The sequence below is a fragment of the Bactrocera tryoni genome, chromosome 2 (genome assembly GCF_016617805.1).
Source record: "Bactrocera tryoni isolate S06 chromosome 2, CSIRO_BtryS06_freeze2, whole genome shotgun sequence".
Classification (NCBI taxonomy): domain Eukaryota; kingdom Metazoa; phylum Arthropoda; class Insecta; order Diptera; family Tephritidae; genus Bactrocera; species Bactrocera tryoni.
The window spans coordinates 38,487,768-38,559,856 of record NC_052500.1 but is presented as its reverse complement, the minus strand read 5'-3'; the positions used below and the strand labels follow the sequence as shown (position 1 = coordinate 38,559,856).

General features: G+C 37.3%; 2 protein-coding genes across 29 annotated transcripts; both read right to left on the bottom strand.

The window, feature by feature from the left end:
• Positions 1-14,541: 14,541 nt before the first annotated feature.
• Positions 14,542-15,201, bottom strand: LOC120767843. The gene has a single exon (XM_040094137.1). It carries the CDS (start codon positions 15,145-15,147, stop codon positions 14,542-14,544), a length of 606 nt encoding a protein of 201 aa, XP_039950071.1. The 5' UTR covers positions 15,148-15,201.
• A 19,641-nt stretch (positions 15,202-34,842) lies between these two features.
• Positions 34,843-64,164, bottom strand: LOC120768282 (myosin heavy chain, muscle). Of its 28 annotated transcripts, XR_005704745.1 has the most exons (19): positions 63,917-64,160; positions 62,180-62,545; positions 61,167-61,310; positions 59,041-59,421; positions 58,864-58,927; positions 58,693-58,791; positions 54,674-54,777; positions 52,527-52,934; positions 51,923-52,093; positions 49,154-49,743; positions 48,766-48,883; positions 43,993-44,256; positions 41,058-41,267; positions 39,630-40,516; positions 38,903-38,981; positions 37,262-38,437; positions 36,279-37,184; positions 35,795-36,154; positions 35,378-35,440 (listed from the first exon to the last, which is right to left on the bottom strand). XR_005704745.1 is itself a non-coding variant. In XM_040094912.1 (18 exons), exons 2-18 carry the CDS (start codon positions 62,381-62,383, stop codon positions 35,357-35,359), a joined length of 5,889 nt encoding a protein of 1,962 aa, XP_039950846.1. In that variant the 5' UTR covers positions 62,384-62,545; positions 63,917-64,164; the 3' UTR covers positions 34,843-35,356. The 28 variants fall into 28 exon arrangements, 27 of the variants coding, with proteins under 27 accessions (XP_039950846.1, XP_039950843.1, XP_039950845.1 ...); XM_040094912.1 differs by lacking the exons at positions 35,795-36,154; positions 38,903-38,981; positions 48,766-48,883; positions 54,674-54,777; positions 61,167-61,310 and adding exons at positions 39,355-39,433; positions 46,447-46,564; positions 58,052-58,155; positions 61,570-61,713 and having other exon boundaries at positions 34,843-35,440; positions 63,917-64,164; XM_040094909.1 differs by lacking the exons at positions 35,795-36,154; positions 48,766-48,883; positions 54,674-54,777; positions 61,167-61,310 and adding exons at positions 45,289-45,406; positions 58,052-58,155; positions 61,570-61,713 and having other exon boundaries at positions 34,843-35,440; positions 63,917-64,164.
• Between the last annotated feature and the right edge of the window lie 7,925 nt (positions 64,165-72,089).

The following is a 72,089-nucleotide window of genomic DNA, read 5'->3' as shown; positions in this document are numbered from 1 at the left end:
CTACAATATTCAACATTGACATGAGTTTTGAATGTGAATTAGACAAAAGTGGCGAATATGGTACGATTCATATGTTTTCAACTTCGATGTGTTGTTAACGTCGATATTCACGCCTCTAAATGCTAAATGTTCTGTCACTGTCGTCTGGTGAGCGACGCCGATACAGTGAATATCCATTATTTCCCATTTCCGTTTCCGAAAGAAAAGCACATGAGTAGTGTTTCGTGCATTTATTGTCAGTTATACAAACCAAAGTGGGATTGTAAGGTTCCCAAAGTCCATGAACCATATTGGTTTTCATCACTTCGTATAATTCTGGATCTATCTCTGAATCAGGAATTTCCGCTGAAATGATTTCATCAATTTGATCTGGTGTAATCACCATCCGCATCCAAAGAAGAATATGTGCGTGCGGCAAACCTCTTTTTTGCTACTCAAGAGAATACATTCAGCATCTAACAGCACCGGTATATATACGTTGCTTCAAGATAAAGACAATCAAACATCGCAGCTATTGTTTAAAAAGTCGTGCTGTGAAATCCTTACGATCGCTAGCTGATTGACCGCGATCCATAATTCCGCACGTATGGGAGTACTTCTTGGACACGTCCGTTTAGACCAGGCCCGTCCAACATAATTTTGTGAAGGGCCAGGTTTAGCATTTTCATAACCGTAGCGGGCCAAAAAAAATAAAATGACCTTCAGTTTTGGTATATTTATTTATTTATAAAAAGCAGCATCACATAAATCTTAATATATTATTATTAATGTAACTATGGCCTTAGCATATAAAGATATTCTTATTTTTAAAATCTAATTAATGAGATGTCTGACATTTTTTCTGTTTGCACAGCGCATCTATGTCAGCTGGAGTTTTAGAATTGGCTATGCGCAAAATGCCTTTAAGATGGCTATATAATAAAGATGATCTGGTTTTTGATTTGTTAAATTTCATGCGAGAAAACAGCTGCTCGCAAACATATGTACTACCAAATAAAGAAATTTGTTGAATAACCAGCTTAGTAAGGTTTGGGTATTGACTGGGTGTAATATACTTTTTGTAAAATTCAATTAAGTTTGGAAGACAATTATTATATGCTGTTTTTGGATGAGAGCTGCTTTGCAATTCTATTAACTCCAGCTGTGAATTCAGCGCAGCGTCTTCAATTTCAACATCAAAGGGATTTGAAATGGATTCTTTCATGCAGGGAGTTTGTGATTTGAAGTCAGCGAATCTGTCGTCAAACTCGTTCCTTAATCTTTGTATCATCAACAAGTACTTGTCAAAATCCAAGGTATCTTGCTTTCTTGTAGATAAGGTCTCCCAATGAATCAACTGCTTTTGTTCCAGCTGCTTTTCCAACAACAAAAGCTGTGTGCATAGTTGGTCTTTCCCTTGCAGTTTCAAGTTAAGCTCAGAAAGATATTTAGTTATATCAACCACGAAAGCCAGATCAGCCAACCACTGCTCATCAGTAAGGAAAGTAATTTTTTGGTCTTTGTTGTCAAGAAAAATCTTTAAGTCGTCCAGCAGGGAGTAGAATCGTTTTAGTGTAGCTGCTCTGCTGAGCCAGCGAACGCGACTGAAGTATACAATGTCTTCGTGATCTGAACATCAGCCAGAAAAGCCTGGAACTGTCTGTGGTTAAGCCCTCTTGCGCGTATAAAATTAACTGTCTGCACTACTTTATCCATCACGTGTTTCAGGCCTATACAACTGGGATGCCCAAAGGCTCTAAGAGATGGCGGGCCGGATGAAGGGCCTATGCGGGCCGTATGTTGGACAGGCCTGGTTTAGACTGAAAGCTCGCTAAGATAGCAAGAATGGAAATGGATATCATTTGGATCTTTTTTGTTACACATGGGAACACAGAGATTCCGTTTGACAAGGGGAATAATGGAGAGAAGACATTGTTAACCCAAGTTTCCTCTTTGTTAAAATTTTTTATATAGTTGTACATTTTTTTCCTGTTTTCCATTTCACTAGTTTTTTTTAGTACAACGTGAACCCCTATATTAGCGAATGCGCTTTGGAAATATATTGCTAATATAGACAAATGGTTTCTTATTGATAAATTTTTACTTATTAGGTGGTCAATATATAGCAGGGCATCTGTTGTGCTGGATCATTTTTTAATGCCAACTTGTCGGGAAATTTATTTAGAGCAATTGAAGTACCACGTTAGTCTATTTGCTTTAATTTTTCTAGTAATTTCCCTAAGCATGGTAGTAGAGATATACTTGTAGGTCTATAATTTTGGATGGAGATCTCATTTTTGCTTGGTTTAAGTATGGGTGTGACTGTGGCTATTTTAAAATTCTGTGTGATAATTTTATTTTCGTATGACCGATTACACAGTGTAAGTATTCGTTTTTTAATGTCCATAGGGGAGTTGGCAATCATTTTGTAAGTTATTTTATCGTGTCCTGGAATTGTGCCCCTGGAGTTCTTCAAACATTCTTCGAATTCGTCAATTATAAAATAAGTTTCCAAACAGTTAGTGTACTTATTCGGAGAATAATTAATTTCTGCGTTGAGAGTTGTATTTTTTTTCTATTTGGAATTCATTAAGTAAGTTTGATGAGTCAGAATTAGAAGAATATAATTGAGCGAATTCAAGGACAATGTCTCTTGGAACTGACCCATTGTTGTTGTTAACCGAGATGTATTTGATGCCAAAGGCCATATAAGTATCGAAGAAAAGGTGAATCTTTTTACAAATGTATTTTGTTGGACAGGATGGATTGATAGTTTTTGTGACATCTTCAAAGGCTTTGGGTTTGTCTATTTTCTTTTGTCGGATAAGTTGGGTTTTTTTCTTTTTGTAATTTATAAGACTTTCTATGCTTTTCACTTGCCTTTGTGTGGTGGCAAAATTTCTCTTCTAACAGAAATTGTTGTGGGCATAATGCTATTTGCATATATGTATCTCTGAAAGTAATATATTAAAATTACATTTTATAGTCAACAAAATTGAAATATATGTCCATAAATATTAATTGAAAATTTAACTGTTGAACGCCGCAATTCGCTATGCGATTAGAATCCGCTTTCGCTATAGCACTCAAATACAACGCAAAAGTTTTGGCATTTTCTCCTTCGCTTCTTTCCGATCCGATTCCCCACAGATTGATTCTTATTTATTATGATTCTGTGATGATGAAGCCACTTATGTAGATGACATATCATCTAAAAATGGTAATAAACAAAGACTTCCGATCGTTTCTATATTTGTAAATATAGTATAGTATATGCTCTATTACGAACTGTACTGTGTACAAATTATGGACCTATTTCGTGAACTTATCATTTTAATTCAAAAGTTTATTTTAACAAAGAAAGAACAAAATAGTTATTTATAATGTATTTGGAATTTTATGTAATCAAATAGTTGACAGACTGTATATCATATTATGCATCCATATCACATTATATACAAACATAACATTATCACTTATAATGATTTTTTAAAATTTATAATATTTATAATTCTATTTGTTTTATGGTCTGGAGTACGAAATCATGTAAACGCTTTTCCCGCAGATTTTGTTCTTTTATTTTACAAGTAGTAGTATGTGGATGTTGATGGCGCTGGATATGATCTCGGAAGAGGTACAACGCTGACAGAAGGTGTTCATAAAGGTTCTGGTGACGACTCTGGGATGATGAAGGATGTTATTGTAGAGGTAGAAGATGATAGGATAAGGATTGGGGTTCTGTAGACGACATGTGTGAACTGTGAGCATGTGGATGCTGCCAGTCAGTACACTGTTGCCAATTATTTCGTCCATTTCTTCTTTATATGGAGCAATACATGGAAATGGACCTGTTCCTCTGGCATTATCTTTTGCGGATTTGTACGCCGACGGCTGTGAATGAGTTCAAACGAAATCATTCAATAAATTTTCTAACAAAAGATAAATTAAAAGATTTAAAACTTTGCGCCAGCATATCAGTTACGGGACTTTTTGCTTTGAAAATTAGAGCTGCAGTGGGGGTTATTTTTAATGTTTCCAAATGATGTGTATTGTTTAGATGAAGTTCCTTCATCAATTCCAAACTTAAAATTTCTTCTTCTTGGAACGATAGTTTATTCGGTTGCAAAATTGCTGCTTGTGGTTTGCTGCTAAATTTTTCATTAAATGAGTATGTTCGGTTTTATATCCACACCGTGGAATTATGGTATTCTACTGCATATGATACGGAAAGATTTATGTTTTGACTGTCAATTTTTAGCGTACCGTTATATTGTTTTAGTAATATAATGCCAGGTGATATATTTTCTACCGACGGTATGTGTTGATTATTTATTAAGATTCATTTTGCCGGTTTGCTCTTGATTAGACGTGGGACACAGGAACAACTTCATTTGTTTGTACTTCTTTTAAAATTTTGTTTGATATTGTAGAAATATTATTAATGCTGTCGAAAATTACTTTATTCAAAATTATTTGTTCATTATTATTTTCAATTATGTTATTAATTTGATTCTCTAGTGTTATTAGGTCATCGTGGTCAGGATTTCCACAATCCATTTCCAGACTGTTCCTATTTCGTTATTGATTTCCCAAATCTGTTTGGTTTTACTCCATTTAAGTTCAGTTCTATACTAGTTCATTAAAGAGGATGAGAAGAAGTGGATTCTCTTCTCTAATTTTAGTTCTAATTGTATCACTAAAATCGTTTAGTGCTTTCTTTCAGTCGGAATGTTCCTGTTTGAATTTTAATTGGTAGTGTATTAAATGTTGCCAGTTGTGAATTTATATAGTCTATTATTCTAAAGTCAGCGTACACCAAATGTACGAAAAATATGTAAAATTAAAATAAAGAGAAATATGTAGCTAGGTGTAGAGGTTGCTTTTCTGTACTGTTTGTCCTTTTTCTGTGATTACGACACTAGATCTGTCTTCTTTTACAATTTCCTTTTCTATATCTTGCTGTCAGTTTCGAGCCTGTTCGTTTGTTTATTTTGAAATATATTATTTATCTTGGGACGTAGGTTTTTACTGGATTTCTAGTTTTATTGTGCATTCCTAAGTCTTTCATTTGTTGTTTTCTTAATGTCTCGATGTTTTTTAGCCTTGAGTTATCATATTTCTGTGGATCTATTTAAACGCGTCTTCCAAAAAAAGTTTATTTTGGTATTTTCCCGGTTGTAGAATGTATTGAGTAATTATATTCGTAGGTGCAACGATCTAAAAGTTCTTGAAAGGAGCGGTGGGTGCGTTCGGATTCATGGCAACTTATAATTTCAGAAATTGTGGAGTGAAATCTTTCGACTTGTCCATTGAATTTGCTAGCGTATGTAAGTAGCTAATTTGAAAATGTTAATACCAAGTTGGTCTTCGACCACAAATTATATTGAACCACCAAGTTGATCTTCGACCACAAATTATATTGAAAATGAATTTAGGCATATTTTTATTATCTATAAAAACAGTTTTCAGTACACCAAAGAAAAACGCTAACTTGTCTACTTCGGTAAACAAGATTTTTATCTGTGCTGTATATATCTTATGAACTATTTCACCAGGACATTGTGTATTGTCATCAACTTTCATTTGGGTATATCGAATTTTATAATTAGAAAAATGAATTGGATATATTTATTGAATTTTGTCCATTATTTCTTCGGAAGTAAATATGCCATTTATCACCGAAGGGTTTAAATAACGTTTAAAAAGTGAAATTAGGTTCAATTATTACATGTCTATGGTATGCAGGGAATGGTACTTTAAATTGGTAACTATATTCGTCGTATATTAGAAGGATGGGGTCATGTGTAGAAGTTCACGCAAGTGATGAAAGTTCTCTGATCGCCATTCACTTGGGAGTGGCCAGAAACGATTCTTTTACATATGACTCAAGCAGCTCACGATTTCCGGTCTTTGACCAAGTATCCTCTGTGTAGCCTAAGAACATCCGTTCGAATGTGAGCTAAAGTGAAAAGGCGAAACATCCCCTGCATAGGGTTGTGCGCTGGGTTTGGGACCCGCCACGTAAAAAGCCTATCCCAATGAAAAGCGACAAACAGCCTCGGATGAGAAACCCCTCTTTTGATGACAACCATGGCAAACGAAATAAGGACAACGATATCAGGGCATGCACCTGGAATGTCCGGTCCCTTAATTGGGAAGGTGCCGCTGCCCAGCTGGTTGATGTCCTCGTGAAAATAAAGGCTGACATCACCGCCGTCCAAGAAATGCGATGGACGGGACAAGGACAGAGACGAGTAGGTCCTTGTGACATTTACTACAGTGGCCATATAAAGGAGCGCAAGTTTGGTGTGGGATTCGTGGTGGGAGAGAGACTCCGTCGCCGAGTACTATCATTCACTCCGGTGAATGAACGTCTAGCCACAATCCGCATCAAAGCGAGGTTCTTCAACATATCGCTGATCTGCGCCCATGCTCCGACGGATGAGAAGGACGATGTGACCAAAGATGTCTTTTATGAGTGCTTGGAACGCTCTTATTAGAGATGCCCCCGCCACGATGTCAAAATCGTGCTTGGCGACTTTAACGCCAGGGTGGGCAAAGAAGGTATCTTTGGCATTACGGTCGGTAAATTCAGCCTCCACGAGGAAACATCCCCAAATGGGTTGAGGCTGATCGACTTCGCCGGGGCCCGAAATATGGTTATCTGTAGTACTAGATTCCAGCACAAAAAAATTCATCAAGCTACCTGGCTGTCTCCGGATCGAAAAACTACCAACCAGATCGATCATGTTGTGATAGACGGAAGACACGTCTCCAGTGTTTTAGATATGCGTGCGCTCCGGGCTGCCTACCTCGCAACGTTACGATCAACCACTACACGTGCGGGATGGGATAGATACCGAGAATTGAAGAGGGAAGCGAGACGCATCTGCAGACAGAAAAAGAAAGAGGCCGAAATACGTGAGTACGAAGAGCTTGATAAGCTGGCCGACAGGGGTAATGCTCGAAAATTCTACGAAAAAATGCGGCGGCTTACAGAAGGTTTCAAGACCGGAGCATACTCTTGTAGAACCCCCAAAGGTGATCTAGTGACCGATGCCCAGAGCATACTTAAATTATGGAGGGAACACTTCTCCAGCCTGCTGAATGGCAGAGAATGCACAACGCCAGGAGAAGGCGAACCCGATTCCCCAATCGATGACGATGGAGCAGACGTCTCATTGCCCGACCATGAAGAAGTTCGAATAGCAATTACCCGTCTGCAGAACAACAAAGCGGCGGGGGCCGATGGATTACCGGCCGAGCTATTCAAACGGCGGCGAAGAACTGATAAGGAGCATGCATCAGCTTCTTTGTAAAATATGGTCGGACGAAAGCATGCCCAACGATTGGAATTTAAGTGTGCTCTGCCCAATCCATAAAAAAGGAGACCCCACAGTCTGCGCCAACTACCGTGGGATTAGCATCCTCAACATCGCATATAAGGTTCTATCGAGCGTATTGTGTGAAAGATTAAAGCCCACCGTCAACAAACTGATTGGACCTTATAAGTGTGGCTTTAGACCTGGAAAATCAACAACCGACCAGATATTCACCATGCGCCAAATCTTGGAAAAGACCCGTGAAAGGAGAATCGACACACACTACCTCTTCGTCGATTTCAAAGCAGCTTTCGACAGCACGAAAAGGAACTGCCTCTATGCCGCGATGTCTGAATTTGGTATCCCCGCAAAACTAATACGGCTGTGTAAACTGACGTTGAGCAACACGAAGAGCTCCGTCAGAATCGGGAAGGACCTCTCCGAGCCGTTCGATACCAAACGAGGTTTCAGACAAGGCGATTCCCTATCGTGTGACTTTTTCAACCTGCTTCTGGAGAAAATAGTTCGAGCTGCAGAACTTAGTAGAGAAGGTACCATCTTTTATAAGAGTGTACAGCTGCTGGCGTATGCTGATGATATTGATATCATCGGCCTTAACACCCGCGCCGTTAGTTCTGCTTTCTCCAGACTAGACAAGGAAGCAAAACAAATGGGTCTGGCAGTGAACGAGGGCAAGACGAAATATCTCCTGTCATCAAACAAACCGTCGTCGCACTAGCGACTTGGCACTCACGTCACTGTTGACAGTCATAACTTTGAAGTTGTAGATAATTTCGTCTATTTAGGAACCAGTATTAACACCACCAACAATGTCAGCCTGGATATCCAACGCAGGATTGCTCTTGCCAACAGGTGCTACTTCGGACTGAGTAGGCAATTGAAAAGTAAAGTCCTCTCTCGACGAACAAAAGCCAAACTCTATAAGTCGCTCATAATTCCCGTCCTGCTATATTGTGCAGAGGCTTGGACGATGTCAACAACTGATGAGTCGACGTTGCGAGTTTTCGAGAGAAAAGTTCTGCGAAAGATTTATGGTCCTTTGCGCGTTGGCCACGGCGAATATCGCATTCGATGGAACGATGAGCTGTATGAGATATACGACGACATTGACATAGTTCAGCGAATTAAAAGACAGCGGCTACGCCGGCTAGGTCATGTTGTCCGGATGGATGAAAACACTCCAGCTCTGAAAGTATTCGACGCTGTACCCGCCGGGGGAAGCAGAGGAAGAGGAAGACCTCCACTCCGTTGGAAGGACCAAGTGGAGAAGGACCTGGCTACGCTTGTAATATCTAATTGGCGCCACGTAGCGAAAAGGAGAAACGACTGGCGCGCTGTTGTTAACTCGGCTATAATAAGCGGTGTCTACGCCAATTAAGAAGAAGAAGAACTATATTCGTCTCCTAAAGAGATCCAAAGTTGGTTTTTGAAAACTTTTATGGGTACTTCTACGGCAGGAATTAGGTGTGAGCTGTCGATGAGCTGTCAGCTACTGATAAAGAATGTATATCAAATGGTCTTTAAGGAGTATCTGCTATTATGTTGCCTTACCAGGTTTATACATATATAAATTTATATATAATTATACTCTTCGAGTATGGCTTTCCATCGTTTTAATTTAGAATTACAGTTTCTATTGCTTAAGACGTATGTGAGAAGTTGATGGTCTGTATGAATTATTACTTTTGCCGTTCGCATTTGTACGGAGTGTATTAGAAATTTTGTCAATATGCTCTGAATGAGATTTTTCATCTTTGCAAAATATTATTATTCCGACTACATAGACATAACATATTTTTCGTACATATTGTCTCAGAATGTCGTCTAATGTACGTTGGAATACGGGTTTGCGCTCTTCACTCCGAAAGGTAGTTTTGTGAACTCATACTTTCCTCAAGAGGAATTTGATGGAAACCGCTTTTTAAGTCGATTACTGAAAATATTCGGGTTTCTCCTAATTTTGATAATACTTTATTTATCTTTGGTATTGGATATCTGTCAGCAGTTGTAACTGTGTTTAGCTTTCTGTAATCAATAACTAATATGAATTTTTTATCGCCTGATTGATCTTCTTTTTTGGGCACAACCCATTGATTTTCTGATAATACCGTCCTCTACTTAATAGTTTGTTTATTTGTTTTTCTATTTCTTGTTTTAAACTGTCAGGAAATGGGTATGAGCTGTAATTTTTTTTTAACTTCCTCGAATTTAATTTTTTTTGCTTAAAAGCCTTTCCAACATTATATGTTATAACAACACAATGTGATTGGTAGCACTGGATATATACGACTGCCACGGCATCTATTGATAAATACGAAATACGAAAAGACTTTTTCGACTACCCAAAAGTTTTTATAGGAACTTGTATCAACTATAATTTTTCCACTCTTCGTTAAGGTAACAAAGAGAACAAAACAACAAAGAATTTTGGTTACGATAACCATGTTGCAGATTTACTGGATATTGGAACTAACGTTGTTGGGCGTACGGATTATAGATTTGAGTTTTTTGAAAGCTAATTCGTGATGAAATTTGTGGGTAGACATCCACTCCGATCTCCAACGTTAGCTCTTTGTTGCTATGGAATTGAGGGTCAGCGAGGACTAGTTGTTCAAAGCGCATTTGCACATAGTCCCTTAAGTCTCGCTCACTTGTGTGTTATAACTGCGTTACATTCCAAACGAAGCTTTGTATTATTATTTGATCTAATTTTTATGCTACAAATACGATAAGTATTGAGGTATAGAATTGGCAGTTTGAATTTTTTACGAGTTCGTAATAATTTGTAATTTTAAGCGTGGGGTTTAAAATGGCTGGTACTTTATGCCATTCACTATCGCATCTTAAACGGATCTTCAGTGTGGGTACTAGAGTCTACTTAACCAGTAAGGATGGAAGTCGGGGCTCTATTGCAAGCGGTTGTTTCTCAACAACATTTGCATCGCTGGCTGGGTATTGCCTCGGATGTCCGTGTAGGGATGAATGATGTTTCTCATGACAAATGGAACATCGATTTTTACTTCCTTCTGTCTTGTGCGACCTGGCTAAGCAATTAACGCAATAATGGTGTTTGGTTACTGCTTCGTATTTTTTGTTTATATTGTACGATGAGTGCGAGGTGCAAGTCACTAGACGATGGTCTTTTTTGTATATTCCGCAAGCGACATGGCGATGTGACGTATTTTTTCTATGATGTGAGATCGTTTTTCGGGTTGTGTGATCATCACATTCCTTTTCCTCACGAATAGTGGGAAGGGTCGACTTGAAACGCCGAATGCGTCGTGACATCGTTTCGTCTTCCGGAATCAGTGTAATGCTACGGGGTGCGCTACGGAACCGGATGGTAATTGTTGAGCTCATAAGACGAGGTTTGGGTAAGTTGGTGATTGTTGGGGCCATTTCTCTAAAAAGAAGAGAAAACTTTTAAGTTATTCTGTACTTAATATCACAATTTTTGTGATGGGGCGAGTTACTGTGCCTTGAGCAGTTCGGAATTCAACCACTCGTGTTTTATTATCTAAGCCGGAGAAGACCTTTTGGATTCGACCTAGTTTCCTTTCGTTGGGTGAAATATTTTCGTTTCTTATAACGACTAAGTCGGTAACTTCAACATTACGTTGTGGATATTTCCATTTGTATAGTTTATGTAGTTCCTTAAGATACTCTTCCTTTCTTCTCTTGCAAATGTGCTGGTAGAGTATTTTTAGTTTCTGCCATCTGTTAACGATGCTTAAGTTTGCTTCCTCTAAATTGGGTTCGCAGGGGTTAACAATGGGGTACCTATAAGGAAGTGGACTGGAGTTAAAGGTTCCAAGTTTATTGAGTCATCGCTTATGGGACTTATTGGTCGAGAGTTTAAACAACTTTCGATAAGGGTTAATAAGGTGGAAAATTCTTCAAACGTGATTTTTTGTAATTTTGCGATCTTTTCTAGATGGGTTTTTAGACTTTTTACACCTGCTTCCCATAATCCACCCATATGTGGAGCTCCTGGTGGGTTGAAGTGCCATGAGATATTTTTATGACTCGAAGTCTCTGTAGGAATTCACGCCGATCTTTAATTAGCAACTGTGAAGCTCCTATAAAGTTTGTTCCGTTGTCGGAATAAAGTCGCGCGACACTTCCCCGCCTCGAGAAGAAACGGGAGAATGCTTGCGTAGTGAGATCGCTAACGGGTTCGAGATGTATTGCTTTAGTTGAGAAGCATACAAATACACATAAGTATATATCCTTTGGTGATTAGACATGCTCTCCTAGTGTAGTTTTTGATGTCATAGGACCCAGCAAAGTCGATACCAGTGGCAGCAAACGGCCGGGTTAGGATGGTTCGTTCATTGGGAAGAGCTGCCATTATTTGGGTTTGGTGAGCTTTGTTATGTATGATGCACGTTTTGCATTGATGAATTTTGTTTTCATCAGCATCTTTGCTTTGGGTATCCAGAATTCTGTCCTTAGTAGTCGAATAACTAGCTGATTTCCGCCGTGTAACGTTGCTAAATTGGTGAATTGAGTCAGTAATTTTGACATACGATTATAGGGTAATAAGATAGTGTGACGCTCATTATATGATAGTGCTGCGGAATTGGTTAATCTTCCGTCACTTCACATAACTCCTTTAAGGTCAATAAACGGATTTAAAGTCAATAATGAACTTTTCTTGTATATTTGGTATTTAAGGATCAAGGCCTCATATTCTTCTCGGAAATATGGTTTTTGGGTGTGAATAATTTACTTCATTCGGGGTTATTTCTTGGTTTGAGCAATCAGTTTCTCGTCTCCTTGGTGAGGCATTTGCGCAAAACCTGAATAGGTAAGCGATAACGCGAATAGCTCTGGTGAATGAGGAAAACCTTTCGAGTATATCCTCTTTGGTGGTTATCGCAAACGTCTTAACTGGTTTGAATTCTACGATAGTGTTGTATGTTTTCTCCGTTGCTGGAAAGTGCTCCTGTTCATGTTGTAGCCATTGGGGTCCACGCCACCAGAGGTAGAAATTCAATAGATCGGTGGATTTACATCCTTGGCTTGCCAAGTCTGCGAGATTGTCTTGGCTTTCCACATGGTTCCAATTATCGACTCCCACTTTCTCAGTGATTGCAGCTACTCGATGAGAAGCGAAAGTGGTCCATGAACATGGTGGTTTGTTTAACCAAGCGAGAACTATGGTTGAGTCAGTCCAAAAATAATTTTTATATTGGGTTAAGTATAGTTGGGATAGGGTAGAGTTAACAAGATTGGCTAGTAGAACCGCTCCGCAGAGTTCCAATTTGGGTAGGGATACGGTTTTAATGGGAGCAACTCTTGTTTTTGACGCTAAAAGAGTTGTCCATATTTTATGCCCAACTAAAACACTTATGTAAAGTGTCGCGGCATATGCTTTTCCTGAAGCATCAGAGAAACCGTGGAATTCGATGGTGGCTATTGGGTTTGTTTAAATGAGTTAAGCCTTCGCCACTCTATCCGGGAAAAACTGGGGCACCCGCACAACTCAACTCCCCTGAGAAGAACACCTCACTTAACATCGGAAAACAACATGCACTAATACAACACACCTGGGGGCAAATTGCACTTCACCACAGCAGATGACAGCTATCTAACTAACAAAAGGATTGGATCTTCGCTGCTTTGGACACATTCGCTTACATATTGCGTCGCGTCGACACCAACTTTGGTATATACAAGTATATTTACACTAATCGACAACAATACTGCGCGCTACGCTCAAATTTTAATAATAAATCATCCGGATACCCCTCGTCCGCTCGCCGTGGATTTTTAATAAACATTCGCCAGTAGTGAGTACATTTTGCTTTACTTTTACATATTTTGTGATTACATGTAAAATGACAAAATTACCTTGGTAAATTAAACTAATCTACATAAAATAAAAAGAGCATTTTTTCTTTACCCCGATTAGGGTTAAAATGGGTCCATCTGGGTATTTCAATTTTATTTATGTTTTCATAATCCTTTACGAAACTGTTCCATCGATAAAGGATGAGGGGCTTTAGGCTTTCATCCCAGTCAGACTTATCTAGCCATATTTGTTAGCATTATTATTTTTGCCGTGATTATTATTGGGCTAAGCCAACCGGCTGGGTCAAACAATTTTGCTATGGCTGATAAAACTTCACGTTTGGTGTGTGCGGGTTTTTTCTCCATTGGGTTGACGAGGCAGAAAATTTAATCCTTTTTGGAGTTCCATAAAACGGTTTTGGTGTTTTCGGGTTCCGAAAGGTTGAGTGATTCCCTTTCTAAAAGATGATCCTGTGGAAGTCCTTCCAGAATGTGTGGGTCATTGTAGGTCCATTTTCGCAGAGCGAATCCTGGGGACTTCAGAGCAGAAATGAGTTCATCTTATGCTGACTTTGCCGTGGTTAGGTCATGAGTTCCAGCTAAAACATCGTCTACATACATTTCCTGGCGAAGTATTTTGGGTGCTAATGGGTGGGTTTCTTCTACATTATCGGCTAACTTCATGAGGATACGGATCGCTAGATACGGCGCACAATTTATGCCGAACGTGACTGTTTGCAATTCGAAGTCTTCTATTGTGTCTTCCGGGGACTTCCTAAATAGTATCTGTTGACGTGTAACACTAGTATACTTACTTGATACACTTGTAGTATACTTATTCCAAATAAAAACACTTTCTTTCACACTGTATTAATTTTCACTTCAATTTTGTACTTTTTCTTTCTATTTGTATAACAAGTTAATTACAATTATACAATTTATTTTTGTTATAACAATTTATATAATTATTTTCTTTTTATTTTTGTACTTGTTGTCACACACTGACACTGCGGCGAACTCCCGAACTCACGTCACAACGTCACTTTGGCGGGAAGTCACAAATGAGGAAAAATGCGGAGATTGCGGTTAGAAATAAATGTATCGTTGCGGGTCGACCGACTTGCTTTGCGGATCAAACGAAAAAGAGAGTGATCCCGTTCGGATCTATCCCTTTTGTTAGTTTGGGTGGTGAATATTAAATTAATCCGAGTCGTCTCGCTAATGATCGTGTGGTTGTTGTGTTGTAATAGTGAGCGGTGTAAGGTACTGTGTTTGATGTGTGTGTGTGTAGTGGTGTGTGCTGAACTGTTGTGTGATGAGGTGTGTGACGCGACGTGATGTGATGTGATGTGATGTGTGATGAGGGGTTGTGATGTTGCAGAATGCATTTGCTCATGTGAACATCCCGGCCCCCCTAGGCAAATTAATCGGCTAGGAGCCTTTGTAGCTGTTGGAGTGTACTGAGTACCGCGCTCAACCCTGTTGAGCGTCGTTGTTGCTGGCGATGAGCGTGGCGTGGCGGAGATGGCCGCGTACGTCTTGTGGGTGGTTGGGTGCGTCGTCGTCGCCGGAGAGGATCGCTGCGTGGTCTAGTACGGGAGTTGGTGTGATTGGCTCCTGTGGGAAATCGATGAAACAGAGTGTGGTGCGGCCTGTGGCAATATTGACAGGCACCGTCAGCCCAGCACTCTATGGTGGCGTGGTCATCTGCCAGGCAGGTCATGCAATGTCCGTGAGCCCTTGCAACCTGTTGTCGTTGAGCGGGCTTCATACTTTGGAAGATGGTGCATCGTTTTAGAACGTGTGGGCGATGGCACAGGCTGCAACAGGGAGGCCCCTGTGGCTCTACTAGCTGCTCTTCTCCTACTTCTCTGACGGCTGCGGCGGATGGCGGGGGGCGCATAACATTGGCCCTTGGAGCGGCAACGGGTGCAGCCGACGCTTTGGGTGCATTGCTTTCGGACCTTACGGTGTTGGAGGTGGTTTGGGTCTCCTCTACGTCCATTTCTATGGGAATATAAGATTGCATTAAATTGATTTTATTTATAATGTTATGATGTAGTTGTTGTAGCTACATATCTATACATATGTAAATGTATAATAAGTTGATCTCCAACGCGCTTGTTTGAATTTATTTTTATGTACGGATTATAAATCGGGTTATTTTCGAATTAGCGGAATTGTTTTATTATTTTTCGATTAATTTTGCGAGTTATTTTGCGGTTTTGGTTGAAGTTGTTCTTCGCCGTTTGGAAGAAAACACAGTTTGGTGACTGGTCGAGTTAATATGCCGGTTTGTGTTCGCACATCGACTATGAACCTTTTCAATGCGGCCTAGTCGCCATTCTGTTGGAGGAAGGCATTCGTCCTGTATGATTACGCATTCTCCTGCCTTGGCTTCCTTCTGAGCCGTTTTCCACCGATATCTCTTATGGAGATCTTTGAGATAGTCTTCCTTCCATCTGTGGCTGAATTCGTGATGGAGAATCTTGATTCTTTCCCATCGATTTATTAAAGTGAGTGAGTCTCCTTCTGTCTCAGGTATGGCGAGAAGAGAAGCTCCTCTGAGGAAATGACCTGGTGTAAGAGCTGTGAAATCGGAGGGATCTTGCGAGAGGGGTGATATGGGTCTTGAATTTAATACGGCTTCGATACGAGTGAGTAGTGTAGTAAACTCCTCATAATTGAATTTATGATTACCAGCCGCTTTCTTTAAATGGGACTTAAAGCTTTTTACTGCTGATTCCCAAAGTCCGCCCATGTGTGGAGAACATGGAGGTATAAATTGCCAATTGACCCCTTGGGGTGCATATTTATTAACTATTTCAGGGGAGACTTCTTTCATGAAGTTTATAAACTCCTTCTCGGTTGCTCTTTGGGCTCCGACAAAGTTTTTCCCATTATCGCTCATTATTTTTGAAGGAAATCCGCGTCGTCCGACAAAGCGTGCAAATGCTGCAAGAAAAGCCGCAGTGGTCAGATCTGAACAAAGCTCGAGGTGTACTGCCTTTGTCGTAAAACATACAAAGACAGCCACATACCCTTTTCTAAATGAAGAAGACCTTAACATGGAGGCCTTTATCTGGAAAGGTCCAGCAAAATCAACCCCAGTGATGGTAAAGGGTAGAGCATAGTTGCAGCGCTCAGGTGGTAAAGCTGCCATGATCTGCGTACGCATTTTGTGTTTATACATGGTACATGGTTTACACATGAAAATCGTCCTTTTTATTTGTGGCTTTAGTCGCGGTATATAAAATTCTTGACGGACCATTTGTTGCATTAATCGATGCTCACCATGCAGTGTAAGATGGTGCAGATATGCTAGAAATAGGTAAGTAAAACGGGATTTCCCTGGAATAATGATGGGATGTCGTTCGTTATAACTAAGGCTGGAGTACGCCAATCTTCCATTTGCCCTTATTAATCCCTTAGAATCCAAGAATGGATTTAAGACGAGAAGTGAGCTTCCCTTTTCGAGAGGTCGCTTTTCGAGCAACTTTGATTTCTCTTTGCTGAAATAGCGAGTTTGTGTATATAATATTAGACTGACCTCGGCATGTTGCAAGTCGGAATGCGTTAGTTGTACGCAAGGATTATTTAGTGCTCCTTTCATTTTTAGTTTAAGTCTTTGAATGAATTTGTGCATGTAAGCGACTACTCTTAGTGCTCTAGCAAATGACGAAAATCGATGGAGAATATCATCCTCTTCTTGAGTGATATGAAAATTTTCAATTTTCCGACTTTCCGGCGGTATTATATTACGAGCGGGAGACTTTGGCCAGAATTCTTGTGATTCTGTTAGCCATGTTGGACCATTCCACCAGAGTGTAGTGCTGGTGAGGTGCAATGGCTTGCAACCTCTTGTCCCAAGATCCGCTGGGTTATCTGCACTTGCAACATGTTGCCATTTTGCTGGGCCAACCAGGTCTAAAATTTGGGATATTCGGTTAGACACATAGGTCTTCCAGCAATAGGGTGGTTTTTCTAACCATGCTAAAACTATCTCTGAGTCTGACCAAAGATACATTTTATGATCGTTTAATTTGAGATGGGTTTGGACTATGGAAATTAATTTTGCTAGTAGAAGAGCACCATTCAGTTCAAGGCGTGGCAGACTGAGTGTCTTCAAAGGTGCAACTTTGGCTTTGGCTACCAAGAGGTGTGAAGATATTTTATTATCGTACTGAGTGCGTACGTACACTGTTGCGCAATACGCCTTTTCAGAGGCATCACAGAAACCGTGTAATTCTGTGTTAATGTTAGGGGTGAAATTTACCCATCGAGGGATTCGAATTTCAGATATAGTATGTAAATTGTTAGAAAATTGAACCCATTTCGCTAAACGTAAAGGTTTTACCTGTTCATCCCATTCAGTGCCGTCTTGCCACAATTCTTGAATGAGGATTTTTGCTTGAATGATTATTGGCGAAAGCCATCCTGCGGGGTCGAAAAGATTTTCTCAATATTTGGCGTTTTGTAATGGCGGACATTGCAGATATTGACTCAATTGTATATGAGAATTGATCCGTTATCGCATTCAGCCTTTTCAAATATAAGGAAGTCTGTATCTAATAAGTCTTCTTTTTTAATGTCTTTTATTATATCAGGGTGATTTGAAGTAATTTTCTTTAAGGGGAATCCCGCTGAATTTAGTGCTTTGATCACTTGAGATAGTGATTCGCACGCTAAGGGCAGACTGTGGCTACCTGATAGTATGCCGTCCACGTATGTTTGTGTTTGCAACACAGAAGATGCTAAAGGCAAATTTGTTGCATTTGTTTTTGCCACTTCATGTAGTGTCCTGATCGCCAAATAGGGTGCGCAATTGATGCCAAAGGTGACGGTTTTAAGTTTATAGTCGCTGATTGGACTATTACTTGATTTGCGGAAGACTATACGCTGGAAATCTTGGTCATCTTCATGTACTAGAATTTGTCTGTACATTTTTTCTACATCCCCATTGAAAACGTATTTAAACATGCGCCAATTTAGAATTAGCAACATGAGATCAGGTTGTAATGTTGGCCCTGTGTATAGTACATCATTGAGTGATTTGCCTGAGCTCGTACACTTTGAGGCATTGAAAACCACTCGTACCTTTGTTGTAATTTTATCAGGTCTTATTACCCCATGATGTGGCAGATAAAAAGATAAATATCTACCTTTAGATACTTTTTCATATGGTACAGCTTCTTCCATATGATTGAGGCCAAGATATTCGTCCATCACATTATCGTATGCCGATTTAAGCTCACTTTTCTTAATCAGGCTTTTTTCCAGGCTTAGAAATTGCTGGACTGCTGATATTCTAGAGTGGCCTAGAGCTATGGTTTCAGGGAAGGTTGGTTTGAAAGGTAATCGCACAACATAACGACCATGTTCATTTCTTGTTGTTGTGGATTTGTAATAGGCTTCGCATGCCTGGTCTTCTTCTGAAAGCTGGGTGATTTGGGGTAATTCTTCTATTTCCCAAAATTTTTTAAGTTGATTATTTAAAAATTCGTTTGAAATATTTTCCACTTGTGTGGTGAAAGAATTTATTTTTTCAGGGACTTGGCCACTTATAATCCACCCAAAGATTGTATTTTGGGCTAACAATTTATTGGAGATTTTCTCAATACCTTCAAGAATTATTTGAGGTATTAAGTCACTGCCTAATAATATGTCGATTTGTGATGGGGTATGACAATTGGGATCTGCTAATTTAAGATGTGAGCATTTTTCCCAGTGTATTTTATTTACTTCATAGCTTGGAAGCAAATTTGTGAGTTGCGGTAGAACGATGGCTTGCGCATCTATTCTAATATCCGCATTTGGAGATACTATCGTAATTGGGCATATTTTATTCGAATTTTGGATAATTCTTCCGCCCATTCCCGAGATTTGGAAATTTGAATGTTTTATTGGCAATTTGAGCCGATTTTGAGCTTTTGATGATATAAAGGATCTTTGAGATCCTTGATCTATTAGTGCTCTTAGTTTGAATAAATCACCTATGCTATGGTGATGACCGCAGTGGGTAAAAGTATTTTGCTTTCATTTTCTGAATGAAGCGCTTGAATTTTTGCTGCTTTAGAGCAACATGGTTGTTCTTCCCTTTTTTCTGGATTTGAGATTTCGGGATTATCACTTTTGGTTGTAGTGACTAACCCGGTGGTTTTATGAAATTGATTTTGCTTCATATTTTGAAAGTTCGTAATATGAAGCAGTGAGTGATGTCTTCGTTGACAGTACACACAATTAAATTTGCTTTCGCAGTCTTTTGTCGTATGAGCATTCGACAGACAGTTGATGCAAAGTTTATGTTGTCTGACAAGTTTGTTTCTGTCAGATACGGATAATTTTTTAAATTTCTCGCAAGATCTTATGTTATGACCTCCTTTACAAATTTCACATACTGGTTGCCATTTATTAGTTCTGAACAATTTTTTCGGAGATTATATTATTACCTTAAGCAGTAATCCATGTCAAATTTCGTGACGATACCACGTCAAATGCGAAAGTTTTCCATACAAGCCCTTGGTTCCGATCGTTCGGATTGTATGGCAACTATATGCTAAGTGAGCCTATCTGAACAGTTTCTTCCGATATTACATTATTTCCAACAACAATAACTAATACCAAATTTCATGAAGAAATATCGTCAAATTCCGATCATTCAGTTTGTATGGCAGCTATATGCTATAGTTAACCGATCTCAACAATTTTTTCGGAGATTACATTATTATGTTAGAAAATAACCTCTGCCAACTTTTGTGAAGTACTATGTCAAATGTGAAAGTTCTCCACACAAAAACTTGATTCCGATCGTTCAGTTTGTATGGCAGCTACATGTTATAGTGGTCCGATATCGGCAGTTCCGACAAATGAGCAGCTTCTTGAAGAGAAAATGACGTTTGCAAAATTTCAAAACGATATTTTAAAAACTGAGGGATTAGTTCGTATATATACAAACGGACAGACAGACAGACGGACATACATATATACACATATATACTTCTAGGGTCTCCGACGCTTCCTTCTGCGTGTTACAAACTTCATGGAAAACTTAATATACCCTGTTCAGGCAAAGCAGAAGAATTATGATAAAATACAAAAAAAAATAGTTCACAAATCTTTTTCTAAAAAAGAGCGCTTTATATAATAACAACAAAGTAATAGCTATGATGGGACATTCCAATTGGCTGTTAGTAGGTTTCTCGTAAAGAAGGAGGTTGGAGCGAACAATGCCATCTGTTCATCTGTATAATATAACGATGTATACTCCAAGTAGCACCCACGTAAAAGGTAATACATCCGCTGCTTCAGAAGTGGCAGAGGCACACAACAATTCCTTAACCACGATTTCAGTAGGAGAAGGGAAACTCGTCGGAAAGAGTTGTAGGGCCGCTAGATGCGCAGCTCGCAAAGAGCGAATACACGAGGTTACTGAGAAACTCAATGAAAACGAAACACAACCCCTATTTCAAGGAGCCGACAGAATGGGAAGTTGTCAGCAACATTTTTTGTCTTTTCAACAAGTGCACCAACGGATTGAAAATTAGGGCATATTTTTTTAATTATTGCAGGAGAAACGAAAAGAGCGGTAGCAACCCGTAACAGAAGAATTGTTAATCACGTAGATAAACTGCCTTCGAAGTAGCACTTTGACCACGAATCCAGTCAACAGATATATAAAAGACAAATTAATCTTTGCTTCAATAGAAAAATTTAGTTGTTTTGAAATAAAGAAAATCGGACAATTAAAACATATCTCTCCCATGCATACGACTTTTTTTATCTCTTCGGGTTCTGAGTTGAAATTTATAATTCATAAAATGGAAAATATTTTCCGAATGTGGGATCAACTTTAAAAATGTTTTGTATGTGTTTTGTATGGGAGATATGTGTACTTATGTTATAAAAATTGCTCGATTTTCTTTATATTCACAGTCATTATTAACTATAAAGTAGAGAACTATTCTGCAAAATTACAATCTCTTACATTTTTAATTCAAGGCATTATGCCAGAGAAAATCTAAATCATTGCATATTAGATATGTGATATACATACATACATAGTTGTCAATATTTCTCTATTTTCATGTCATTGTTTATTATGTACTGAATAACAATTCTGCAAAATTACATGCTCCTAGTTGTCTAATTAAAGACGGAAAATTTAATAAATGAATAATCGGTTGTATGGGAGATGTATGATATAGAAGACCGATACGGCCGATTCCGACAAATGACCAATAGAAGGTCAAAATGCCCAAAAATTAAACTTCACTTAAAGAAGTAAGGAAGGGTTAAGTTCGGTTATAACCGAGCATTTCATTCTCTTGGAACTTGCAACTTGCAAATTGCAAGGATAAAAGCCGAGGTACTGCCTTTAGGGCAAGTTTTCACTCAATTTTATTTATTCTAAGCACAAGGATGCACCGTTATTACGAAACCACACTCTTTCATTTTCACATATTCAGTGTAAAGTCAACCGGGAGTTTGAAAATATTTAGATTATGTATATGGGGACTAAGGGAAGTATAGATCCGCTTCAACTCATTTTTGACACCCCAATGTCACATACTTCTTCTTTTTCTTCTTAATTGGCTTAGACACCGATTATAGCCGAGTTAACAACAGCGCGCCAGTCGTTTCTTCTTTTCGCTACGTGGCGCCAATTGGGTATTTCAAGCGAAGCCAGGTCCTTCTCCACTTGGTCCTTCCAACGGAGTGGAGGTCTTCCTCTTCCTCTGCTTCCCCCGGCGGGTACTGCGTCGAATACTTTCAGAGCTGGAGTGTTTTCATCCATCCGGACAACATGACCTAGCCGGCGTAGCCGCTGTCTTTTAATTCGCTGAACTATGTCAGTGTCGTCGTATATCTCATACAGCTCATCGCTCCATCGAATGCGATATTCGCCGTGGCCAATGCAGAATGCATTTCGCAGAATTTTTCTCTCGAAAACTCGTAAAGTCGACTCATCGGTTGCTGTCATCGCCCAAGCCTCTGCACCATATAGCAGGACGGGAATTATGAGCGACTTATAGAGTTTGGCTTTTGTTCGTCGAGAGAGGACTTTACTTTTCAATTGCCTACTCAGTCCGAAGTAGCACCTGTTGGCAAGAGCAATCTTGCGTTGGATTTCCAGGCTGACATTGTTGGTGGTGTTAATGCTGGTTCCTAAATAGACGAAATTATCTATAACTTCAAAGTTATGACTGTCAAAAGTGACGTGTGAGCCAAGTCGCGAGTGCGACGACTGTTTGTTTGATTGTTCCTTGTCCAGCCTGGAGAAAGCAGAACTAACGGCGCGGGTTTTGAGGCCGATGATGTCAATATCATCGGCATACGCCATCAGCTGTACACTCGTATAAAAGAAGGTACCTTCTCTATTTAGTTCTGCAGCTCGAACTATTTTCTCCAGAAGCAGGTTGAAGAAGTCGCTCGATAGGGAGTCGCCTTGTCTGAAACCTCATTTGGTATCGAACGGCGTTTGGTGTTACTCAACGTCAGTTTACACAGCCGTATTCGTTTTGCGAGGATACCAAATTCAGACATCGCGGCATAAAGGCAGCTCCTTTTCGTGCTGTCGAAAGCAGCTTTGAAATCGACGAAGAGGTGGTTTGTGTCGATTCTTCTTTCACGGGTCTTTTCCAAGATTTGGCGCATGGTGAATATCTGGTCGGTTGTTGATTTTCCAGGTCTGAAGCCACACTGATAAGGTCCAATCAGTTTTTTAACGGTGGGCTTTAATCTTTCACACAATACGCTCGATAGATCCTTATATGCGATGTTGAGGAGGCTAATCCCACGGTAGTTGGCGCAGATTGTGGGGTTTCCTTTTTTATGGATTGGGCAGAGCACACTTAAATTCCAATCGTTGGGCATGCTTTCGTCCGACCATATTTTACAAAGAAGCTGATGCATGCTCCTTATCAGTTCTTCGCCGCCGTGTTTGAATAGCTCGGCCGGCAATCCATCGGCCCCCGCCGCTTTGTTGTTCTTCAGGCGGGTAATTGCTATTCGAACTTCTTCATGGTCGGGCAATGGAACGACTGCTCCATCGTCATCGATTGGGGAATCGGGTTCGCCTTCTCCTGGCGTTGTGCGTTGACTGCCATTCAGCAGGCTGGAGAAGTGTTCCCTCCATAATTTAAGTATGCTCTGGGCATCGGTCGCTAGATCACCTCTGGGGTTCTACAAGAGTGTGCTCCGGTCTTGAAACCTTCTGTAAGTCGCCGCATTTTTTCGTAGAATTTTCGAGCATTACCCCTGTCGGCCAGCTTATCAAGCTCTTCATAGTCACGCACTTCGGCCTCTTTCATTTTCTGTCTGAAAATGCGTCTCGCTTCCCTCTTCAACTCTCGGTATCTATCCCATCCCGCACTTGTTGTGGTCGATCGTAACGTTGCGAGGTAGGCAGCCTGTTTTCTCTCCGCTGCGACACGGCACTCCTCGCCGTACCAGCTGTTATTTTGCATTTTCCGAAAACCAATGGTTTCGGTTGCAGATGTACGTAAGTAGTTTGAAATGCCGTCCCACAGTTCCCTTATACCGAGTTGTTGTCGAGTGCTCTCAGAGAGCAGGGGTGCAAGCCTAGTAGAAAATCGTTCGGCTGTCTGTTGGGATTGCAGTTTCTCGACATCGAACCTTCCTTGTGTTTGGTGGCGTGCGTTTTTTACTGCACAGAGGCGGGTGCGAATCTTGGCTGCAACAAGATAGTGGTCTGAGTCGATGCTAGGACCTCGGAGCGCACGCACATCTAAAACCCTGGAGACGTGTCTTCCGTCTATCACAACATGATCGATCTGGTTGGTAGTTTTTCGATCCGGAGACAGCCAGGTAGCTTGATGAATCTTCTTATGCTGGAATCTAGTACTACAGATAACCGTATTTCGGGCCCCGGCGAAGTCAATCAGCCTCAACCCATTTGGGGATGTTTCCTAGTGGAGGCTGAATTTCCTGACCGTAGTGCCAAAGATACCTTCTTTGCCCACCCTGACGTTAAAGTCGCCAAGCACGATTTTGATATCGTGGCGGGGCAGCTTTCATAAGCGCGCTGCAAGCGCTCATAGAAGGCATATTTGGTCACATCGTCCTACTCTTCCGTCGGGGCGTGGGTGCAAATCAGCGATATGTTGAAGGACCTCGCTTTGGTGCGGATTGTGGCTAGACTTTCATTCACCGGAGAGAATGATAGTACTCGGCGACGGAGTCTCTCTCCCACCACGAATCCAACACCAACCTTGCGCTCCTTTATATGGCCACTGTAGTAAATGTCACAAGGACCTACTCGCCTCTGTCCTTGTCCCGTCCATCGCATTTCTTGAACGGCGGTGATGTCAGCCTTTATTTTCGCGAGGACATCAACCAGCTGGGCAGCGACACCTTCGCAATTAAGGGTCCGGACATCCCAGGTGCATGCCCTTATGTCGTAGTCCTTGTTTCGTTAGCCATGGTCGTCATCAAAAGGGGGGTCTCTCATCCGGCTGTTTTGTTTTTTTCAGGAAGTAGTAAGCTGCTTGAGCCATGTGTAAAAGAATCGTTTCTGGCCACTACCAAGTGAATGGCGATCAGAGAACTTTCCTCACTTGCGTGAACTTCTACACATGACTCCATCCTCCTGTCACATACTTAATTTGTTGAAAATCGGTCGAGAAGGTCCCGATAAAAGATTTTACATTACAAAAGGCGGTGTCACGCCCATTGTCCGATTTTTACTCCGGATCCTGTAAAGTCTCCTAGTATCAATTTGGGGGTAAAATTTAATATAGAACACCCCCTTCTGCCGTATATGTCCTTCGACTCCTCACCTTCGCCTCTCACGGTATCAGCATCATATGCTAATGACCATCATATAGGCTGAGGCAGATTAGATTATGATGGTAAAATGGCTCTGTCCTGTTAAAATAGTTCTAAGGCCGTACTCTGTATGAGTATAGGTAATAGCTCTACCCTTATCAATAGTCGTAGGAGGGATCTTTTAGTTGTTACCATGTGTAAAAAAATGCGCTAGGCCTGGTATTAGATGAGCTAGTCTCATTAGAGCAATCCTTCTCCATACATCTGGTCGGAAAAGATGCTTTAGTATTTATGTGTTTATTCCATCTGGGCCAGTGAACATTGTGCAGGATTTTGCCTTGCTGATATCCTAAATCTCTTCAGCAGTGAAAATTCGCGGCGCGCAGTCTTTTGGCATTTTGCGAAGTCACCGTCTAAAGGCTTATGGCGTTGTGTGTTGAAATTCAACTCGATTGTCATTTCCCTTCAGATTTGATAAGACCTTGACAGTGGTCCAGAGTTTACTCTCATCGGTGAAGAAATTACTGAAATACAAGTGATCCACCTATTTTGTCCGATAATGTTGATTTACCATATGCCGAATCTAAATTGTGATCATACATGCGGTGATCATAGTGTGTTACGCCCGCTTACGAAAACTGCTGCTTTGGCTGGGAACTTAAGGCAAAGGTTCACGGTACTTCCAGCCGAGATTTTACAGGCATGAATGCCACAGATCATTATCGCACTTATGTCCGGGTGATTTCTTGATGCGTGTACTAATGTAATCAAATGAAAGGTGAATTTTTAATTTATACTTCTCGTGATTTTCGAATCGGTAAATTTTCTTTCTGTAAGTTTAGTGACATCTATGTTAAATTTCATGTCAAGATATTCATTAGTAATTGAGATACGCATCGTTTTGTGAGGCTCTAAAAGTGAATTCTTTAATTTTTACTATGTCTGAATTTAATGAACGAAAAAGTGCGATAATGCACCTTCTCATACTGCATTGGTTATTCGTGATCATTTCGCCATATTTTCAACTAATATCGTGCCGCAACGCCGCATTCGCCTGATTTACCTTTGTGTAACTTCGGGCTATTTAACAAATTTACGTGACCATTCCGAAGTGACTTATTTGATGATATATAAGCTGGGTCGAAAAAGGCTCTGATGGCCATGTTTGGACATCGCCTTTCTCTGGGCCCGGGTTGGACTCAATGCCAGTACGGATCAGAGGGGATATGGAAATTGTTCTGCGAGGATGAAAAAAAAAACTAACTTAAAACTTACCGATCCAACTTCTTTACCATTTTTTGCTGTGACGAAAGGGATTAAGTAATAATAATGGGTGCAATCCAAATGGGTTCACGCATTAATTTTACGAACTAAGAGGGACACCCCTTAATTGCCACATTGAGGTTGTGGATGAATAAACCGTCGGTTTTACGCCCATTTCCTATTGAGGAAGTATGATGACACCCACACTAAACCAATTTAAGCCAAGGTGTCAAGGTACCTGTGGGGATGGCTGAATGGTCAGCGGGCGGTAATAGAGCAGTAGACCGCGTATGCCGATCCGAGGTTGGAGGAATAAAACGCCTTCTTCACGCAAACCGGCTCTGTAGACGAGTGACCAAGGTCTTCCGGTCTTCTCGTAGAACTATAAATGGACTTAGAAAACTCTATAGGACTCCAGGTCCCCTAACGAAGTCCAACGAAAACAACCTCTTTGCCTCTAGTCAGAAGGCGATTAAGAGTGCTCCACCCCTCCAGCCATGAGTACCAACCAATGTACACTGACTGTTAAAGGAGAAGGGCAACGAAAGTGTTAAAAGAAATCCCTAATCAGCTGAGGAAAAGCAGCTACCAGAGGGCATTCTTCATAACAGGCAAGAGTGCCAAAGACCAGGCAGCTGGCACCTCAATTGACGAAAGCGCTATAGCGGAAGAGTATTGAAGCTTCATGAAAAGGATGCAATCAGAAAGGAGGAGAAGCAAGTAAACCCATAGTGATGGTCATTTGGGAGGAATCGTTAGGGGGTCTTTCGAAAGCTGATTATCAAAGAGCCTTAGACGCTTTCTTATCAATCTACATTACTCAAAAAGTGCTACGGTAAATCTGACAGCCCTTCAGCGTGAGAGACATCAACATCAGCATAATCCAAGAGCGCTGTGTAAAAGACGACTCGATCAAAGGGCTAAATAGCAGGAAATTTAGATGTTGTATTTTGTAAAAGAAGCAAGATGAAGATAAACGAAGAGCATGTATGTATGGACATAAACGCATTTGTTTGTCATACTATAGCACAGCAGATAACACAATGGTAATTGTGGAACAGGAGGTATGTAACTTTATTTTTTGTAAGATTAATAGAGAAGAACAGAATGGAGGATATAGTAATAGGATGTGACCTTAATGAAAAATATATCGAATGCCAGGAGTGAGGCACTATTGCAATTTTAAACAGTAATCTAAGCATATGTAAAAGGTATTATACGCTCACTTTCATTTTCCTGAGTATGGCAAATTTTTCGGGTTGGGAGGAAGTCTTGGATCTTACGCTGCCCTGACCGTCGATGATGGAGGGTGTCCGAGGAGCCATCCATGTCGGATCACTTCTGGAAACTCTTCAGCATTCGCGAGAAATTCAGTACTCCCCTCCAATATCGAAACACTAAGAAAACAGCATTGTGTAAATTTATCGAGATAGCAATAAGATGCTTAGAAGCAAGTAGGTTCAACAATACTATCAGTAATTCGGAAGGACTAGGTACAGAGGTGGAAAATTTAAAAAAGATTGTGAGAACTAAATATCTATACAGAATTTAGCCCACACAACCCATAAAGGCACACCCTATTGTTCACAACACAACGGGAAAACCACGCCACTTCAAGAAACACAAGAAGATTGAGAAACCAGACATGCAGATGAAATGACAACAACAATGCATACGCAGCGGGATACCACGAAGACGGAGAAATCAGACAAGCAGATAAAACAACAACAAGCATGCATACGCAGCGGTAAAACCACGTCACTGCCAGCAACATACGCCGTTTGGCATCAGGCTACGCAGTGAGATTATCCTCTGGCTAGTCTTGGTACCCTGACTTGTGAACGCTGTCTGTTAAGGGCGAGCTTGGTAGTGAGTTTATCCTCTGACCAACTCAACCTTTAACATCGCGGTCGCTAACGCAGTCTTCCGTGATCCGGGATCTCTACGCGGCAAAAGTGGTTAAAAGGATCTCTCCAGCGTAGCAGAGGAGTGTCAACGTGTACATCAGGACAGCGTCATTGAAGCCTACACGAACGCTGGCAGAAGTAGCCGAGCGTAGTCGTCGTAGCACGCGAGCGTCAACGTATACGCCAGGACATCGTCATCGATGCATACAGGAGCGCCGGCAGAAGTAGTCGAGCGCAGTCGTCGTTGCGGAGGAGCGTCAACGTGTACGCCAGGACACCCTCATTTAAGCCTACACGAGCGCCGACAGAAATAGCTGAGCGTGGTCGTCGTAGCACGAGAGCGTCAACGCACGTCGCAAGACATCGTCATTGCAGCCTACGCGAGCGCCGGCAAAAGTAGTCGAGCGTGATCGTCGCGGCAGAGAGCAGCCAGTCGTCTAGCACCCAGGAACGCAGCAGAGCGGGAAACGGTATTGCCCTAACGGACCACACAGAACCGTTACCCTGACAGCGTCGTCCTCGGGGGACGACAGTACAACGCAGGAGACAATTTTGCAACATAGATTAATACATATTATATATTAATATAAGTTGAATGAAATAAAGTACAATTCGCAGAAGAGCCCCAATATTTACAAATTTATTGTAAAGAACCCTGGACACGGCGAGTATACCTCAGCAATTTATACTTGTAAGAATCAGGGGCAGAAAAAGCTTCGTTACAGTTGACGCCCGAGCAGGGACCCTGCGGATCGTATAACATCAGGAAGCCATTTAACACGGAAATGGCAGATCTCATGTGGTTAGACAACGTGTCCAAGAAGCAACTTATCTCCTTCGCACAGAGTCCGGGAGTTGACCACATAGGCACCACGCGGGAGATTCGTAAGCGAATAACTATACTGGCAGCCAAGGCGCACGAAGACCCCCAAATAGAGGAAAAATTGTTAAAGATGGAAGCTGCATACAAAACAAATGAGATCGCTTCACGGGACGAAGGCGATCAGAAGACAACATTACCACCCGATCAAGACAGAGGGACCGGGAGCACCTTCGCAGAATCATCACGGTTGCAACCACCACCAATAAACAGGTTACTTTAACAGAACCACATTGTCACTTTCGCACCCATCATCGACCAGGTGAGGAAATGGTCCGTGAAATACGACGGTGGGCGAGATCCACTAGCGCTCGTTGAGAGATTAGAAGAGCTCTCCGAAGTGTACATGATAAATGTGGACATCCTTCCGAGAACCATGCCCGAATTACTGTGCGATACCGCTCTCCAATGGTATCGCAATAACAACGAACATTGGCAGAGTTGGACAACCTTCAAAAAGGACTTTCTGCGTTTTTTCTTACCAGCACGTTACTTCGAACGCCTCGAAGATAACATACGGCAACGAAGACAACACGTGCGAGAAAAGTATAAGGACTACGTTCCGGCTATGCAGAACTTAATGCGACACGCCGGGTGTAATCCGGAGGAGCGACTGGAAAGGATTTTTCGGAATAGTCACACCGATTATCTGCTCTACATTCGGCGGCGAGATTTCGAGACGCTAGCCGAACTCATCACACTGGCAGAAGAATACGAAGAGATATATGAAAGGCAACGACGAGGAATAGAACCACCACGACGCGAGGTGACGAGACACATCGTAGGTGACCACGAGGTGCGAAATGCAAGTAGCCCGTTACCACGTCGTCCACAACATAACACTACGGTAGATGTGCATCGCCAGCAACTATCTACGAGCAGAGCCTTCAGGCCGGGAAATAAGTTCTTGAGATGTGGCCAGGAAGGTCACTACGCTAGGAGTTGCCGTAATCCCAAGAAGTTATTTTGTTGGGAGTGTGGTAACCAAAGAATGTTGTTATCAACAACAGGGAAACGACCAAGGGTTTCGCCAAAGACAAGGCCCGGCGGACCCACGGAACTCAGCGCCGAACCACCAGTAATTATGCATCAGGAACGAGGCCGACTATACGCCTTAATCATGCTTGGCGGAGAACCGGCGGAAGCCGTCATTGACACTGGCGCCTCGAAAAGTTTCATATCACCACGAGTTGCAGAACGTATGGACGCAAACGGAAATGGTAAGAAGGTGACCGTGGCTATCGAAATACAAATGGCCGATGGCACCACCAGCAAGATTTTCGACGCCGTGGAGACCAACATTCAACTCGGACAGACATCGCTAAAGGCAGTGTTACACGTGATGCCCGGAGTGATTGATGACGTCATACTCGGATTAGATACACTGGGAAACATGAGAGCTATAGTATCCTGCGGAGGTCATCAGGTAGTGCTGAAAGCGTCCGATGGTCAGCAATCAACGGCCTCCCGCACCATGTCATCAGAAGCCGTAAGCAACGTGATCAGTGACAAAGGCATCCACACCGATCCAGAGAAAGTTGCAGCAATCCAGGAACTGAAGCCCCTAACTAACGTGAAAGAAGTACGTCAATATATTGGGATAGCCTCCTGGTATCGCCGCTTTGTACCCGACTTCGCGACCACGAGCCAGCCGCTCACAGCTCTCTTGAAGAAAGGGAAGCACTGGAAATGGGGTTCTGAGCAACAATCAGCATTTGAAAGAATCAAGCGAAAGTTAACGGAGGCTCCCGTCCTGGCATGTCCGGATTTCAGCCAGACATTCACGTTGCAGACGGACGCTAGCAACATCGGCCTTGGAGCAGCGCTGACACAGAATCTGGAAGGAGGCGAACGCGTAATAGCCTATGCCAGCCGAAAATTAAATGAGGCGGAGAAAAACTATTCAGCTACCGAAAAGGAGTGCCTCGCCATAGTCTGGGGAATTCGGAAAATGAGACCCTACCTAGAGGGATATCGATTCAAAGTGATAACCGATCATATGTCACTGAAGTGGCTGACTTCCATAGAAAGCCCTTCCGGTCGTATAGCACGATGGGCTTTAGAATTACAGCAGCATACTTTCGACATCGAGTATCGTAAAGGGAAACTCAACCACGTAGCAGACGTACTGTGCCGACAGCCGCTAGAGACCATAAGGCAAGCGACGACGATGGCTCCACAATGTAAATGGTGGCGAAGGCGAGTAGAGGAAGTTCGCGCAAACCCAGAGAAGTACGCGGATTACATGAAAAAGTATGGTCAACTTTATCGCCACATTCCGTGTCGATCCCAGGATGAAGAGGCTGTACCCTGGAAGTTATGTGTGCCTAAGCCCCTGCGCATAAGGGTGTTACAAGAGAACCACGATATACCTAGTGCCGGACACATGGGCATACGCCGGACAGTAGCCCGAGTCGCCAATCGATATTACTGGCCAGGAATGTACCACGACATTAGCCAGTACGTACGCCGGTGTGAATCCTGCCAGAAATACAAGGAAGGACAGCGGAGACCAGCAGGGAAGATGCTTTCACAGGTGGCACAAGAACCGTTTGCCACAGTTTGCACCGACTTTATCGGACCCTTACCGCGATCAACCCATGGCAATACAATGCTACTGGTGTCTTTCGACCGCTTCAGCAAGTGGGTTAAATTAGTCCCCATGAGGCGCGCTACAGCTGAAGGACTTCGTCGCGAAAAAAAAAAACAAAAAAAAAAAACTGAATTTATATGAAAAAACAGAGAAAAAAAAATTTTTCAACTGCAGTTAATTTAAAAAAAAAAATTAAGTGAAATTTATGGGGGGAAAAAAAATATTAGAACTAAATATGTATACAGAATTTAGCCCACACAACCCATAAAGGCACACCCTATTGTTCACAACACAACGGGAAAACCACGCCACATCAAGAAACACAAGAAGATTGAGAAACCAGACATGCAGATGAAATGACAACAACAATGCATACGCAGCGGGATACCACGAAGACGGAGAAATCAGACAAGCAGATAAAACAACAACAAGCATGCATACGCAGCGGTAAAACCACGCCACTGCCAGCAACATACGCCGTTTGGCATCAGGCTACGCAGTGAGTTTATCCTCTGGCTAGTCTTGGTACCCTGACTTGTGAACGCTGTCTGTTAAGGGCGAGCTTGGTAGTGAGTTTATCCTCTGACCAACTCAACCTTTAGCATCGCGGTCGCTAACGCAGTCTTCCGTGATCCGGGATCTCTACGCGGCAAAAGTGGTTAAAAGGACCTTTCCAGCGTAGCAGAGGAGCGTAAGCGTGTATACCAGGACAGCGTATTGAAGCCTACACGAGCGTCGGCAGAAGTAACCGAACGTAGTCGTCGTAGCACGCGAGTGTCAACGTGTACATCAGGACAGCGTCGTTGAAGCCTACACGAACGCTGGCAGAAGTAGCCGAGCGTAGTCGTCGTAGCACGCGAGCGTCAACGTATACGCTAGGACATCGTCATCGATGCATACAGGAGCGCCGGCAGAAGTAGTCGAGCGCAGTCGTCGTTGCGGAGGAGCGTCAACGTGTACGCCAGGACACCCTCATTTAAGCCTACACGAGCGCCGGCAGAAATAGCTGAGCGTGGTCGTCGTAGCACGAGAGCGTCAACGCACGTCGCAAGAAATCGTCATTGCAGCCTACGCGAGCGCCGGCAAAAGTAGTCGAGCGTGATCGTCGCGGCAGAGAGCAGCCAGTCGTCTAGCACCCAGGAACGCAGCAGAGCGGGAAACGGTATTGCCCTAACGGACCACACAGAACCGTTACCCTGACAGCGTCGTCCTCGGGGGACGACAGTACAACGCAGGAGACAATTTTGCAACATAGATTAATACATATTATATATTAACATAAGTTGAATGAAATAAAGTACGATTCGCAGAAGAGCCCCAATATTTACAAATTTATTGTAACGAACCCTGGACACGACGAGTATACCTCAGCAATTTATACTTGTAAGAAGCAGGGGCAGAAAAAGCTTCGTTACAAGATCTTGGCCACTTACTTCAATCATACTACACCGTTAACTGTCCTCAAAAAGAGGAAATCGCCTCCTTGGTGGAACGGTGACCTTAAAAACCTAAGACTCAATCTAGATAAGCCTTCAATGAGAGTTATACGACCAAAATCTGGCAACCATATAAAGATATCTTGAAGAAATAGAAAAAAGCAGTTAAGAAAGCAAAGGCAAAGTTTTGGCAATATTTCTGCATATCGATAGAAGGCTGCATGAAATCAGCTAGACTGAGTGAGATACTGTCTATATTTAAAGACGAACGGTGGAGCCTGGACTTCCTCTGCTGCAGAATATGCAGAGGAATTCCTGGAAACACACTTGCTTTGTAGTCAGCAGTGAAGATATAACCTGTCATCTGTAAATACTGTGAACCGATCCGACCACATAGTAAGCAAGAAGAAAATTATATACGCTACAAACAGCTTCTTACCCCTTTAAGAGGCAGGTCCGGAAGGGATTATTCCCATAATGTTATAGAAGCTAAATGAACCTATGGTTCACAGAATAGAAAAGATATATAAAGCCAACATCCAACTATCTTACATCCCAGAAAGCTGAAAAAGAGACAAAGTGGTGTTATTCTCTAAACCGGTCAGAAGTACACATAAAAATGCAAAAGAATTTCGACCCATAATTTTCATGCTGAAGGTTCTAGAAAGGCTAATAGACTTGCACATCAGATCCATCAAATGCACAAGATGCATAAATAAAAGGTCGATCAACCGCTCTTAAAGAAATGGTAAATGTTATTGAAAAGTCATTATATTACAAACAGTAAACAACGGCGGCCTTTCTTGATATGGAAAGACCTTTCAACAATATAGAAATAAGCACGATTATTGATTCTATATCACATAGCGGCATAGAGAACATGATGTGCAGATGATCAGCGACACAAACAATTTACTTAACCAGATGTATACTTCGATCACCTCCAAATCTCTCTCGCCAGCCGGTTTCGAAGCGGAAGTACTAGGTATATCGGGGCCTTTGGTGCTTTATTGAATAACTCCGGGACACAGAAAGTAACCATATACATGGATAGCCAAAAAGCACGCTGGAGTTATCAACGCCTTTTGGTCGTTGTTGTGGGAATTGGAAAATATAGAGTGGGCCTGCTTGTTGTTACGTACACTATGAAAGCTATCTCAACAAAGGCTCTGAAGGTCGTCTCTGATATTCTACCAATTCATATCCAAGTGAAGCATGATGCTCAGCGTCGTAGCGGGCTCGGTAGTATACAAGAGAGCTCGAGCTAGAATGGGCATGGAAAGTTAAAGACAACGTTTTTCTACCTCAGTGGAGAAGAATGGACTAATAGTTCTATGCTGGCTCGTTTCAACCGCGATATTTATTAATTTACCGATGGATTGGAAGGTGAAACAGGAACAGAAGCCGCCTTCTTCTGTAGCAATCCATATAGGTACAGTAGGTAGCTTTGATATTCAATAATCAGCATGTTCATTAAACTTCCGTACCTTCTCTAAATCTCACTGCGTTGAGTTAGTTAAGTTGGCAACAACAAGACTTTCAATAGGAAACTTGTTAAAAATCATTTACCTAGGCTTATAGGAATAAAAGCAAAGGTAAAATTAGAATGTATACTATAGAGGAATACCTCAGGTTTTGGAACACTTCCAACAAAGAGCATACCACAAAGATGCATTCGATTTGTCGATTTCACCGACAAATAGAATATTTCTATATTTGAATGTATCTTTCGGCTTCATTTTCACATCGACCCACTTAATATAAAGGAATAATCTAATATTTATATTTTTTTTATTGATTTACATTTATTTTGTTCCTTTTTTGTATACTTTATCTTTAAATTTAATATAATTTTCAGATTACTAAAAAAAGTAACAATATACATAAGCTCCGCCAGTTGCACGAACTGGTACTCGTACTATTCTTATAAATCGCATGTAAGTAAATCTTTAGATGTAGTATATTAAGTCATTATTTGTTTTAAAACAAATATTAAATACAATATGGGCTAGACTGACTTTAGTACAACTCAGAGATATTTCGAATTTTGCAGTTAATCGTATGTGACTTACGTACTTTAAAACAACAACAATTTTGCCATAGTTGTGAGCTTATGATAATGTTGGTTTTTTTAGCTGCATGTGTTTTTTGTTTTACATTTGTTTGTGGTTTGTTTTTGGTATTTTTATTTTTTTAAGAGATGTTTTTGCCTAAGTGCATTTTCTTCCCGTCGTTCGAATTATACATGTTTTTTTATTTTATTTAAATTAATTAAACAAAAAATATTGTAAATAGTTTAAATTAAACATAACAAATAATTATGAAATATTATTTTAAAATAATTTTTTATAAACGAAGTACAGAAATGGCATTTAGAATTCGTTTTCCGGTGCAAGGTCGAATCTTGGTGGGAAAGCCAATCCGTCAAGTTGTGGCCGTACGGACATCGCTCGGGGCTGTTAAAACAGAGAAAGAAAAAATAAGGAAATTTTGAATTTGCGGATTTATTTGTATATAACTGCATAGTATGTATGTATATGAAATTGGCACGACCATAGATATGCACGAGTGCATGTGTAGTGATTAGGAAGTCATTCTGATTAATTGTTTGACTTTTCCTACTAAGTGAAATAATGGTATCAGTAGAGAGCAAACATTTTAATAAAGGATCGTCAAACATTTGGTGGGCGCAATGAGTGAGTACGTGTAGTATGATAAAGACTGCGCTAATGACTAATGCTCTAAACACCACGAACTTCGTTTTAGGGAACATACAGAGGACGCATAACGAATATTATTCATTGACTTACAAATGTAATGAGAAGTAATTATTGGTCCAGCGTATTCTGGCGGCCACCTTTTGACGATGCCGGCTACAGTTTATACATACATATTTAATAATAAAAAAGTAGAATTATTCAAGATATTTTTGTTATTTTTATGTATTATTTCTTTTTTATCGAGGTAACGATGACTAATTCAACTAAATTTTTCTAAAATGTTTAAATTTTAATATAGACTGCGTAAGATTTTTTAGTTTTATTAATTATTTTAAATTTTCAGTTGTGGATTCTTATGAACTATAATTCTCTTTGCATTTGCTTCTCATGTGTTGTGTTTGATCACATCACCACTTTATCGCTGGATCATTGGCCAAGCCGTATTCAATTCTAATTGAACGCATGAGACGAAAAGCGGAATAACAAATAAATAAATAAATAGTGAATCAATAATTGAGATTTCAATATTCATTGGTTAAATAAAATTTTATTTAAATTAGAAAAGAATACTCACCGCTGGGCTGGCACCACGTCCAACAGATCCTGCACGTCCCTTAGCGCGGAATTTGCTGATAGCTTGTTCGGCCAAGTCAGCACGCTCCTCAGCTTCTTCGAGTTCTTGCTGGGCCTTGCGGAATTTGGCCAAGTTAAGGGCAGCAATTTCTTCGGCTTCCTCGATTTGCCTCTTGTAGGTCTTGATCTTTTGTTGCAGTTTATCTACCAAGTCTTGCATACGTTCGTGATTCTTACGATCTTCCTCAGATTGGAAGCTCAATTCCTTGATACGACGTTCAGATTTACGCAGATTCTTTTGGGCATCAGCATGTCTTCTCTGTTCACCGTCCAATTCGTTCTCTAACTCGCGAACACGTTGTTCCAATTTTTGGATAGCCTTCTTGCCACCCTTCAGTGCGTTAGCTTCAGCCTCATCCAAACGAACTTGCAATTCCTTGATTTGTTGCTCCAAGGCCTTGCGCAGTTTCTCTTGGGTCTGTGCATGATCTTGTTCAGCGCGGAGTTCATCAGCAAGGCGGGCAGCATCAACCATAGCCTTCTTGGCTTTCTCTTCAGAGTTCTTGGCTTCATTTAACAATTCGTCCAAATCGGAGTGGAGTGTTTGTAGTTCAGATTCCAATTTCCTCTTAGCCGCTGAGATAGAAGCATTCTGGGCGGAAACTTCATTAAGTTGTTCATGGGCATCGGCCAATTCTTGTTCGGCTTGGCGACGGCCACGATCGGCTTGCTCAAGCAGAGTGCGGGATTCCTCTAGTTCGTTCTGAAGGGCATTGGCACGGCGTTCGGAGATACCCAATTGCTCGCGAGCATCATCGCGGGCTCTCTGTTCTTCTTCAAGGGCGGTTTGAATATCCTTAAGCTGTTGTTGGTAACGTTTTATGTTCTTCTGGGCCTCGGCGTTAGCCTAAATTATTATTAAAATATATATAATTCAACAAATTATTATTGAACCCTTTATATCGGTATTTTTATATACTATACCTTGTTAGCATGATCCAGGGCAATTTCCAGCTCATTAATATCGGCTTCCAACTTCTTTTTCATGCGTAGCGCCTCAGCCTTACCCTTTGCTTCGGCTTCAAGAGAGGCTTGCATGGAATCGAGAGCGCGTTGATGATTCTTCCTGGTGTTTTCGAATTCTTCTTCCTTCTCTTGAATGCGGCGGTCGATTTCTTGACGTACCTGTGATAATTCCAATTGTGCGCGCAAAACCTTATTTTCTTCCTGTTCCAGGGCGGCCTCAGCTTCCTCTAGTGCAGCTTGAAGTTCATCCTTTTCAGCTTCCAAGCGTTTGCGTGCCTTTTCGATTTCATGAATGTTACGGCCACCTTCGCCGATTTGGTCTAGCAGATCCTTAACCTCATCCGCAAGATTCTTGTTTTCACGACGAACGGCTTCCAACTGTTCTTGTCCTTCTTCGTAGGCACCCTTGAGACGGAACAATTCGGTGGAATAGTTGCGGCATTCCTTTTGTGAAGCATCCAATTCAGCAGCCAAGTCATCAACCTTAAGTTTCCATTCGCCAATAATCTTATCAAATGCCTTCTGTTTCTTTTCGGCAGCATTGGCAATAGCGTTGGCACGATCGACTTCCAATTGCAAATCTTCTACTTCAGTAGCCAAACGTTGCTTAGTCTTCTCGAGACCAATGCATTTCTGGTTGAGAGATTCAATGGTTTCCTCAGCCTCAGCCAAGCGAGCTTGCAATTTCCTCTTAGCTTCTTCTAATTCTTCAGAACGAGCAACACCATCCGATTCGTATTTGCTACGCCATACTTGAGCCTCAGCGTTGGCTTTGCTGAGTTGACGTTGCAAATCAGCTTTGCCCTCGGCTTCCTCTTCTACCTGCTCACGCAGATTGTCCAGGTCGTGTTCCAAGTTTCGGAACTTGCCCAAGAGGGTGGCACGTTCGCGAGATTCTTCGTCAGCCAAACGTTTAGTATCTTCCAATTGGGTGGTCAGGGATATCTTGATTTTGGACAATTGTGACACCTGCGATTCTGCTTCCTCCAGTTGACGCAACAGATCTGAGTTTTCGATCGACAGCTTCTTCTTGGAGGCATCGAAATCATTGAGGGTGCGGTTGGTTTCGTCCAATTTACCTTGAACTTCATTCAAGGTGTGTTGTAATTGCTTAGCAATCTTTTCTTGGGCAGCCTAAGTAATGAACAAAAATATGTTATGCTCTACTCCATGGATGCAAATTATAAAGTCATAATATATTTAGTATAAACAAAAAATAGTGACGTTTTGTGTGTATTGTACAATTAGTAGCGGTGCATTTATTATCAAAGAAAAGTTAGAGTGATAGATATTTAAGGTTTTAGGCGAAATCTAAAAAACAAGTATGTCAATGCTTATTTAAACGATCGTCGCTGCTTAAGAAGCATAATCGTCAATACTGTGTTTTACTTCAAATTTGCTATTCTTTGCGCACAGCAGAGAATGGATAGATATGTCACTTAATCCTTGAGTGTATTTTCTTTTATAGCTAAAATATATTCAATTTAAGAAGAAAGCAAAACTACAGAAAATATACAATCGATAATTTCAGCATAATTACAGCAGCAGCAATGCGTAAACAAAATCTTTGAATATATATAATGTCTTTAGTCTGTATACCTTCTCGTTGGTAAGGTGGTCGACACCAGCGCGGAGATCGTTCAATTGAGCGTAGTATTCGTTCTTCTCCTTTTCAGCCCTAGATTATGTGAATAATAAAGTAGAGTTGGATATGGTTAATGTTGTGTTAAATTATGCATGGAGATTTGACTTAAAGAGATACATAGAGAACCAAGAAAGTATATTGCTTTGGTAGAAAATCATATGCGATACTAACAGTAGTAAACGTGCTGCAGAAGACCTTTAATTGGAATTGATTGTGTCTTCAACCTACTACAAAACACTGCAGAAAATATTTAAATTCTTTATTCGAATTTTACAAATGTTAGAGTTTTTGTGGGTATCTGGGTCTATATATATGTGTGTAATTGATGTTGAGGATAATTGTGGGGATAGCACAGTAATCGGAGAGTAGTGCCCAAATGGCTTGAAGTAGTTTTACGACATATTACCTTATCGCGAGCCAGTTGATCGCAGGCGGAACGAGTTTGATTTAACTCATTGTGGCAAGTCTGGCGATCGTGTTCAGCCCTGTTATCATTATAAAAAATATTTCATTAATAATAAATGTGACGAAATTTGACTAACACGTATATGTCAATCCAATAGAAGATTTGCACGGACGTTCAACATTTATGCAAAAAACATAACAAAAGTGACATTATATATAAGAAGCCTGAAAATGTATCTCGAAATTTAAATTTAAATTTATTTTAAATTTACTTACTTAGCCTTCAGTTTGTTAAGCTGATCAACTTGTTCGGCCATTTCAGCGACAGCATCGTTGTGCTTCTTGCGCAAGTTGGCCAAAGTGGACTCGTGCTGAATGTTGGCTTCTTCCAAATCACGACGCAACTTGCTGAGTTCGGCTTCGCGTTTCTTATTGAGCTCAATTTGGGCTGATGTGGCACCACCGGCTTCTTCCAAGCGCTCTCCCAATTCCTCTAATTCACGAGCCAAATCAGCGCGTTGCTTTTCAGCTTTAGCGCGGGCTTGACGTTCAGCTTCAACTTCTTCTTCCAATTCTTCGATGCGGGCTTGCAATTCCTTGATTTGACGTTGATGTTTACCAACACCAACCTGTTCATCTTCCAGTTTGGCGGTAATTGAAGACAATTCTTTGTCCTTGCGTTGAATGGTCTGTTCCAGTTCCTTTTTGTTGCGTTCCAAATCGGATACGGCTTCCTGGGTAAGTTTCAAATCTCCCTCAACCTTGCGTTTGGCCTTTTCAACATCTCCACGTAGTTTCTTCTCACGTTCCAATGAATCTTCCAATTCATCAAGAGTTTGTTCGAGTTTAGCCTTAACCTTGTTCAAGTGATTGATTTTGTCTTCAGCAGCTTGGAGTTCCTCGCCAGTCTTCTGGTTTGTCTCACCCTGCATCTTCTTCTCCTTGTTCAACTTATTGATGAGTTCATCTTGATGGGCGATCTCATCATTCAAGTTACGGATTTGATGATCCTTAGTAGCCTTATCTTGTTCGGCCTTCTGAACACTCAATTCGAGATCTTCAATGTCCTTCTTTAGGCCAGAGATTTCTTGATCAGCCTTTTTCTTTTGTTGGAACAATTGGTTACGAGCATCCTCTTCTTGGCTCAAACGATCTTGGATATCCTATTGAGCAATTTATAATGTTTTGAAAACAAAGTAAAAAAATAATAGCTATTATTTTTTTTTAACAAAAACAGCATATGTATGCTGTGGTTATAATTTTTCATTTCATTTTTCAAAAAAGGTGTTGTAAGCAACTATTTTTAGCAAAACACATAGATTTGTCAATTTATCACATTACAATAATTATTATTAAAGTTGTAATTGCTTCTAAAATTTGAGCAAATACACGAGAAAAGTATCGTAATATAAAATGGCAAAATGATTCTTTGATTCACGCAATGGTGCTTTGATTGCCGTACTTAATAAATGGCGGCTGCACGTATATGTAAATCCTTTACGAACTAAACTTAATTTTACTAATTAAGATGGAAGCTTTGAAATTAAATTTATATTCTAACATTACCTATTTGAGATCTATATTTATATTTTTTAATTTGTGTTAAACTACTAAACGAATTAATTACTTCAAGGTAAAATATTTCAAAGACGGATGTGAATGGTTTTGAGATTTGGCATCAATAAGTGAAACTATTTTACTTACACGCAATTGGTTCTCGAGATCGTTCTTTTGGGCAGTCAATTTAGCGTTTCTCTCCTGGAAATCCTGCAATTGACCCTTCTCACCGGACAGCGAGTCCAAAAGGGCAGTCTTTTCAGCCAACAGCTTAGCATTGAGGGCTTCCAATTCTTTGCGTACTTTCACTTCAGCAGCATGCAATTCTTCAGCCTTCTTAGCCTTCTCTTCTAGACGCTGTAATTCGAACGAATCAAAAGGAATTGAGGATGTTTTAATGTCGGTTGTTAAATTTCCATTATCTTGGGTTGCAGAAGAAGATGGTGAAGTGACGGAGTTAATGACTACATCTTCAATCGGTGCAGAAATGGAAGAGATTTCGTGTGTAGCCTCAGCCATAGCCACAGTAGGCTGACAATTTAAATTGGCTCCTACATCATTTTCTACGGGTGATACGTCGGCCTTAGCCGCCTCTGCTAAACCAGTGTTGGCAGGAGGAGTTATCGCCTTTTTAGACTTCTTTACCTTTTTTTCATCAGCCATAGTATAGGTAGGCACTTAAAGTGGATTTTCTACAATGTAACTAAAGAAGTAGATTGTCGAAGAATAATTGCTTAGCAATAACACAATCGTAATAATAGCGTAGTCGAAAAAATTTTAAACAACAGTTATTTCGCATGAGCTACCAGATATTATAGCTTTCAATTTGTTGATTGGGGTACAAAAGTTTCCACTTGTTATCTTGCTCTATCATTTGTCTCAAAAATGTCGTTTACCACAAATTAACTGTTCTCAGTACATTATTGTGTTATAATTAATTCGTTATTAAATTTTCACTTAGTTTTATCTAAATGTTTGAAATTCCAAAAAAAGCTTTGGATTCGATATGATTTCGTTGTGCTCAGCGAGTGAACTGAACTGCGCGACGACGAGTTTAGACAACTAGGTCCGACTAGCTACTGGTTAATGGCTGGAATGATGATAAGTGCAGCACCAATGAGCAATCCGGCATGAGCTCACATAAGAAATTATTTCAATTCGATTATAATTTCGACTACCTATGAGTACATTCCTAAAAAATACATTCATACGTACTACTTATTCATGCTGACTGATTTTTTGTAAACGTATGTGTTTGGGTAAATAAATTTAGCAACGCCCCGAATATGATCGAATCGAAGATTCTGCGAACGGCTTGTCTTCTACACACTAATAAATCTGATATTTATGCACCGCAACGGTAACATTAACATGATCGCAAATATACAAACATCGGCAAGGGTGGTATTCATAATTTTTTATTTGATTTCCCGTAAAAGTCACGCCAGAGAGGCACAGAGAGATTAATACATGTGCAGCCATCAATGATATGGCACAGGTGTTGTGCAACAAAAATCGAGCACCATGCAAATTTAGGTCTAGAGATGTATGTAGGTAGATGTGTTGCTTTGAATATTATTTATTATTCCTGCTGCCGCTAACATCATCGCTCTTTTGGGCGTCTTGGCCAAGATTACAAACAACTCCTCAGTTAGTCGTCTGCTTTTTTCATTATGCCAATATACATAAGTTGGCTAAATTATTTTGATGAGAATTCAATTAGAACGCCTATTAATAAACTTTCTAAAATAAAAATTCAATTGCCTGTTTTCTTATTCAATATTTCATTAATCATGCTAATGATGAGTTGAGTGGTGTTAGCTTTTTACAGCTGCCGCAGCTGCTGATTGTGTTGAGCGCATAGATGGTAGGACATTTAAGTATCGAAAATTGTATTCCGAGCAATACCAATAAAAATGCACAAATATTTACATATAACATTTTCAATAAATTTGTTCGAGTATATACATGTGTATATACATTTATTTTCGCTGGTATTTGTGCACACATTTCAATTATTGCGAATCATTTTTTGTAGCAGTGAAAATAAAGAAGCAAACAATACTATGTCAAAGCATGTCTTGTACGAGAGGACAATAATTGTACGAAAATATATGCATGTGTAGATGTTCGTCCAAAATATTAAATACAAATGGTCAAATGTTTCAAGTTTTAGGAGTTATTAGAAAAAGAAATAGCCATTACATTTAGCCACGTCATGGTTTCAACTCGAATGTACCTCTGATCAATTTATTTGGTGTGAATGTATGTGCCCATGCATTGGCAAATACTTACATAGGCATCACAGAGAAATTATGAATACGAGTGATTTGATGGTACTAAAACTCCAAATATATCTACTTGTTGTTGAAATCAGTCATTTCTCATGAACTCATAAATTAATATATTACAAGTAGGCAAAAAGTTTTCAATTCTTCAACAAGCAATTTGGTACGCAGAGGCGTATGAGTAACACCAATTAGAAACGTACTATGTATGTATATTCATGTGGCATGTGATAGTCATTTACATCAAGCACTTACAGATTTGATGGGCGGCTGTTTATTCGCTTTTATATTGCTAGATTTACGAAGTCAAAATACATACATATACAAATGGGCTAAACATATGCCTACATGCAATTATAAAATTGAATCATGTATGTAAATACATGAGCGCTAATTATGTGAACACACTTGCCAACATTGTCAGAAATGTAAGCCAAAAGGCCAAAAGTTCTGCAAAAGAAAAAAGAAATAGAGAAGGAAGTCGACAAGTCATTAGATCGTATTTTTAGATGCCTTTTTGCTACTTTTTTTATGGCACTATTAAGTGGTGCACACATGAATTGCTGCCATAGACAAGAGTGATCAATTCCGACAGGTGCAACGACAGCAACATGAAAAATCTATATTTTCATATTTATAGACTGACGCAAAACTAAATCCGTTCTATAAATAAGCACTGCCTTGCTATGCTCCACCTCCATTTACGCAATTATTAACTGTGAATTTAACACCGTCACCTGGATCTTCTGCTACTCCATTATCTGCTATAATTATCGTTTTTTGTTTTTACTTACAGCAATCTCATCCTCAACGCGGGTAACGTTGAGTAGAGGCTTGATCTTCTGCCACAATTTGTACCATGGCCATGTGCGGAGTTGAAGGTATTTGCGCAAGTTGCGTTGTACAACTTTGAGGGCCAAGCGTTGTTCTTGCAATTTCTTGAAGTTCCTACGGGCCAAGTAACCACGAGCCCATCCTTGCATCCATGACATGATTTTGCCGAGACGCTCATCACGGAATTCTTCCATCTGACCCAAGACACCAGCGCGGAAGAATACCTATTGTTTAGAATTTTCGATTGGAGTGGGGGAATGAAAATGTGATTAGTATAATTGTATCTTTTGTTTATCGTTTTATGCCACATATGTCGCGGTAGACTTGAGCTGAACTGAAAGAAGGTCTTTCGAGTCATTTGAACTTTATTATTTTTAATTCATGGCAGAAATTTTTCTTTTATTGTAAATTAATTTAATTGACAGACAAAATAGTCTTTTTTCACTATATTTGTATAGATACAAATACATTTATATATATATATTTCTAAACAGTCAATATGATTACCTACAAGTATTCCATGCAACATTCTCTCAGTTCACCGCTATTCTATTGTTTTTAAAAAGCGTTTACATACATATAAACGTATAGAATATATACATACATATTTATATCTTGGATATCAAGTAATATTGGAATTAAATGAACAAAGCATGGCAATGAAAACAGAACAACGACCGACTTTAGGAATAACAGCGTGGTTTATAAAGCATTAGATGAGTGAAAATATACATTGATGACGACTAGAATATATTTATATTTTATGTGTTTGTAAATACGACCGCAAACATTTACATATTTCAAAATGAAATTGAATTAAGTGAAATTCAGTTTAAACCACATTGGGGCTTATGATATATGTACATACATAATGAGTGATATCTCTAAAGGTTACTTGTTGAACAATGATGATCAGTTAATAATGAAAATAATTAATGAAATATGCATACAAAATATATTTAGTGAATTTATGGGTAGAAATGACTATAAATGTTAGTGGTGTAACAAGTTTACTGGACAGGTGTAAGGATACTGACAAATACAAAGTACTATATTATTTCATAATTTCATTCGTAACTTTTTTGGTTGGGTTTTTTGTTCATACATAATTGAAAAACACAATTCTGTTAAGGTTTAGTTTCATTTGCTTATTAAAAATTATGTTGATAATTTTGTACATTTTGACAAGAGACAAATTATTTAGACGCTTTATTACTGCATTGTTTGTTGTATTTTTCATTAATGTTTTAAGGTACCTTGGTGTTACCCAAACGATATTGATCTTCTGGCAAGTCAATGTATTTAACAATGATTTCAGTGGCCTTCTTATCTTTCTCTACGCCAACCAAAAGTTTCGGGCACATGATCTTGTAGCTATACGAGCATTTGTAGGTAGGAGGATATGTATGTATGTGTGAAAATGCAATTTTGTTGTGTGTAGATAAATTGATGTCGCGATGGTTGTTTGGTTTGATCGGTGGTGGCATTTTAGGTTGGACATTGTTGTTTTATTTTTAATTGGTGATGTGAAAATATGGGAATTCAATTAAAATATTAATAATTTTATAACTGCTTAATTTATTCCAAGAAAAAAATTTCGATAATGTAAAAGGTAAGTCGATTTAAATTTATTAACATTTTCATAAAATAAGTTGTGCACCTAAATAAATATATATATTCTTCTACAAAAGCATTGTATATATTGAATTAAAATAAATTTGTAGAAAGTAATAATTTAAAAAATTAATTGAAAGTATAAAAACCCTACACATAATTTCGAAAAATATTATGAATTATTATTTTATTAACATTTAATTATTATCCCAATCATGAGGTAATTGATTTTGTGGTAAATGGATGTCGGGCTCATATAGACTAATAATATCTGATACATTTGTACTTCATAAAATACGAGTATTCAAGTTAATGTATGTATATGCATATATGAAATGACTAGATATTGAATATTTTTTGCATGCTATAGAGCGCATACCGATGTACTTTAAAGCGATGGACATGCTTATTTCGGGAAAATATCATACTACGTACTACTAGCAATAAATAATAGAACTAATAACAATGCTAATGAGAACATGCTGAATTCTTATAGCGTATATTGGGTATTTTGGATGTGTGTATTGAGGAACATGCTTTATGTGTATGGATATGCTGAGGGACTTCCATAGGCCTCACTAGCATATATTAAAATGCGTACGTATGTGAAGTAATCTCTGCAATTATACTAATTATTTTGGTAAATTCAGAGTTTACTGTATGTAATGTGGATGCTTTGAATTTGCAAAATCCTGTACCAACAATAGGTGAATTTGAGAATTTAACTATATATGTATTTATACTTATGCGGAATTGTGTGGCACTTTGTTTTTATTTTTTGTGAAAAATTGGATTCGTGCCTTAGTGTTACCCAAACGGTATTGATCTTCATCTAATTCAGTAGATTCAATCAGAATCTTACTGGCTTTTTTGGGATCTTCCAAGTCTTTGATGCCTCTTGGGTTCAGGATTTGGTAGCTGTTGGTATGTATACATGTGTAGTTGTAGTGGATATTGGAAATTGTTAATATTTTGTTTAAGGTTCATTTTAAATGTCAGGTTTAAAAGTATGTATGCAATTCAAAATATATTTTAGCAAAAAGAAAAAATTATATAAAGGGTACATTTATACGTTATTTAAAAAAATAAAGGTATGGAAAATTATAAAAGGCCATCATAGAATTATAAATAATTTAATGGAAAGTAGTTGCCATTGTATTCATTAATGCATTCAATGATGATGAAGAATGTACTAATTATAAAGGAATCTCAAAATTTAACTTTTGAGATGAGTTTTTGCACATTCCTTGGAATATATGGGATTTTTGTGTTTGTATATATTTGCATAGGGGTATAAACATAATTCGTTTTTTGTATGTTCATACATGCTTAATATTGCTTTTAAATATGAAAACAAACTATTAACTGAAAAATGTAATAAAAACATATGTTGTTTAAACATTTAAATGTAAATACAGTTTGTGGCGCATTCTTGAAAAAAAATGAAGAACCATGCCTTTGTATGACCAAGACGATATAGATCAGGATCAAGAGCTGTGGATTCAATAAGAATTTTAGAACATTTTTTCGGATCTTCCATTCCGCTAATGTCCTTTGGATTCAAAATTTGATATCTGCGTTGAGGGAAGATTTGTTGAAACAATAAAAAAATTTAAGTATATTTGAAGTAGTTTTCGTTGTATAGTGTATTGCTGTTATATTGTTTTGTAAACATTGTGTATCGTGGGAGTGATATATATATGTAAATTTCCATTTTGTGTTGTAATAGTACATGCCAATTAAAATCAAATTAAGACAAGTAAAGAGTAAATAAAATTTTGGCTTTTTTACATATGTATAATATATGTTTATATCAACAAGGAATATCAATGCGTGAGTCACAAATGCAAAGACGTCTAATGCCAATTAGTGTAAGCTTATCATATCATTTCGAACTTCATAACAGTAACTCTATTATGGTAAATTGCATATATTTAAATTTGTGTTTCATTCATGCCTTTGTGTGACCCAGCCGATAAAGATCTTCATCCAACCCCGTGCTCTCAATAAGAATCTTTGAGGCCTTTTTATCGTCAGACACTTCCTTAATTCCACGGGGATTAAGGATTTGATACCTGTGAAAGTAGTAGTGTTTATTTTAAATAGCAATCTAAACAAAATTCCTACTCTCCATACAATGTTGAGGTAATCGTGACAATATGTATATATGTATATTAATTTGTTTTGTACCTGTGGTAGATAATTTAATACGAGGGGAATATTGAACAAGAAAATCCAATATGAATTCAAATTATGTGTTTCGATTTCGGAAATATCTTAAAAGATTGTACATGTTTTCAGAAAGTGTTCAAGTTTACTCAATACAAAATTCAGGGAGAATCAAGTTAAAAAAATAAAGAAATACATCATGCTATTGGGTCTATACAGTCTTATAATAATACATACATAAGGGTCATAAAATTTCTTAAGTATGTATTTATAAAAAATGTTTGGAAAAATTTTTCAAACAACACAATAAATATAAAACGATTACTATGCAGGTCTACCAATAACGAATATTATTTATTTATATGCGTCTATATTATGTAATATACATATATGTATATAGGCGTACGATGTATACGGTCTAAACAATCAATGATCTGTCAAAGGATATCAAAATTTAAAATATCACGGAACAAAAGTATAACATTAATATGATACGAATTAATCATATTAGAAATTATAAACGTTTATGAATTATCGTTGGGGCAATTGGTAAATTAAACATTTCACTACAAAAGTACATATGTATATTAAATATGAATTGGATATGTATAACGTGTACTACAAGTATTTTTTTGGGGTAAATAATAATAATTATATAGCTCATTGCTACCAAATGAGAAATACTGATTTTGGATAAGAATAATATGTGTGTACAACAATACCATAAGTCATTAAACTTTCGTGCAATACTGATGGGCTGGTGAAGTTTTCATTTATAGAGACGAAGAGAACGAGAGAGAGAACGCAACGCAAATGGGTTTGTAATACAGAAAATGACATGTATAGAGGGAAACAAATCTGGTGTATTAAAATCTACATTAGGTCGCACTATAAACGCTTTTTATGAGTAAGGGAAGTATGAAAACAGATAATTTAAATTAGCCGCCTGCCTTAGTATGACCAATACGGTACATGTCGGGATCCAATCCCACAGATTCCAAACACTTGGCAGCTGCATTCTTGGGTTGTTTCTCAGCGGCCATGATGGCTGGAGCCAAGATCATGTAACTAATTTCGGTAATTTTTGTATTCAAATGCAAAGAAAATAGGTACAAAAAATAGACAATATTTAATTAAAATAATAAATACTGGCTTTAAATTATTTATAATTTGTTTGTTAAGGTTGTATTTCAGTCGCATCTATAACTTCTAGTATTGACAAATATAAAACAGACCTATTTATAATTTCATTATTCATTGTTGTATAATAAGTACATATATCGATGAAAGGTCGATTGTGTATAATGTAATGTGGCTATTGTATTAAAAAAAACTTACCGCATCTTGAAATCAGAATACACCATTCTGTTGGGGAAACCTTTGCGGCAAATACGGATACCTTCAAGTACACCGTTACATGTCAATTGGTGCATAACCAAGTGAGCATCTACAACACCAGGTTGTTTCATTTCATTAGGAATGATGCAACGCACGAAGTGAGGTTGTGTTGAACGCAAAGTGGTCATCAAGCTGTTCAACTGTTCCCTGTAAGCCGAAGAGACAGTAGCAAAGCCACCACCCTTCTTACCACGACCGCCCTTTGATTGTTCAGCGCCACCAGATTGACCTGGATGATCAGCGAAGATTTCGACCAACAACTTGTTCTGCGACTTCTTGAATTGATCGACCACAGTATCGTTCAATGGATCCTTGTTCTTTTCCAACCAACCGGTGATGTTATAAGCGACAACACCTGCATAATGGCCAATAGCGAAGTGGGCAGCTTGTTGGCCAGGCTTTGGTGGTTTCGGCTTCTGGAATGGTGCCGATTTGCCCAAGTGAGTGTTAACTAATTTGTCGGCGAATGTTTGATCGGTAGCCTTGGGGAACATAGACTCTTCTTCAAGGATGGATAAGATACCCATAGGCTATTTTATAATCGAAAGGAATGTAAAAAGGTAAATAAAAGAAAGACATTTCTATTAGACTAATTTATATAAAATGAAAAGAAAATACGACAAAAAACATTTGGCATTATGTACAAAATTAGCGTGCGATTTCTACACTAGAATTACTATGAAAACTACCACCTGCAATAGTGCAGTAAAGTAAATATAAGATTATGCTTACAAAATATAACTCAGCTACAGCCAATGCAATGCTTACCTGTGCTTTAACATCAAATTGATTCCTATTATATACAATTTGGGTTTAGAACTCTTTACTATAGGTACTGCAAGTTTCTAAAACAAATACAATTACTACTACTCGTATAACCAAATAACAAGCACAAGCTATGTACATTTTCATCGTTATTTGAACATTTGACTTATACTTATGGTTCATCTTCTTGCCACTATTGCTATTTGGGATTTTTAAGAACCAAATGAATATTTTAGTTTACGGCTATTTACTGCCTTATATTTACATAGCAAACCGTTTCGGAATCCCACTACTACATTTTAATTACATAAAAAGTTCCTTCAGTATGAAAATGTGTTCTATGTAAATACATTAATATAGGTAAGGGTCAGTGTATGAAAATATGGAGGTATATTAGGTACAAGAAACTAAAGAAATGGGTAGGTAAAACATATACATTGGCAATGAAAATCAAAAAGTGTTATTAATATTGTTGCTTTAGTTGTTCGAGTCTTCCTTAAGAATACCATTATTGATATCATTAATATGCGAGTTGAAAATATCATTATCAATGTTCAAAAGTGGCTATAGGATCACTATTCTTTTGAGATTATATTTTGACGAAGCGGTTAATTTTCTTTATATTGACTAATTGTTGTTTTACTATGCGAAGCCTGTAGCGAAGCAAATATTGCATGAGAAATTTATTTTTTGTACTAAGTTTTCAGCGCCAATACCTTCTCAATCAATTCAATACAAGCCAGCAAATCCATGCCAAAATCGATGAACGCCCAATCAATGCCTTCTCTCTTATATTCTTCTTGTTCCAGTACGAACATGTGATGATTAAAGAATTGTTGTAATTTCTCATTCGTGAAATTGATACACAATTGTTCGAAACCGTTGTACTGTATATGAGAGGAGAATGTAACACAACAACAAGACGTGGTAAATGTTAGGTTAAAAGGATATAAATGTTAATGTTCAAAAGTTAATTACGTTGGATTTATGTAGGATTAGTGCAGGTCAAGGGTGGAAGAGTACTCCTTCATAGGTGCACATCATTCCAAAAAGTGGTGGAGTGAAAAGGGAACACGTGCAACACACATAGATTTCATTTAGTGTCTTTGTAATATTGATTGTAATATGAATACTTGGTGTTGAAATCAAATGCTCACTTTACCGTCATTTACCTTAAATTATACATTATTCCCAATACCTAAAATACTTATTGGTTTAGACTCTACGTATAGAATTAAAAAATATTCTTTCTCAAACAATGTATATAATATATGCTTGTAAACTTTTCATTTAATATCTCATTGCTGCTCTATTGATTCGCTATTAAAACCAACCTTTTCAATCATCTCAATACATGCCAGCAAATCCATGCCAAAATCGATGAACGCCCAATCAATGCCTTCTTTCTTGTATTCTTCTTGTTCCAATACGAACATGTGATGATTAAAGAATTGTTGTAATTTCTCATTCGTGAAATTGATACACAATTGTTCAAAGCCATTGTACTAATGGTCGTAGTGGCGATAGTTGGTGTTTCATGGTAATAATTTACAAGATTATTATATATAGATATTGGGAATACATATGGATGAAACAAAAAATTAAATATACCATTGAATAGTGGGAAATATCTAATTGTGCGAGTATTCTTGAAATCATGAATTCAGATAATTGTGCATATTTTAAAGTACAACGTGTTATGAATGGTGGGCGTACGATATAGTTATGATAATTTAATACTTGTTTCAACATCACATATTTGGACTAAATAATGCATACCAGTACCTGTTTCATTAGAGAATTGATATTAACAAACAACAAAACTTTGACATTTCAGACAGCATATTGATAAGAACAGAACAAAGTGACTAGCTTGCAACGGTTTCACAAGGAACATATTTACATACAAATGTCTTCATTTTATCATTGGATTTGAATAAGCACCTTTTCGATGAGATCGATACAAGCTAACAAATCCATACCAAAATCGATAAAGTCCCAATTGATACCCTCGCGTTTATATTCTTCTTGTTCCAAGACAAACATGTGATGGTTAAAGAATTGTTGTAATTTTTCATTGGTGAAGTTGATACACAATTGTTCGAAACCGTTGTACTATATTGAAGTAATACATGGATAAGAGTTGAATTTTGCTCTCGTTCAGTAAACAAGAATATAATGAACTGGTAGGTAGGTAGTGAGAGTACGGAATTATATGTGACTACGCTAAATAGTAAAAGGTTCAATATAGTGATTAAATTGAAGGTTAAAGAGCTAGTGTATTTGAAATAAATTCGTGTTCCTATGGTTGTCCATTTCACTTTCATTTGTTTCGAGGTCATGTCTTCGTCCAAAAGAAGTGTTAGTGTATTATGGGCACTATTGCTGTAACCAAGTAAGCTTTTGAAAAGCATACTCAGCAACAAGCAAATAACTAGAGTACAAGAATCATGAGCGATTTTCAAATAAGTATATCTCACATGGACCGTACATAATAGTTGTGCCTCTTATTTATTAGTATGTTTACGGAGGACCGTGTCTTACTTACGTCGAAAATTTCGAAACCAGCAATATCCAGTACACCAATAAAGTGCTGACGTTTTTGTTGAGTATCCAGAGTTTCGTTACATTTCTTAACCAGCCATTTGAAGAGACGATCGAATACACCCTTGCAGAGAGCACCAATGGAGTTAGTGACCTGTTGCACGTTACGACCTTGAGTAACGAATTCGTTACCGACCTTGATGCGGGGCTTCAACAAGTTCTTGTAAAGTTCAGCGGTGTCACAACCGAACAATTTAGCCACACGACCACCTTCTTCTTCACCATCTTGTTCAGCCTGCTCTTCGCGACCACGTTGCTTGAACTTCATACCACCCATGTGCATGACAGCGGCGGTGATTTTGTAGACATCCTGTTTCTCTTGAGCGGTGAAACCCAAGATATCAAAGGCTTGCTAAATGCCACAATAAGGTTGGAAAATTGGAAAATGTTAGTTTTAATTTGCATTTGATTTTATTTGTGAATAAATGTTATAAATGTTATTTATTGAGTTTTTTTGCAGTTTAAGGTGTTTGAAAGCAAGTATTTACGATATTTTGTTTAGCTTTTTTGTACAGCAAATGGGTGTGTAAAATGTTTATATGTATTTTCTACCATATATTTTTTAACCATCAATATTAAAGAACACAAACGGCATGCAAAGCAAAAAACTATCAAACTATAATACAATATTACAATAAATAAACCACAAAATAAATATATATATATACATACTATATTCTGGAAAATTATACAAATACCTACTTAAAAACATAATCTTAGATTTCGTAGAAAGATTTATTCTTGAATGCTACTATCAGTAAATGGATACAAAAATAAATCAAATCGCGTTTCTCACTAATCAAATAATTGAAATAATTGGTATATTTACTCATATTAAATCCGAACAATAAAAAGATTTAAAAATAATAAAAAAGCTGATTCCGATCTTTCTTCAAAATCTATCATCATCTGATTAATGTTTAATTTTTTATACGAAGTAAGTAAATAAATTTTTTTAAGTAAAATCGAATTGAAGAAACATTGGTGAAAGCGAGTAGGATATAGACGTAAATAGATTCCGGAATTTTTGGAGAGCGTAGAATATTTGAAACATACATAACTTTCAACCAAAAACGCTTTTATAGGATGGAGAAGGTAATAAACGTGCATTATGGTAAATAAAAAATAAACTTTTTTTCTCTTGATAATTTCGTTCACTATATGTTTTCCATGGTTTTTGTGGTTCAGGCATGCTTTTACAAATATTCGCATTCTCAAATAAATAAATGTCATGAGCAGGCTTCCTTGCAAACCATGGATATGTATACACATACACATACATATGTACGAAAATACAATTTAGTAGAATATATGTAAATGTAAGTATAATAAAAAAAATTATGTGGTGCCGAACTATTATTACATTTTATTGAGTTGTACAGCGCACAATGTTCAGCAAATATCAATGAATGAATCACGCAGTAAATAAATGACAAAAGTTGGTGCAACATTCCGTTTTCCTTTTAAAACAACACAACATGCCAATCATAACATAATGCATCTCAGAATTATGCTGACTAGTGTGCTGGCACTATTGTACTCTTAGATGGTTTTTCGGCGTAGATTTTCGGGCACAGCGAACTTAATCGCTTTGCTCTTAGATTTTTAATTTGTGTGTGCGTGTAAAGACATTCCAAAAATGTTCATAGATGCAATATAATAACATAAAAGTAATGTACTTGGGTTTCAACGTACAAAACGAGCAATCTAACGTAGAACAATAAGTGTAGAAAAGATCAGATTTAAGGAGTTTGGTAAAATTCAGAAACGCATATCAAAGAAAAGTAACTTAAGGTTCAGTTTGTGTTGTGGGTGTATATGTAAATACTAAAAGGTGGGTGGTAGTGATGCTGGCTCTAGTACTTATAAGTACGGCATAATTATGGCAAGCGCCTCATTAATACACGTAGTATATAAGTTGTGCTGGAGGCATGCGCATTTAGCAATGTTTGGTGGACTTGGCGTCGTTGCATACATAAGTACCAACTAACTATGCTAATTGGCTTGCTCTATGGAAGTTTTATATTTTCTGCGTTTCTATTTTATTTATTTTATTTTGTTTTGCTTTTCGTTGTTACGTTGAAAACTTACATCTGCCAGCTGGAATTCCTCACCGTCATCCATGTTGGGTACAGTGACTTTACCCTGAGACACGTTATAGTAATCGTAAATATTATCAGATAAGAAGCAAACGTCTGCACAAGAGTCGAGAGAAGAAAATTGTTTGTGGTATTTTTTGGATTATTAATTTTGCACATGACAATTTTAAAACTTATGAAAAACAGCAATGAGGGAATCGAAAAAATCGAGTGTGTGGAGTGTGGTGGGAGATTTGATGTAGGAGAATAATGTTTTTTATTTCTCTACTGTTTTCAGTAAAAATAATGTGGTGTCGAAAATATAGATATGTGTGTCCTTTTTATTTTAAGTGGAAAGCCTGTAGAGCGCGCAATAAAATATTGACTCTTAACGGTTGCCGGTTTTCGTTTGTTTTACAATCGACAGGTTTATAAAAGCGCAAAACATTCTAAACTGAATAAAACGAAACGCCGTTTTATAAAGCATTTTAAATATTTTTTCTTTTCGGTTTGTATATTCCACGAATATTTCTGGTGCGTATCGTATATAAAACAATTACATGTATTAATATTTTTTTTTTTGTTTTTTCGCGGGTGAGGGGGTGGAAAATGCCTTCCGCATCATCGGTGCTATCGTCACAGCTGCGGTATGTGCCACTTGCAGGTCACTAAAAACCCCCCTCTAAGGAACCGTCCATGTATTAATATAATGCACTCAGTAGACGTATATATTAATACCGTTGCGGGGAATATTTTAGTAAAAAGTTATTGTGCCGGTATCAAAACCATTGTACCAAGAATTTGAATTTAACTATTGTAACGCTGTTTAAAAATATTTAATAATTTCATTATTTTGATTCAATTGACTAATTCTCCCCGTTTTTGATATGTATCATATTGCCTATGCTCAATACCCGTAATACGTTAAAGGTGATAAATGTTGTTATATCAAGCAGAGTCAAATTGTAAATAAATACAATATTATTTTTGACAAGATTTTTTGTTTTGGACCATAAGTTAATGCATTAAGTGGGGACCAAATGCTACTAAAGGAACTACAACTACTTAGAAAAATAATAATTATTTCAGCAAGAGATAGAAATTCCGGAATAACATAGGAAAATTAAATTTATTTACAATGAAACTGACACAGAAATATGAGTAAATAAATATTTTAAGTACTTCAGAGAGGCTAGCGATATGAAATCCATGTAGGTACAATAAATATTTAACTATAAAATAACTTTATATTAAATATTAATACGAAATCTCGTTTATTTCTGTACAGCGAAATGACAGACAAGAAGTGGAAATAATAAAGAAATACAAAACATTTGAAAATATATTTATAGAAACTATGTATAAAAGAGGTTTGCAGAAAAAAATATACAGAAAGACATATTTATATGGATAATATAGAATTAAACAGTGAGAGAGTGAGATTTTGTTACATATCAAAATGGGAACGGGTAACCATTGAAAAGGCTCACAGCAACTTACGTCAGTCAATTCAAATTCTTCGCCATCGTTGACACCGACTATCCTTGTTTTACCCTGACATATTCCCGGATAATCACCAATATGGTTCGACAAATATGCCATGTCTAGCATTTGTTTACATACCGTTATTTGGTTGCATAAAAAGTAACGATATAAAATACGATATATAAAATAGTTATGAGTGAACGAGGCTGCATATAAGTATAGCAAACTCAAATGAGCTATAGTAAGGAAGAAAAGGATTATGCGTGACTGTTTTGGGCGCTGTTTAGCAAGAATTGTGGTACAAAGGTACCCAAAATGCTGCTTAGCCATTTGTTATGTTTCTTAATTAAATATTAATATGCATGAATACTGTGGGCTGACTTAATCTACTTGTTAAGTTTGTGATTGACTGTAAAATAACATTTCCAGGGTCCCTTAGAAGTCGTTGGAATTACTTAATTATCAATTTCACATTTTTATGCCATGTAGAAATCAATTGTCATTTGATTAGAGAAAACGTATATGTAATATGTATATATGTATGAATGCGCATACATAGAAACAAAATATTCCAACACAGATTTATCGGTTTTTGCTAACTATAAAGATCTCAAGAAATAAATAGCTATTTTAAAAAAATACCGTAATATTGTTAAGTATATAAAAATAACTTCATTATAAATATTAATTACAGCAGCTGCTTAAAGCTATTCTAAACCCAAAGCACTTACACGAGACGTAAACGCAGCATGAGTAAGTGAAAGAGAGTAACAACATTGAGTTCAAATATTGGAGACAAAAAAGAGTATTATGTAAATGGCATCTACCATATATCAGTATGCTATGTGGTAGTGCTGGAAAGCGTTAACACTCGAGTTAAAATTTGCGACATTGTAATTACGAGTGAGTTTTTTACGTTTAACATTATGTTAAACATTAATTGATTACAATTATAAAACGATAAAATAGAGAGGTAGTTATTAGACATTTGTTAAGTTTCTGTCCTCTTTCCAGGATGCAGCGTCAATTAAGGATTAGACGTGACGAAGGTATTTTTTAGAAATTAAGATTGAATGACATTATTTTTTTCCTCTAAATTTTTTAATCTAGCTCTGAACACATCAGCATTTTGGTTAAAATTTTGACTTTTAAATTTAAATTGATTATTGAGTAAATATTTTAGCAATATGTTAAATCACATTTACATATATATTTAATATATTTATCTCATCGCTGTATCTTACGTCAACAATTTGATACTCTTCACCATCGTCGACGTTGGGTATGGTTGTTTTTCCTTGTGACACAATGCGGTAATCGTAAATATTGTTCGAGAGTATACAATATTCTGTTGTTGTAATGATGTGTACAAGTATTTGTAATGTGATTGGGATGATATGGATTAAAAAGATACGGAGGACACAATTGTTTTTGAATATGTGTATGTTTTTGTATATTATATGTAGTAAAAAAGGACATAAAATGAAAATTAATTTGTGTGTAAAATGTTATATCGCGTAAAATACCATTTGGGCAATCAATGTTGCGGTCAGTTATATAATAAAACCGTAGATAGAAAAATTTGAATCAAGGAATTTTGAAAGTTACTGTGGGAGAGCATCAGAAAGTGCCTACGAAGGCAATTTGTACAATAGTTAATGCATTAAATAATATACCTACAGACTTATATTACTCAAGGCAATGAAAAACTTACGATACGACATGAACAGATATATGTAACAATATATGTATGTATATAGAATGTGAATAATACTTTTGTTAATTAGTAAATTAAAAGTTTTACATATGTAATATAGCGTTAATGGTAGTACGAATTTAAATAATTAGGGTAGTAATTAACGAAAGAATAAAAACATTTTTATAAATAAAAGTATTAGGAAATTACATCGGTCAATTGGAATTCTTCATTATCATCGATACTGGCGACTGTGACCTTGCCCTGAGAGACAATGTGGTAATCGTAGATGTTATTGGTCAACAGACAAACGTCTGCGATTTTGAATGATATCATTGACAATTTGGGTTTGTATATTTTGTTTTTGATAAAAAAAAGTGGAAAGGTAAGAATTTAATAATTTGGCAATATGTAATAATTATGTTTGTAAATAATATGTGTGTTTGTATACAGTGTAAATTTAATTAGTATTTATGTTTGGAGTGATTAGTGAATAATAAAGTGGGTATAGATGAATAAAAGAACTGGTGGTAATAGTAAATATTTAAATTTGTTATGTACTATATATGCCTATATATATGCATATGTATATATCATATTGATATATATCAATATGCATATATTATATATTTATATGAAATACACTTTTAGTATTTCTTTTAAGTATTTGATATTTTTTGTCTTTAAAATTACTTTTGAACTCGTTTGCTTTTGTAACTCGAATTAAGAACCTTCTTTTAAAGTGGTTATGATATTTCAATTAGCGTATGACTTTTAATGATTGTTATTTCTTTGGATACATAGTTCTGAGATATTTTATCATTCAAAATTTTAAAATTTGATTGTCTTACCTTTAACACCGGGAACGGATCCAGACATAATCTGGTAGAAGATGTGGTATGAACGTTCCAAAGATTGCTGAGAGATTACACGAGCTTTCTCAAGCAAATCTGTTATGAATATAAGAAGTAAACAATGAATTAATTGAAACACAGAAATTTAAGCAAAAATAATAAACTCACAAGTCTCAATGTCAGCACCAGCCAATTTACCGCTTGGGCCGAAGTGAATACGGATGAATTTACCCTAAACATCGGCAAGTAAAGTTATTTATAAAATAAAGAGTTGAGAAGAGAATTGTTGTGTGAGTAATAACTTTCATTTTGTTGTACTTAATACTTTAAACGAGCAACACTTACGAAACGAGAAGAGTTATCGTTACGCACGGTCTTAGCGTTACCGAAAGCTTCCAGTACAGGGTTAGTTTGTACGACCTGATCTTCCAGAGAACCCTTGTTCTTTTGCGATTCATCCTTCTTTGTTGAGGCACCGACAGTGGCGAAATACGCAATTACCTTCTTCGTGTTTTCAGTCTTACCAGCACCAGACTCACCAGTAATCAACATAGATTGATTGACGTGGTTGGTCAACATGTCGACGTAGGCACCGTCAGAAATGGCGAAAATATGAGGTGGCACTTCATTACGGCGCTTGCCACGGTACATCTTAGCGCAACGGTTGGTATATACCGGGTAACGCTTGTAAGGATTGATGGCAACGCAGAAAAGACCGGAGTAGGTCTACAGTAGACATTGTTGCGACACAAGTGGGAAAAAATAAAAATTTATAAAAAAAATTAATTAATTTAATTGTTCAGGTTCTACGTAATCAGAGGAATAAAAATAAATAAAATACGAAATTTGCTAACAAATTGGAGCATTCAATTTTAAATTTAAACTATAAGTTTTGGCTTTTGCGCCTTATAATAAATGGAATAAAGTGGTGAACAATAATATGTATATAACGCTGGATGGACTTTTTTCTTCCGATCTCTATTCAGAAATAGAAATTGCGAAAAATAGCCTAAACAACGTAATATGACACTTAAAAATTTAAATATGAAAATGTAGAAAATGTAAACTAAGTATTAAAGTTATTTCTTAAAATGTTTCGCATTCATTTTTGTAATTTGATTAAATGTCAACGCATTTGAGTGTTTTTGATGTGTTGGGGTGATTTCGTAAATTATTATGTTGGTTCGATTATAATATGTTTTATCATCTTTGCTTGATTTGGTACATGTAAGTTTACCCAGCTCGAACGTGTATGATATTTGCATTGTGTTGACAAATGATGTTTCATTTATTGTTTGATGCAACTAGTACATGCATATTTAATAACATTCCATTCTCTTCACAATGTTTGTTTTAATTCATGCCGTTGTTTTTTATCTCTGCGCTTATCAGGAAACATAAACGTTCTCCTTTCGACGCAAAAATGTAATGGGATTGGTGGTTGGTGGATTTTGTGTTCTTGTGTATTATGCAATGGATTTGGAATTATAAAATATTCCATAAGTGGATGAGTTGTATGCTTTTCGAATTATATTTAGATCTATTGGAAATGGATGTGTTTGTGGAAATGTTTATGGCTATATATGCAATCTGAAGATTCCAAAAAGTTACTTCAGTTGCAGTCTATCCTTTCAATGGGTTGTAATAGTGTGGGTTTTATCGTGCTTATTATAATTTTTATGACTTTCCTTGATGATCTGGTGAAAAAAAATTGGTATTTGATTTTCTTTTTTGATTAGTATGTGGCGGTGTTAGCGCAAACGACGGATATGGATGCTAATGGAATAATAATGATTAATGTATTAGTTTCTTAAAACATAAATTAAAATATGTGTAGCTTACATTGGGACTGCAATTAAAAGTAATTATTATGATCATCATATATCACATATAAAATTGAAAACATATTCAAAAAGCCTTATTAAATAACATATCCAATTTACATTTATAACATTTAGGATGCGTTGAAGATTCGAACTTTATTTTTCAAAATAAACTCCATTTTACAACAAGTACTACACATATTAAAATAAATAGTTGAAGCAAGTACCTTATCTCATATTTTGCTGGAAGAGCTTTACTGTTATCTCAATTTAATTTTATAGTATCTTTATCATTTTTTTTTCTTATTTAAACAAAAGATGTGCATAACAGTTTTTAATTGCTTAGCTATTAGCATTTCTGAAATAACTGTGCATTAGTTCGACACGAATAAGCATCTGAAGTTTTTCTAAATTAATTTAAATCAGCTGCCTGAAGGTTAATTCCTGTGTTTCTTTTTGATAATTAGTATGTGTTGTAAAATTTGAACGGAATGAAAGTTTAAATGGTGTGGTAAGATTGTGTAACAGTTTCACTATGGGTAAAGACAATTCAATATCATACAATAACAAATACAATAAACGATACATTCAAAGCAAACATTGCGGGGTTTGGTGGAACCCATTTCAATCGGTTCCAACCATACTCACGTAGATAAGTTTGTTGTAGTACCGCTGTCTCAAGTTATGCAGCACAGAAGCGTCGTTCAAATATGTCAAGTTAGACATATCCTCGGCCTTTTCGTATTTCGGAGGATTGACTTGTTGAAGCTGATCTTTCTTAAAGTCTTTGCTCTTTTGTTTTGTGTGTTACATTTCAAGCATTTTTTATACGTTTAATAATTTTAAATATAATTTTTATTTTGTGAGTTATGTACCCGATTTTATGTGTTTTTATATTATTTTCATTTTGAATTTACATTTTCGTAGTAATTTTTTTCAGTTTGTTTTCGTTTGTTTTTTGGGTAAGTAGGTATTTTAGAATTGGAGGACAGAGAGACGAAGAGAAAAAAGAAAAAAAGCTTGATTAGTGCATCGTTTTGGGGAAACTTACGTAAATTAGTTTAGCGTAGTAACGTTGTCGCAAATTGTGCAAGACACAAGGCGTATTGAGCACAGTCATATCGGCCATATCTTCAATTTTTTCGAATTTCGGAGGATTCGTTTTTTCGACCTTATCGGCTTTAAAATCCTTGGTCTAAATTTTATGCAATACCACATAATAGAAATGTATAAATAAATAGATTGAAATTGTTCATAAGGGAATACATTATAGTGATTAATAAATATAATATTATATATTACTATTTTTATATTTACACAATTTTAGAATCATTTACAAATCTGCAAGATATAAATGAAATCATTTCCTATTATTTTATTATGCAACTTTCGGTACTAAGAAAAAAAGTACCAACAAAAAACAAATTTATTTACATGGGAAGTTTCGCTGATAAACTTTTCAACCAGCATGAGAAGTAGAATTTATCTAGACTTTACAAAAACCAATTTAACATTTCTACAAGAGAGTTACTTTTAGTAATGTTTTTTCAAAATTTAGCTTCGTTTAGCCTGCAACAACGTTTTACTATGTACTATCCATATTGTGGTGATTTTGCGTTTGTTCATCATCTGCATATGCAAATTAATATCGCTTGTTTTACCTCGCCGCCGGGAAGGCTCACGGAGACGATGTCACCCTTGGTGGCCTTAATTTCACCAAGAAGATAACCCTCCTTCTCATCGGGCACCCAGCAATTCTTCTTGGAGTCATAGGGTTTCGATTGATCGATACGTCTTTGTTCCAAAGACACAAACAGGTATGGGGTTGGATCCTCATCCTCTTGGCTAGCAATTGGCTTCGGCATCTTGGTTAAAGATTCGCTTTTTCTTAACAGAAAATATTAAATATATATTATTGTAACTCGAGTGAGAGTCGGGGCTTGAGTGCAAAAGTCGAAGTTTTTGCCAAGTTGTTTTCCTTTTCAAAAGTTTGAAGTGTTTCGCGTCGTCTCAGCCCAAATGCTTCCCTAAAATAGATAGAATATAAAATCTTATATTAATGTTTTGCTTCATTGTATGTATATATAGGTATATATATAAATTGTTTGGACACAAACAAAAAACCAAGAAAATTTTGTTATGCTAATTTTAATATATTGGAAAATTAATTTTTACGCCTGTTTTATATGTTTTTCAATATTATGGTTGTAAAGTAAAAATTGTAAAAGTGAGAAAATAGCAACAAGAGATAATAACTATATATCCCACCTAAGAATATCAAGACCGTGAAATACAAAATAATTTCTTTTGATGTTCTGAATTGTAATCGGATAGTTTCGTTTAGCTTTCCTTGCTCACTTTTCCTCATTAGTCCGCAGCGCTATCCGCTTGCGCTCTCTAATAGCTCACAAAAGTTTTTACTGTTTTTTGAGTGTATTTACCGTGCGCTGCTTTACCTAATACAGTTAATGTGGCGAATTATGGCGGGTGTTGGCTTTCACATACAACACATAATGAAAAACTCAATAATAGCTGAGACATGAACCAATTAATGGCGTGGAAAAAGCTACATCAGCAGCGATTGTTTGTTCTGCTTGCTCTCAGTGGTTGTTGTTTTTGCAACAGAGCTAGCTTCAGAATGAGTATGTGTGGAATGTGTGGGTTGTTGTCTAAAATTAGCACTCGGAGATGCTGCAACCTCACCACCACACATTTCTACATCCATGTCATATGTATACATACATAGATAGGCATATACCTATTTTCCACGAATCCAATTCTATAAATACATTATTTAAATGTTGTATTTATGTCTTCTTATATATGCACATCAATACGTTTGAAAATTGTTTTATTATAAACATATATTTGTTATTAAGTACGTTTATGTATACATGGTATGCTCTGTGGTGCAACTGTTACGTAAGCTTTTCGAAAATTCGCAACATTTCCGTATATAAGAAACCCATATATTTTTAAATTAAAATATATACAAATATGTATAAACGAAAATTTGCTCCCATTTTGGTTTAAAATTTTTCTGATTTTCGTCAATTCAATTGTGAATGTACTTAAAAGATGTATGAGTATATAAAACATTACATAACACAGAATATACATATGCTTTTGATATGTTTTAAGATATCATAGAAAATCTCTACCGCGCCACAAAAATTATCGATAGTGTAATTCACATGAATCCTTTTTCAGGATATAACTTTATTTTGGAATATTTAATGTATTTTTTAATAGAATTTCACACGACATTCGCACTATTTCTTATTTCAATAAAACTTTTTTTTTTAATTATTTCAACAATTTTCAGATTTCTCTTCAGAAATATTTCTTCTTTATCGAAAATACTCCTCAACATATGTTTTTTTGTATTTCACACTTACTTCGTTGGTAACGGGTACTTAAGAATTGAATCTCACTTTTAAATAATTGCTTTCTATTGTTCAATAAAATGTTCGTAATTTTACGAAAAAATATAAGAAACCGTTTGTCGGTTTTTCGTTTTGAAAAAAAAAATCGCATAAGAAATCAGAAATTCAATGAAATTAATCGCTTTCTAACAGCATCCGCACAAAAGGAAATGATCTAAGACGTCCGAGTTGCAAGATCGCAATGAATTGGAAAACGCGAAAATTTCTCGTATCGAAACCTTAAAAAAAGAAAAAAGTGTAATAACGTAATAAACCAAAAACATATACACACTAGAGTGTCTACACTAAGCTATAGTAAGCTTTGAACAAGAAAATATAAAGTGGCTAAAATAAAATTGTCTAGCTGAGAGTATTTCTGTCGTCTCAAAAATCGGTATTATTTTGAAATTTCGAAATCGTTTTCCATATGTTTGTATGTCAGCGCACGAACAACGCCGTGTGAAAGCTACTCGGCAGATAGTAGCTGGTCGTTGGTCGCCACCACATTGCCCATTGCGAGCCACCTATGCGTATGCATGGACATGTAAATGTGTAGAAATATTTCTATTTCTATCGTGCTCTTTCACCTTGCATTTCGTGTGTGAAGTTGATTTTGTATGTGTATATGCATTTGTATGTATTAAAGCGTACGTATTTTCTTTGGTATACTTTCTGATGTTACTGAGTAAATCTTAAAATTAAATTTTTTCGTTTCGACAAGCCCGAAATTAACATGTTCAGATAAAATAGATCCCTGTTAATTTCTGTTAGAACATCAGACCAAAATTAAGCGGAACTAATTCTCAAAAGTGGTAATTCTTACTTCCTATTGGTTGTACATCTCAGGTGTGTTTTAAGAGTGTTCTATTTTTGAAAAAAAGATATTTTATTTGTATACGTTCGCACGGGTTTCAAACTATAACGTCAAGAAACCTATAGGAACTATTTATTTACGAAGACATATTTACTGGCGTATACATATGTGTGTCGAAAGTTTAGGCCAGATATAGATTTATCCATTAAGCGCACAATTATGTTATTCATTTGACACCAAAAACATTTCGTTTTGAAATTTAATATTAAACGCATTATTCATTATTTCATATATTATTGTTAAAAGAAGAAAAAGGGGTAACTTCGACTGCATCGAAGCTATAATATCTTTCACAGGTGCATTTCTTTTAGCATAAAATGGTATAAAGAGATATTTATCTCGATTTTCATTGGTCGATTTGTAGACACCTATAAGCTATACTGATCTGATCTGAACAATTTACACAGTTATCAATGCATTATATAATATAAAACGCAGTGTAAGTTCGAAAATCACTAAAGATGTGTTATACATATGTATGTATGTAAAATGTTTAAAAGATTATTAATTTAAAAATAATAATATTCCACTTTAGCATTTAGTGGCCACGTCGTAATCCATTGATTTTGGCTCAGTACTTTCAAGTAACGGTTAGGGTATTGGGCAATCCACAAGTGTCTATTAAGTGATCCTTTCGTCCTGTACCGCATGTTATATGCATACATATACACTTTTTATTTTCTGGTTTTGTTTTTCCACTACATATTTGGAAATAATTTTGAAAGTCACTTAAGCTTTTATCACATTAAATTTTTTAAAAACAGATAAATCAAGAGGATTGGCAGGATTTTAATTTTTTCTGCTCATACTACTTCTCGCTCGCTCGTATGCACATAAACTCTCTTTCTTTCTTGCTTTCGCTCTCACATAATTGGCATTCCAGCCGCAGTGAAAGCACAAAAAAACTGTATTGTTTTTATTCACAGGAAAAATACACAAGCAAGAAATAATCCAACATTAAGGTGTTGCACTTACGCGTTCGAAAGCCGTTCTGACCCACACAGCCGGCACTGTTCCTTTTTATATGAGGCAATTTGATACCATATACTCGCAATGTGCCGATATTTTCCGAACCGCTTACGCCAAAGCGCTAAAAGCACACAAGATACCGTTACTGTCGCCTCTTCTTGATCTCTTACACCCCCTCCTATTTAGAATATTCACCCACACATTGACAAATCACTGCTACTTTGTATTTATTGTATTTGTATGCGTATTCGTTATATGTATGTATATACGCAAAGTTTGTCCTGGTGGGTATTCGCTCCCTTTTTCGGTGCACGCTCATGTCCGCGATCTGTTGGTATGTACGGAATTGTTAGCGTAGTTTTCGTTGTGCTTTTGTATGCACGACATACCATTGTCGAATTCAGTGCGCTCGTATGCGGTAGCATGACTCAGTTGTTTTGGCATTTGTAGTAGTGTGATAATAGCCATTGAAGTGATGCAATCGATTGCGTTAGTATAAAGTTAGCATAAAGTATCAGGATCCATTAGAGAGAACCATATAATAAAAGTGATCATGAAAGCTTTTTGAGAGAGCGCTGAACTCATAAGAGAATACATATACATATGCAAGATGGATGAGTAATAGTAACACATATAGCAGCTTATTTTGGCTAACACTTTGAAAAAAGTATCTTGAAATTCACTGAAATTATAATGCCTTAACATATTTTAAATAAAATAATGTATTTAACTGCAACTCATAAAATTTATAACTAATTTCAGAATCGTATGATATTTTACATTTAAAGGGAAGATAATATAGTAGTATTTTCATTTCTCATATTTTTCCCTTCTTTTTAGAATGTATATACTTATGTTTTCGTCACTGTATTGATAGATTTACGCATCTACCTATATGTATTCCCAGACTTTATCTTTGGTTGAGTATCACTCAACAGTTTACGAATAGAAATTCCGGTCTGAAATACAAGTAGACTGAAAACCATTAATCTTATACCAATTATAGAACGATTTTCTAATGATTTTCTATACTTAAGCCGTATTCAAAACTAAACATTCTTCGAATTTAATCTACATGTTTTAACTAATGTGAACTAACGTAAATCTTACTTAAACAAAATAAAATCCTCTTTTGAAGGAAAGGATCAATAGTAAGGCATATCGGACCAGTCACGTATTGCTTCTGCTATTAAATGTTGGCTGGGCATCACATTAATGGTGGATATGTAGTATTAATACAAGTATATGTAAGTTTATTGGACGTATGCTGCTATCACCTTACGAACTATAACATGTACGTATGTTTAGCTAAAGAAATATGTTACGATAGGCATAAAAATCAGAAATAAGCTGCCAAATACAATTTGGTTGGTATTCGATATATGCTAAATTTTGTGTGACATCTTTGTATTCACTTTTTATATCAAATTATATTTTTCAATTAATAAGCTTTTTCGTGCTTTCTTTGTGGAACATACTGTTATCATTTAAATATCAATCTCACTTAAATTTTAGATTTTCAATCCAGATATTCGAATTAATTAATCGATAATTTTTATACTCACTTATGTTCAAGATGACGAAGCGAGCTTTTGCGCATATTTCACTAAAGTTATATCAAGTTAAGTATTTCTTGCGCTTCCTTACTTGTTTATTAGATTAGTTATTTAATGATATTTTTGTACTATTGCAATATGCTGCTACGGAGTATAATAGTTTTGCTCACCTAACGGTTTTTGGTCCAAAATTGTTTTCCCCTATTCCCTCAAAAAGCAATGCTTAATTAACACACGAAATGCTTTATGATCCATTTTCTTGTAAACTAAAACAAGTTGCTTTACAAAAATTCTATATGTTCCATATAACCTACTTCCCATATAACACAATTTTAAATTCCATCTGACTCTTTCACCTTCTAAAATGCAAATCAAGTACAAATGAATTTATCGGGTTACAACTTCACCCGCATAGTGTGCTTAAAGTAGGTCACTTTATGACCAAAAAATGTCCAAATTGGACCAAAAGTATTCAAGTCTCCACGTACCGAATATAAGTAAAGTCCTCTCTCGACGATCAAAAGCTAAACTCTATAAGTCGCCCATAATTCCCGTCCTGCTAAATGGTGCAGAGGCTTGGGCGATGACAGCAACCGATGAGTCGACGTTACGAGTTTTCGAGAGGAAAATTCTGCGAAATGCATTCTGCATTGGCCACGGCGAATATCACATTCGATGGAACGATGAGCTGTATGAGATATACGACGACATTGACATAGTTCAGCGAATTAAAAGACAGCGGCTACGCTGGCTAGGTCATGTTGTTCGGATTGATCAAAACACTCCAGCTCTGAAAGTATTCGACGCAATACCCGCCGGGGGAAGCAGAGGAAGAGGAAGACCTCCACTCCGTTGGAAGGACCAAGTGGAGAAGGACCTGGCTTCGCTTGGAATATCCAATTGGCGCCACGTAGCGAAAAGAAGAAACGACTGGGGCGCTGTTGTTAACTCGGCTATAATCGCGTAAGCGGTGTCTACGCCAATTAAGAAGAAGAAGATGTACCGAATATTGTGGTCAATGTTCCAATTACGAAATTTTTATCGAAAATATCGGAAAATCTGTGAGATATATTATTGAAATTTGAAGAGAGTATTTTGCTAATAATAAGTACCCTTGTTTCAGAATAGGGTTGAATCCCGTCAATACTTTCACTAGCCTCCATATACCTAATATAAAGATTCTCACACCTCTAGTTGTCTTTATTCCGCATATATCGACAGATGTCTGAGTTATTTTTAAAAATTTGAGGTGCATCTTTGTACCTAAAATGGATAAACTCGGTAGAAAACTTGCCCTAAACCCCATTTAAATAACAAACCTTATGCACCTGAAGTCTTTTTTCTGGCAAGTTGGAAGAGTGTGAAATGTTTGGTTACATCCGAACTTAGCCCTTCCTTTCTTTATATTTATTATTTCCCGTTGATTTATATTATTAGGAAAGAAAATTTATATATGATTATTAATTTAAAAAGCCAGAGCAACTATGGGGTGTTAAAATCTTTTTGACGCTACTTTCCTTTGCTCATGGCAATTATTGAAAACTTAAAATAATCGAACTTTTTTTCAATTCTGTGTGCCGCTAATGCTACTTTAACAGAATAAGACAAGAAAAGAGATATATATGCATACAAAAACAGATTTTATATATCTTTTAGAATAATGAACACGTACAACCCAAATATCAATTTGCCTTTAAAAACTTTTAGAACTACGCTTATTTTTTTATCTTAAAGTACATATCCATATAATGACATCAGTCATGGAAATTGTGAATGTGCTATTATTTGTAAAATTATTGCATATCTAATATTTTCAAAAATATCGGCTTTTTAGTAATAAAAATTTAGTTTTCCAGTAATGATGAGGGTTCTGCGTACCTTTTTCGCGCATGCAAACGTCCCTATTCTCAGGCTCCTTAATGAAAATATGCGAAAATTTATGCGGAAATTTTTAAAGTTGCACCAAGATCAAACATCTAGATATCTAGAACTACAGTATATAAAATATTTTGTTTTGTTAAATGAAAATCTCGCCTCCTTTTCAAAAGTACTATAATTCGCACTACTTGGAAGCAATGATGCTGCCAATTACCCAGATATTGGTATACCAATGGATAATTCATATCCATCTACACCAGTGGTTCCCAAACTTATTTTGTCTACCGCCCACTTTGAGAATAAATATTTTTTACCGCTCCCATTTTTTCACCTATTTAAAAACCACTATAACTTCAAATTAAATTAATTAATTATTGTGACCTATATATGTATATTAACGGAGAATTCTAAACGAAACTTTTACTATAACCAGCAACTTGAAACCTTAGCGCAGGAGGTAACATACAACGGCGCTTAGGTCTCAAGTTAACTCTTACGGGCTCCACCTGCCAATAAGAATGATTATTGAAACACAACTTTATAGTATTAAAACAGAGAATCTTTTATTAAAAATAAAACTAAAATAATCGATCCATATATAAAAACTAATGTGAAGGATGAATCTGATGCTGTTTAATAAGTTTGTTAATATCAGGTTCCAATTTACTCAAGAACAGTCGCAAGTCGCGACGTTCGGTAACAAGCAAACGATTTCTATTTTTAGTTAGTAGTGTTGTCACAGCACTAAATCCACGTTCACACAAATATGACGATGGGAATGCTGTCAAGAATCGTTGAACGATTGACCACAATCCAGGGTACAATTGCGAGATCGGTTTTTGTAGCCAAAATTCTTGGTAACCATTTTTGAACTTGATTTTTATTTCCTCGTTTGTTGTCAATTCTATAAGTTCTTCTTCCAGCTGAGGTGACATTGCTGTGTTGACATTTGAAAACGGATCCAGCACCCAGCCCGGTATTTTCAAGTTCAAAATGTCCTGGTATCGTTCGGTGAAGTCAATGTGGAGGTTTTCCAAATGTTGGCAGTAGGCAAACAATTCGTCGTTACTGCATGATACTGATAAATTCGGAAAATGGAGAAACTCACGTCTGCCCAGATTCTTTTTGTGTCAAAGCAGTTTGGCTGCGAAAGCAGCAACGACGTTTTTTGTTTTAATTAAATTTAGTTTATCGCCTTGCAGAAGGAGATTCATGTCGTTGAACAATTTATACAGGTCTGTCATGTAAGCTATATCATTTTTTGATGTTATGAGCTTGTCTTGCAATTCTGTATCTTTAGTTTCCAAGAACTCTATAACAGAGTCAAATAGGTTGTAGAATCGAGTCAGACAATTGCCTCTTGATAGCCAACGAACTTCAGTATGAAACAACAAACGATTGAAATCCTCGTCATTAGTAACACAAAGCTGATGAAATAATCTATCATTCAAAGAGCTGTTGCGGATTTTATTGACTGCTTTGATGACATTTTGCAGTGATTGAAATAGTTTTTCACTTCAGTTTCTAGCAACTTAATGTTGTCTATGAATAACGCAATGTACACCAAGGACATCTGGAATTTTATTTTTTAAGTACGCTATGAAGCCTTTACAGCACCCTGTCATAGCCGGAGCGCCATCCGTAGCAACTGAAATAATATTTTTCAAAGGAATTTCTTTCTCATCGCAAAATCGGTCTCTAAATTTCTATCAAATAATAGTTCTTCACATATTTTCTCATCTTTAATAAAACTCACGTAAAACAACAACAATGCTTCATTAGTTGGTAAAGTGGACTCATCCAGCTGAATTCAAAATTGACTTGACCTCAGGTGATCGTACAATGATTCTTCAATGTTTTCAGCCATTTCATCAATTCGTCTTTGCACAGAATTATTACTCAAAGGAATTTTTCGGATAATATCTGCGGCCGGCTTATGAAGCACGGTAGTTATTACTTCAATTATTGCTGGCAATATTAACTCTTCTCCGATGTTATGTGGTTTGTCTTTTTGAGTAATTAACAAAGATATATTGTACGAAGCTCGAAGTCCGTCGTCATCTTGCTTAGCAGCCGCCGAAAATAGTTTTGCTACACTTGGCTGAGGATTATGCTTCTTCTCTAGGTCTTGAAAATATGCTACATTCTTGTCTCTCTTATCTGGATGCATTTTATTCAAATGATCTTGCAGTCTTGAAGGCTTTATTGCTTCATTCGAAAATGTTTTTAGACATAGAAGACACAAAGGCGAGGATGGGTTTGTGGGATTTTCAATGAATCCGAATTTAATGTATTCCGCACAGTATTGCCGTCTCTTCTTTTTTACTTCCGACATTGTTTTGCTTTGAGAAATACGTTTACCTTCGCGAGTAGTGTAAAGGAGGCGTAAGTAATGCTCATCTATTAATATTAATAAATATTACACTGTTTATATAGGAATGCTTAAGCACAATTATTATATAGTAGTCCAAAAATATGAATTCTTATTTTTCCTAGAAATACATTTGTAAAAAAAGGATCTTCATCCTTTTTTTATTTTCCCCAGAAATACATTTGTAAGAAAGGATAAAGATCTTTTTTTTTTTTTATTTTCCACATTAAAGATTTAAGGAGTTCAAAAGCTCAAAACATGCGTTACATCAGCTACCTACCCGACGTCATTTCGCAAGTGATAAAATAAATTATTCAAGAGCTCAAAGCATTCGCTACATCAGCTCGAACCTACCTACCCTACACCTTTGCGCAAATGATTATATTATGATAGCAAAAGCCCACACACAGATTTGGCAAAGGCAATAGCAATACGTTTGACAGTTAGTATTCTATAAATTCTATTCTGTCGAGATGCCCCGTTATGAAACGGAGCGAC

Coding starts and splice junctions, on each gene's coding strand:
- LOC120767843 (XM_040094137.1), bottom strand. CDS start 15,147: ATGCAATCTTATATTCCCATAGAAATGGACGTAGAGGAGACCCAAACC.
- LOC120768282 (XM_040094912.1), bottom strand. CDS start 62,383: ATGCCGAAGCCAATTGCTAGCCAAGAGGATGAGGATCCAACCCCATAC. Junction 58,792..58,863: donor TGGTGCTGACATTGAGACTT/GTGAGTTTATTA, acceptor TATTCATAACAG/ATTTGCTTGAGAAAGCTCGT. Junction 49,744..51,922: donor GTATCGATCTCATCGAAAAG/GTGCTTATTCAA, acceptor ATTATAAAATAG/CCTATGGGTATCTTATCCAT.